Source organism: Eretmochelys imbricata, chromosome 13 (genome assembly GCF_965152235.1).
Source record: "Eretmochelys imbricata isolate rEreImb1 chromosome 13, rEreImb1.hap1, whole genome shotgun sequence".
NCBI classification, from domain to species: Eukaryota; Metazoa; Chordata; order Testudines; family Cheloniidae; genus Eretmochelys; species Eretmochelys imbricata.
In genome coordinates, this window is record NC_135584.1 from 43,730,102 (window position 1) to 43,801,777 (window position 71,676).

The 71,676-nt window shown below is 47.8% G+C and overlaps 2 protein-coding genes and 2 pseudogenes across 2 annotated transcripts; 2 read left to right on the forward strand and 2 right to left on the reverse strand.

The window, feature by feature from the left end:
* Positions 1-23,374: 23,374 nt before the first annotated feature.
* LOC144273315 (olfactory receptor 10G6-like) lies at positions 23,375-24,316 on the forward strand. The gene has a single exon (XM_077831777.1). It carries the CDS (start codon positions 23,378-23,380, stop codon positions 24,314-24,316), a length of 939 nt encoding a protein of 312 aa, XP_077687903.1. The 5' UTR covers positions 23,375-23,377.
* Positions 24,317-32,763: 8,447 nt separating this feature from the next.
* LOC144273316 (putative olfactory receptor 10D4) lies at positions 32,764-37,532 on the reverse strand (annotated as a pseudogene).
* A 2,187-nt stretch (positions 37,533-39,719) lies between these two features.
* On the reverse strand, positions 39,720-40,637 carry LOC144273615 (olfactory receptor 10D3-like). The gene has a single exon (XM_077832284.1). The coding sequence runs from the start codon at positions 40,635-40,637 to the stop codon at positions 39,720-39,722; it is 918 nt and encodes a 305-aa protein (XP_077688410.1).
* Positions 40,638-66,814: 26,177 nt separating this feature from the next.
* On the forward strand, positions 66,815-67,751 carry LOC144273653 (olfactory receptor 4E1-like; annotated as a pseudogene).
* The last annotated feature ends 3,925 nt before the right edge of the window (positions 67,752-71,676 follow it).

Genomic DNA, 71,676 nt, shown 5'->3' on the forward strand with positions numbered 1-71,676 from the left:
GAGTTAAAATTGGTCAAAGGAGTCAAATACATACAGTAATGGCAAAATTCTGGGTTCAGGCTTGTAACAGCAATGGAATAAACTGCTGGGTTAAGTCAAGTCTCTGGCTGCTTCCAAATCATTGGAAGGACCTCAGTCCTGTGGTTAGAATGCTCCCATTAGTATAAGTTCAAAGTCCAGAGGCTGGAGCAGAAAAGAGGCAAAATGGAGGTGTTTCCATTCCAAGATCTTTTATATCTTCTGCCATGTGGTGGGAAACCCATTGTTTCAAACAAAGCCCTCAGCAAAGCTAGTGGAAAATTAGGGGTGACAAGATAGTGTTCGGAGTCACATGTCCATGCATGAAGGTTTGGACACAGTAGAAGCCATTACCTATACCTCAAACAGCATGTTTGTAGAACAGTCCATTCAGTGTAGATGGGCATCCCCATAGTCCATTGTCAGGTAAGTGTTTCTTCATGAGCGACTTAATTTGAATAGTCCCTCCAAAATGTGCTGACTAAATACCCTGTGGGCATTACCCCAGGAGCAAACATTTGAAACACAGGTATAGAGCCAATGCTCATAACTTTAAATACAAAAATGATACATGCATACAGATAGCACAATCATAACCAGCAAATCATAAGCTTCTCATAGACATCTTACATGCCACATTATGTGCAAGGTTGTTGCAAATATATGTAAGCAGAGTCAGGATGAGCTCCACCGTGACATCTGGTGGTGAGGTGTGGCAAGTTGTGGAAAAGAACTTCAGGGGCTGATCTCATTCGCATAGGCACACCCACCCTGCCTAGAATGAGCCCACAGCTGCCCAAATGGTCACTTTGGCTGCTGTGGGATCCCCAGTTTCTCTGTCATTGGGGCAGGAAGAATAAATTGTTATTATCCTGATTATGTGAATCAAGGACAGTGGAACTGTACTTGGCCTTTGTTATAATGGAGGGACTCGCCATCAACTAAGTAGCACTTGCTAGGCAAGGGACATGGGTTCCAAAACTCAGTGAATTGAAAGAGGTTGAGGATAGGTATTAATATGGGTCTTACATGTTAATTACACTGCCCTTTTCCTCTACTGTGGAATGTTAGAGCTAATTTTGGTTCTGTTATGAGTCTAGTTATAGGCTGCTGAGCTGAATTCACTTTGGGCTAATAGTGCACCAGCACTGAGGCTCCCCTACTACAAGCTGAAATCACAAAAGAGCAAAAATGACTAAGAGCTGAAATCACTGAGTGTTGTGTTCAGTAGTGGGAGAGCCTGAAGATATATTGCAGAGCAGTATGTGGGACAGCTGGAGCAGTTCATGGGGCAGCTGTGTGGAGCAGAGTGGCTGGTGGAGTGGACCAGTATGGGAGACAGTTGGAGCAGCTCACAGGGGGCTGGTAGAGCAGAGCCCCATGGAGAGGTGGGGCAATCAGCTTCGGACCACATAAGGTGCCCCTTAACCCTCCCACCTCCACCCAGGTTAGGAGGTAAAAATCTGCAGATAAATTTTCATACTCTGGGGCTGCACTGACCAGGGGCAGAGATTTTTGGGTTGTTGGACTTCTGGGACTTTGGGTAACTTTTGGGTTGCTGGACTCAAGAACCAAAGGGAAATGACATGGCCCAATTTGCTTGGGATGGGTTTTTGCTCATGGATTGTGTTATGAATCCTGTTGGTGGTGTTCCCCCAACATAATGCCACATTGTTTCTCTCTGTTATTAAAAGACTTTTGCAACACTCAGACTTGATGCTTGCGAGAGGGGAAGTATTGCCTCTTGAGGTGCCCAGCGGGGGTGGTATATATTTATCCCAGGTCACTGAGTGGGGTATCAAGCCAGTTTTGCATTTTGTTATTGTAATGGAACCCCTAGATACTGAACCTGGCCCTTGTTGCTGCCAACTCTGATGGGCAGAAGGGTTACATTTATAACAGTGGTTGCAATAATGATTTATATGATCATATGGTCATATTTGGATCAGATAACTTCACATATAGAATCCCAACTATACATACAGAATGATGGGGTCTAAATTAGCTGTTACCCATCAAGAAAGAGATCTTGTAGGCATTGTGGATAGTTCTCTGCAAACATCCACTCAATGTGCAGAAGTTGTCAAAAAATCTAACAGAATGTTAGGAACCATTAGAAAGGGATAGATAAGACAGAAAATAGATGCCTGCACTTTAAATACTGCATGCAGTTCTGGCTGCCTCATCTCAAAAAAGATATATTCGAATTGGAAAAGATACAGAAAAGGTAACAAAAGTGATTAAGGGTATGAAACAGTTTCTGTACAAAAGATTGAAAAGACTGGGATTAACAAGGGATATAATAGAGGTCTATAGAATCAAGTATAGTGTGGAGAAAGTGAAATAGGAAATATTATTTACCCCTTCATATAATACAAGAACTAGGGGTTTGTGATGGGTTTAATCACAGAGAACCTCTGGGACTGCCACCTGATGTGTTGGAATTACCTCTGAGCCCATTTTCCCTGATGGCTTGGGACTCCAGAACCCTGCCTTGTCGAGCCAGACACACCCGCCTGCTCCAGCACAGACTCAGGGTCTGAACCATGCACCCCAAAGCTGCAGACTTAACTGAAAACCACTCCTGTCTCCAGCACCCAGACACCCAGCTCCCAATGGGATCCAAACCACATATAAATCCGTTTTACTCTGTATAAAGCGTATACAGCATAAACTCATAAATTGTCCACCATGAATATCACTGATCACTGAGAGAAATGCACAGCTGTTAGCTCCCCCAGGTATTAATCACTTACACTGGGTTTACATTTATACAAATAGGATGACCACACTCAGTAGATTATCAGCTTTGTGATGATATCTTACAAGAGACCTTTTGCATGAAGCATATTCCAGTTACATTATATTCACACTCATTAGCATATTTTCATAACATCATATAGAGTGCACGGTCACACCCTCCTCCTGAACTTACTACCAGAGACTTGGACACTGTCCATGGCGGAGGCAGTATTCCTAAAATTCCAATTTGGGCTCCCCTCTGGGGCAGACACTCCTGTGTCCCCCAAAATGGAAGGTGAACCTGATACAGCTGTGGGCTCACAGCTACCAGCTATGATAGACCCTTCACTGGCCAGCAAAATTCCCCCCCCTCCATTTTACTCAGGTTGGGTTTGCTTCCAACTACAGAATCCTTGGGGTCTGTTCCCACGGCAGCAGTTGCCAGGACCTCAACTTCCAGCTCCAGGATACAAGTCTCTGTGCACCTCTTCCACTCCATTACAGCCAGCTCATGCTTCTGGGGCTCAATTTGTGCTTGTCTCTGGACCTCAATTTCTTTGTCTTTTCATAGAATCATAGAATATCAGGGTTGGAAGGGACCTCAGGAGGTCATCTAGTCCAACCCCCTGCTCAAAGCAGGACCAATCCCCAACTAAATCATCCCAGCCAGGGCTTTGTCAAGCCTGACCTTAAAAACTTCTAAGGAAGGAGATTCCACCACCTCCCTAGGTAACGCATTCCTGTGCTTCACCACCCTCCTAGTGAAAAAGTTTTTCCTAATATCCAACCTAAATCTCCCCCACTGCAACTTGAGACCATTACTCCTTGTTCTGTCATCAGCTACCACTGGGAACAGTCTAGATCCATCCTCTTTGGAACCACCTTTCAGGTAGTTGAAAGCAGCTATCAAATCCCCCCTCATTCTTCTCTTCCGCAGACTAAACAATCCCAGTTCCCTCAGCCTTTCCTCATAAGTCATATGTTCCAGTCCCCTAATCATTTTTGTTGCCCTCCGCTGGACTCTTTCCAATTTTTCCACATTCTTCTTTTAGTGTGGGCCCAAAACTGGACACAGTACTCCAGATGAGGCCTCACCAATGTCGAATAGAGGGGAACGATCACGTCCCTCGATCTGCTGGCAATGCCCCTACATGTACATCCCAAAATGCCACTGGCCTTCTTGGGAACAAGGGCACACTGTTGATTCATATCCAGCTTCTCATCCACTGTAACCCCTAGGTCCTTTTCTGCAGAACTGCTGCCTAGCCATTCAGTCCCTAGTCTGTAGCGATGCATGGGATTCTTCTGTCCTAAGTGCAGGACTCTGCACTTGTCCTTGTTGAACCTCCTCAGATTTCTTTTGGCCCAATCCTCTAATTTGTCTAGGGCCCTCTGTATCCTATCCCTACCCTCCAGCGTATCTACCACTCCTCCCAGTTCAGTGTCATCTGCAAACTTGCTGAGGGTGCAATCCACACCATCCTCCAGATCATTTATGAAGATATTGAACAAAACCGGCCCGAGGACCGACCCTTGGAGCACTCCACTTGATACCGGCTGCCAACTAGACATGGAGCCATTGATCACTACCCGTTGAGCCCAACAATCTAGCCAACTTTCTATCCACCTTATAGTCCATTCATCTAGCCCATACTTCTTTAACTTGCTGGCAAGAATACTGTGGGAGACCATGTCAAAAGCTTTGCTAAAGTCAAGGAACAACACGTCCACTGCTTTCCCTTCATCCACAGAGCCAGTTATCTCATCATAGAAGGCAATTATATTAGTCAGGCATGACTTGCCCTTGGTGAGTCCATGCTGACTGTTCCTGATCACTTTCCTCTCCTCTAAGTGCTTCAGAATTGATTCCTTGAGGACCTGCTCCATGATTTTTCCAGGGACTGAGGTGAGGCTGACTGGCCTGTAGTTCCCAGGATGCTCCTTCTTCCCTTTTTTAAAGACGGGCACTACATTAGCCTTTTTCCAGTCATCCGGGACTTCCCCCGATCGCCATGAGTTTTTCAAGATAATGGCCAATGGCTCTGCAGTCACATCCTCCAACTCCTTTAACACTCTCGGATGCAGCGCATCTGGCCCCATGGACTTGTGCTTGTCCAGCTTTTCTAAATAGTCCTGAACCACTTCTTTCTCCACAGAGGGCTGGTCACCTCCTCCACATGCAGTGCTGCCTGTTAGGGGGCTTATTCCTTCACCCACTTACTTCCCTGGTCCTTCTCGCATGAACAGAGAGCAACAATACCCGAAGTCCAAAGGTGCAAACAATTTGATGTTTATTGGGGTGAACTTCCAGCAAGCATGATTCCAGTTTCCTCCCTTAGTATCCTCCTTCCCAGCTCTGACACCACAGAGCCTTACACCTGTGTCCCTGTTCCCATTCCTGCAATTAGCCAAACATGATTCCAATTTCCTTACTCCCATTCCCTGTTCCCATTTCCCCCTTTAGCAAAACATGATTCCAATTTCCCTACTCCCATTCCCTGTTCCCGTTTCCCCCTTTAGCAAAACATGATTCCAATTTCCCCACCCCCATTCCCTGTTCCCATCTCCCCCACCCACACCCCCGCCCACTTCCTGATTGACTGCAGACTATATAGTAAAACTTGAGTTCTGCTTAGCTATACCTTAACCAATCATTTTCCTGAAATTTAATTAAACAATCCTAACATGATTATGTAACCAATTATATTCCACCACCTTAATTAGTTTACACCCAGCAAAATTAATTACACAGCAGACAGGAACAATCACAGAACCAGACAGAGATTATACAGACAAACAAAAGCAAAGTGGGAACTATAATGACAAAACAATACAGAAGTGAGGATTTCACATCCCAGCTATTGATAAGTGAGTTCTTGCCAGACAGGATGCTATCAAACTAAGTTTCCTTTTACATAGAATCATAGAATCATAGAATATCAGGGTTGGAAGGGACCTCAGGAGGTCATCTAGTCCAACCCCCTGCTCAAAAGCAGGACCCATCCCCAGTTAAATCATCCCAGCCAGGGCTTTGTCAAGCCTGACCTTAAAAACTTCTAAGGAAGGAGATTCCACCACCTCCCTAGGCAACGCATTCCAGTGTTTCACCACCCTCCTAGTGAAAAAGTTTTTCCTAATATCCAACCTAAACCTCCCCCACTGCAACTTGAGACCATTACTCCTTGTCCTGTCCTCTTCCACCACTGAGAATAGTCTAGAACCATCCTCTCTGGAACCACCTCTCAGGTAGTTGAAAGCATCTATCAAATCCCCCCTCATTCTTCTCTTCCGCAGACTAAACAATCCCAGTTCCCTCAGCCTCTCCTCATAAGTCATGTGTTCCAGACCCCTAATCATTTTTGTTGCCCTTCGCTGGACTCTCTCCAATTTATCCACATCCTTCTTGTAGTGTGGGGCCCAAAACTGGACACAGTACTCCAGATGAGGCCTCACCAATGTCGAACAGAGGGGGATGATCACGTCCCTCAATCTGCTCGCTATGCCCCTACTTATACATCCCAAAATGACATTGGCCTTCTTGGCAACAAGGGCACACTGCTGACTTATATCTAGCTTCTCGTCCACTGTCACCCCTAGGTCCTTTTCTGCAGAACTGCTGCCTAGCCATTCGGTCCCTAGTCTGTAGCTGTGCATTGGGTTCTTCCGTCCTAAGTGCAGGACCCTGCACTTATCCTTATTGAACCTCATCAGATTTCTTTTGGCCCAATCCTCCAATTTGTCTAGGTCCCTCTGTATCCTATCCCTGCCCTCCAGCGTATCTACCACTCCTCCCAGTTTAGTATCATCCGCAAATTTGCTGAGAGTGCAATCCACACCATCCTCCAGATCATTTATGAAGATATTGAACAAAACCGGCCCCAGGACCGACCCCTGGGGCACTCCACTTGACACCGGCTGCCAACTAGACATGGAGGCATTGATCACTACCCGTTGAGCCCGACAATCTGGCCAACTTTCTACCCACCTTATAGTGCATTCATCCAGCCCATACTTCTTTAACTTGCTGACAAGAATACTGTGGGAGACCGTGTCAAAAGCTTTGCTAAAGTCAAGATACAATACATCCACTGCTTTCCCTTCATCCACAGAACCAGTAATCTCATCATAGAAGGCAATTAGATTAGTCAGGCATGACCTTCCCTTGGTGAATCCATGCTGACTGTTCCTGATCACTTTCCTCTCATGTAAGTGCTTCAGAATTGATTCCTTGAGGACCTGCTCCATGATTTTTCTGGGGACTGAAGTGAGGCTGACTGGCCTGTAGTTCCCAGGATCCTCCTTCTTCCCTTTTCTAGGCACTTCCCTTTCTCTGGAGGTGATAGGCACTATCAGGACAGGATTGTATTCCTAACAGCCCAATAGCACCTTCTTTCAATGTGACTAGTTTGGAATGTGAGGATGTGACCGGTCGCTTCCTAGCTTATGGCTGCCTCTGCTGCTTAGCCAAAGGCCTTAGCCTAAGAACAGGGGCTCAGACTGTCACAGTAAGAGAAGGCCCTTACACCAGCAGACAGTGATTTTGATTCTTTCTTTTATACCTGTATAACTAGCCAAGTGATAAGAATACACCTAAATTCTTAAAGTACAGGCCTTTGCAGACAGGCCTGAATATCTATATCCTAACACTGCCCAGTGCAGCAGTCTGGGAGCTGACCTTGTTCGTGAAGACAGAGGCAAAAAAAGCATTGAGTACATTAGCTTTTTCCACATCCTCTGTCACTAGGTTGCCTCCTTCATTCAGTAAAGGGCCCACACTTTCCTTGACTTTCTTCTTATTGCTAACATACCTGAAGAAACCCTTCTGGTTACTCTTAACATCTCTTGCTAGCTGCAACTCCAGGTGTGATTTGGCCTTCCTGATTTCACTCCTGCATGCCCGAGCAATATTTTTATACTCTTCCTTGGTCATTTGTCCAATCTTCCACGTCTTGTAAGTTTCTTTTTTGTGTTTAAGATCAGCAAGGATTTCACTGTTAAGCCAAGCTGGTCACCTGCCATACTTACTATTCTTTTTACACATCGGGATGGTTTGTCCCTGCAACCTCAATAAGGATTCTTTAAAATACAGCCAGTTCTCCTGGACTCCTTTCCCCCTCATGTTATTCTCCCAGGGGATCCTGCCCATCAGTTCCCTGAGGGAGTCAAAGTCTGCTTTTCTGAAGTCCAGGGTCCGTATTCTGCTGCTCTCCTTTCTTCCCTGTGTCAGGATCCTGAACTCAACCATCTCATGGTCACTGCCTCCCAGGTTCCCATCCACTTTTGCTTCCCCTACTAATTCTTCCCTGTTTGTGAGCAGCAGGTCAAGAAGAGCTCTGCCCCTAGTTGGTTCCTCCAGCACTTGCACCAGGAAATTGTCCCCTACACTTTCCAAAAACTTCCTGGATTGTCTGTGCACCACTGTATTGCTCTCCCCGCAGATATCAGAGTGATTGAAGTCTCCCATGAGAACCAGGGCCTGAGATCTAGTAACTTCCGTGAGTTGCCGGAAGAAAGCCTCGTCCACCTCAGCCCCCTGGTCTGGTGGTTTATAGCAGACTCCCACCACGACATCACCCTTGTTGCTCACACTTCTAAACTTAATCCAGAGATTCTCAGGTTTTTCTCCAGTTTCATACTTGAGCTCTGAGCAGTCCAGGATTTGCTGGTGAGCAGCCTTTTCTTTTTCCAGGGCAAATTGTGCATTAATTTCCACTTGTCTCCCCTCGAGACCGTCACTCGATGAGCTGGATACCACCGAGAATGACCCTCCTGCCAGAACAGGCACCCTTCACTCGTGTCTTGCTGAGTTAGACACTCCAGTCAGCTCCAGCACAGACCCCGAGGTTGGGCCACACCCGTCTGCAGTTCACTGAAACTGGGATGCACTCAGCTCAGGGGCTTCTTAGTTAACAGAGACTTTCCCAGCGGCCAGTGTTCAGCCTTCCTGGGCAATTTGCAACCTGTGCAGTTCTAGCTTCTTCTGATCTTCACTCTTATTTATTTTGCTTATTTTTCTGTCCCTATTTCCCTTACTCGAAATAAGCAAACAGAAAATAACAAACCACTTTGCCAGAGTATAAAAATATTGCTCGGGCATGTAGGAATGAAATCAGGAGGGCCAAATCGCACCTGGAGCTGCAGCTAGCGAGAGATGTCAAGAGTAACAAGAAGGGTTTCTTCAGGTATGTTGGCAACAAGAAGAAAGCCAAGGAAAGTGTGGGACCCTTACTGAATGAGGGAGGCAACCTAGTGACAGAGGATGTGGAAAAAGCTAATGTACTCAATGCTTTTTTTGCCTCTGTTTTCACTAACAAGGACAGCTCCCAGACTGCTACGCTGGGCATCACAAAATGGGGAAGAGATGGCCAGCCCTCTGTGGAGATAGAGGTGGTTAGGGACTATTTAGAAAAGCTGGACGTGCACAAGTCCATGGGGCCGGACGAGTTGCATCCGAGAGTGCTGAAGGAATTGGCGGCTGTGATTGCAGAGCCATTGGCCATTATCTTTGAAAACTCGTGGCGAACCGGGGAAGTCCCGGATGACTGGAAAAAGGCTAATGTAGTGCCAATCTTTAAAAAAGGGAAGAAGGAGGATCCTGGGAACTACAGGCCAGTCAGCCTCACCTCAGTCCCTGGAAAAATCATGGAGCAGGTCCTCAAAGAATCAATCTTGAAGTACTTGCATGAAAGGAAAGTGATCAGGAACAGCCAGCATGGATTCACCAAGGGAAGGTCATGCCTGACTAATCTAATCGCCTTTTATGATGAGATTACTGGTTCTGTGGATGAAGGGAAAGCAGTGGATGTATTGTTTCTTGACTTTAGCAAAGCTTTTGACACGGTCTCCCACAGTATTCTTGTCAGCAAGTTAAGGAAGTATGGGCTGGATGAATGCACTATAGGGTGGGTAGAAAGCTGGCTAGATTGTCGGGCTCAACGGGTAGTGATCAATGGCTCCATGTCTAATTGGCAGCCGGTGTCAAGTGGAGTGCCCCAGGGGTCGGTCCTGGGGCCGGTTTTGTTCAATATCTTCATAAATGATCTGGAGGATGGTGTGGATTGCACTCTCAGCAAATTTGCGGACGATACTAAACTGGGAGGAGTGGTAGATACGCTGGAGGGGAGGGATAGGATACAGAAGGACCTAGACAAATTGGAGGATTGGGCCAAAAGAAATCTGATGAGGTTCAATAAGGATAAGTGCAGGGTCCTGCACTTAGGACGGAAGAATCCAATGCACCGCTACAGACTAGGGACCGAATGGCTAGGCAGCAGTTCTGCGGAAAAGGACCTAGGGGTGACAGTGGACGAGAAGCTGGATATGAGTCAGCAGTGTGCCCTTGTTGCCAAGAAGGCCAATGGCATTTTGGGATGTATACGTAGGGGCATAGCGAGCAGATCGAGGGACGTGATCGTCCCCCTCTATTCGACATTGGTGAGGCCTCATCTGGAGTACTGTGTCCAGTTTTGGGCCCCACACTACAAGAAGGATGTGGATAAATTGGAGAGAGTCCAGCGAAGGGCAACAAAAATGATTAGGGGTCTAGAACACATGACTTATGAGGAGAGGCTGAGGGAGCTGGGATTGTTTAGCCTGCAGAAGAGAAGAATGAGGGGGGATTTGATAGCTGCTTTCAACTACCTGAAAGGGGGTTCCAAAGAGGATGGCTCTAGACTGTTCTCAATGGTAGCAGATGACAGAACGAGGAGTAATGGCTTCAAGTTGCAGTGGGGGAGGTTTAGATTGGATATTAGGAAAAACTTTTTCACTAAGAGGGTGGTGAAACACTGGAATGCGTTGCCTAGGGAGGTGGTGGAATCTCCTTCCTTGGAAGTTTTTAAGGTCAGGCTTGACAAAGCCCTGGCTGGGATGATTTAACTGGGAATTGGTCCTGCTTCGAGCAGGGGGTTGGACTAGATGACCTTCAGGGGTCCCTTCCAACCCTGATATTCTATGATTCTATGATTCTATGATTCTATGTTCTCCAGCCAGCACACTTAAAACTCACTTTAAATCACTACCAGTGTCTCAAAGCAATCAGCTGTGCACAGATCCTGCCAAGTATGCCACTGTGACGGGTTGGGTCACAGAGACCCCTTGGGACTGCCACCTGATGTTCTGAGACTACTTCTGAGCCTGTTTTCCCTGCCAGTGGCCTCCAGAACCCTGCCTTGTCGAGCCAGACAGGCCAGCCTGCTCCAACATAGACCCAGGGTCTGAACCACACGCCCCAAAGCTACAGACTTAACTGAAAGCCACTTAGCAGGTGCTCCTGTCTCCAACACCCAGAAACCCAGCTGCCAGTGGGATCCAAACCCCAAATAAATCCGTTTTACTCTGTATAAAGCTTATACAGGTGTAAGCAGAGTCAGGATGAGCTCTACCCTGACATCTAGTGGTGAGTCATGGTGGGTTGTGGAAAAGAACTTCAGGGGCTGATCTCATTTGCATAGGCACACCCACCCTGCCTAGATGGTCACTTTGGCTTCTGTAGGAGCCCCAGTTTCTCTGTTATTGGGGCAGGAATAAACTCTTATTATCCTGATTATGTGAATCAAGGATGGTGGAACTGTACTTGCCCTTTTGTTATGATGGAAGGACTCGCCATCAACTAAGCAGCACTCGCTAGGCAAGGATCATGGGTTCCAAAACACAGTGAAGGAAAAGAGGCTGGGGATAGGTATTAATACTTTGTGGTATGGGTCCCCTGCTGAGGGTCTTACATGCTAATTGCACTTCTTCATTTCTCCCCTGTGGAATATCAGAGCTAAGTTTGATTCTATTAGGAGTCTAGTTACAAGCTGCTGAGCTGAATTCACTTTGGGCTAATGGTGCACCAGCACTGAGGCTTCCCTACTACAAGCTGAAATCACAAAAGAGCTAAACTTACTAAGAGTTGAAATTGTTGAGTAGTAGGGGAGCCTGAAAATATATGGTAGAGCAGTTTGTGGGATGGCTGGCAGAGTGGAGTGGCTGGTGGAGCAGAGCAGTTTGCGGGACAGCTGGAAGAGTGGAGCCCCATGGAGAGGTGGGGCAATCAGTTTCAGACCATGTGAGGTGCCCCTTCGCCCCCACCCCCATCTCCACCCAGGTTGGGAGGTAAAACTCTGCAGGTAAACTTTCGAACTCTGGGGCTGCCCTGACCAGGGACAGAGACTTTTTGGTTGTTGGACTTTTGGGACTTTGGGTGACTTTTGGGTTGCTGGATTCAAGAACCAAAGGGAAAGGACACACCCCAATTTGCTTGGGGTTGGTTTTTGCTCATGGGTTGTGTTATGAATCCTGTTGGTGGTGTTTCCCCAACATAATGCCACATTGTTTCTCTGTTATTAAAAGGCTTTTTGCTACACTCAGACTCTGTGCTTGTGAGAGGGGAAGTATTGCCTCTTGAGGCGCCCAGCGGGGGTGGTATATATTTGTCCCAGGTCACTGGGTGGGGGCTCGAGCCGGTTTTGCATTGTGTTATTGTAATGGAACTCCTAGATACTGAACCCAGCCCTTGTTGCTGCCAACTCTGATGAGCAGAAGGGTTACACAGGGTAAACTCATAAATTGTCTGCCCTCTATAACACTGATAGAGGGATATGCACAGCTGTTTGCTCCCCCAGGTATTAGTCACTAACTCTGGGTTCAATAATAAGCAAAAATGATTTTATTAAATATAAAAAGTAGGATTTAAGTGGTTCCCATAGAATCATAGAATCATAGACTTTAAGGTCAGACAGGACCATTATGATCATCTAGTCTGAACTCCTGCACAACTCAGGCACCAGAATCTCACCCATTCACTCCTGTAACAAACCCCTAACCTATGTCTGAGCTATTGAAGTCCTCAACTTGTGGTTTAAAGACTTCAAGGTGCAGAGAATCCTTCAGCAAGAGACCCATGCTGCAGAGGAAGGCGAGAAAACCCCAGGGCCTCTGCCAATCTGCCCTGGAGGAAAATTCCTTCCTGACCCCAAATATGGTGATCAGCTAAACCCTGAGCATGTGGGCAAGACTCACCAGCCAGACACCCAGCAAAGAATTCTCCATAGGAACTCAGATCCCACACTATCTAGTGTCCCATCACAGGCCATTGGGCATATTTACTGCAACTAGTCAAAGATCAATTAATTGCCAAAATTAGACTATCCCATCATACCATCTCCTCCATAAACTTATCAATCTTTAGTCTTGAAGCCAGATAGGTCTTTTGTCTCCACTGCTCCCCTTGGAAGGCTATTCCACAACTTCACTCTTCTGATGGTTAGAAACCTTCATCTAATTTCAAGTCTAAACTTCCTGATGGCCAGTTTATATCCATTTGTTCTTGTGTCCACATTGGTACTGAGCTTAAATAATTCCTCTCCCTCTCCAGTATTTATCCCTCTGATATTTTTATTGAGAGCAATCATATCTCCCCTCAGCCTTCTTTTGGTTAGGCTAAACAAGCCAAGCTCTTTGAGTCTCCTTTCATAAGACAGGTTTTCCATTCCTTGGATCATCCAATGGCATTTTGGGATGTATAAGTAGGGGCATCGCCAGCAGATCGAGGGACGTGATCGTTCCTCTCTATTCGACATTGGTGAGGCCTCATCTGGAGTACTGTGTCCAGTTTTAAGGCCCCACACTACAAGAAGGATGTGGAAAAATTGGAGAGAGTCCAGCGGAGGGCAACAAAATGATAAGGGGACTGGAACACATGATTTATGAGGAGAGGATGAGGGAACTGGGATTATTTAGTCTACAGAAGAGAAGAATGAGGGGAGATTTGATAGCTGCTTTCAACTACCTGAAAGGTGGTTCCAAAGAGGATGGATCTAGACTATTCTCAGTGGTAGCGGATCACAGGACAAGGAGAAATGGTCTCAAGTTGCAGTGGGGGAGATTTAGGTTGGATATTAGGAAAAACTTTTTCACTAGGAGGGTGGTGAAGCACAGGAATGTGTTACCTAGGGAGGTGGTGGAATCTCCTTCCTTAGAAGTTTTTAAGGTCAGGCTTGACAAAGCCCTGGCTGGGATGATTTAATTGGGGATCGGTCCTGCTTTGAGCAGGGGGTTGGACTAGATGACCTCCTGAGGTCCCTTCCAACCCTGATATTCTATGATTCTATGATCCTAGTAGCTTTTCTCTGTACCTGTTCCAGTTTGAATTCATCCTTCTTAAAAATGGGAGACCAGAACTGCACACAATATTCCAGATGAGGTCTCACCAGTGCCTTGTATAACTGTACTAACACCTCCTTATCTCTACTGGAAATACCTTACCTGATGAATCCCAAGACCGCATTAGCTTTTTTCACGGCCATATCACATTGGTGGCTCATAGTCATCCTGTGATCAACCAATACTCCATGGTCCTTCTCCTCCTCTGTTACTTCCAAGTGATGCATCCCCAGTTTATAAGAAAAATTCTTGTTATTAATTCCTAAATGAATGACCTTGCACTTTTCACTATTAAATTTCATCCTATTACTATTACTCCAGTTTACAAAGTCATCCAGATCTTCCTGTATGATATCCCAGTCCTTCTCTGTATTGGCAATACCTCCCAGCTTCGTGTCATCCACAAACTTTATTAGCACACATTCCCATTTTTTGTGCAAAGGTCAGTAATAAAAAGATTGGTCCCAAAACCGATCACTGAGAAATTCCACTAGTAACTTCCTTCCAGCCTGACAGTTCACCTTTCAGTATGACCCATTGTAGTCTCCCCTTTAACCAATTCCTTATCCACCTTTCAATTTTCATATTGATCCCCATCTTTTCCAATTTAGCTAATAATTCCCCATGTGGAACCGTATCAAATGCCTTACTGAAATTGAGGTAAATTAGATCCACTGCGTTTCTCTTGTCTAAAAAATCTTCTCAAAGAAGGCGATCAGGTTGGTTTGGCACGATCTACCTTTTGTAAAACCATGCTGTATTTTGTCCCAATTACCATTAACCTCAATGTCCTTAACTACTTTCTCCTTCAAAAATTTTTCCAAGACTTTGCATACTACAGATATCAAACTAACAGGCCTGTAGTTACCTGGATCATGTTTTTTTCCTTTCTTAAAAATAGGAACTATGTTAGCAATTTTCCAGTCATACGTTACAACCCCTGTGTTTACAGATTCATTAAAAATTCTTGTTAATGGGCTTGCAATTTCATGGGCCAGTTCCTTTAATATTCTTGGATGAAAATTATCTGGGCCCCCCGATTTAGTCCCATTAAGCTGTTCAAGTTTGGCTTCTACCTCAGATGTGGTAATATCTACCTTCATATCCAAGTAATAACAGACAGAATAAAGTAAGTTACCAAGCAAAATGAAACAAAACACTCAAGTCTAACCCTAATACATTAAGAAACTGATTACAGATGAAATCTCACCCTCAGAGATGTTCCAATAAGCTTCTTTCACAGACTAGACTCCTTTCTAGTCTGGGCCCAATCCTTCCCCCTGGTACAGTCCTTGTTCCAGCTTAGATGGTAGCTAGGGGATTTCTCATGATTGCAGCCCCTTTTGTTCTTTTCCACCCCCCTTTATAGCTTTGGCACAAGGTGGGAATCCTTTGTCTCTCTCTGGGTTCCCACCCTTCCTTCTAAATAGAAAAGCCCCAGGTTTAAGATGGATTTCAGTACTAGGTGACATGGTCACATGTCCTGTGAGACCCCAAGACTTCATTCTTCCCAGCCTGACTCACAGGAAGGCCTGCAAGAAAACAGCCATTTACAACCAATTGTCCTAGTTGATGGGAGCCATCAAGATTTCAAACCACCATTAGTGGCCCACACTTTGCATATTTACAATAGGATCTCAGAGTTATATTTCATATTTATAGTTTCAGATACAAGAATGATACATTTATACAAATAGGATGACCACACTTAGTAGATTATAAGCTTTGTAATGATACCTTACAAGAGATCTTTTGCATGAAGCATATTCCAGTTACATTATATTCACACTCATTATCATATTGTCATAAAATCATATAGAGTGCAATGTCACCTGGTTACCTAATGAAATTAATAGACAGCAGGTTTAAAACAAACCTAAGGAGGTACTTCTTCACACAATGTACAGTCAACCTGTGGAGCTTATTGCCAGAGGATGTTGTGAAGGCCAAAAGTATAACTGGGTTCAAAAAAGAATTAGATGAGTTCATGGAGGACAGGTCCATCAATGGCTATTAGCCAAGATGGTCAGGGACACAACCCAAAGCCTCTGACTTGCCAGATTCTGGAATTGAACAGCAGGGGATGGATCACTGATAATTGCCCTGTTCTGTCCATTCACTCAGAAGCATCTGGCACTGGGCTAGATGGGCCTTTGGTCTGATCCAGTGTGGCTGTTCTTATATTTCTTACATTGTTGTCTCGTATTCAATTTGTGATCCATCTGGTACTGACTATCATTGGAGGCAGAATACTGTACTAATTTGAATTCTGGGCAGCAATATCTAGGAAGCCACAGTGCTCTTCTTTCTAAGAGTGAGGAGTATGTCTATCTATCTATCTATCTATCTATCCCCATACAGCCCATCTATCTATCTATCATCAGTCACTCAACCAAGATTTACTTGCAAATTCTCAGAAAATTCACCGTGCCTATGTACTTCTTCCTCACTAAATTACACCAGGCCTTCTCCACCTGCGTGGCACATATCACTGTGGTGGTAACCTACTACGTGCCCCTGGTCTTCATCTACCTGAGGCCGGGATGCCATTATCCACTGGACAGGGTGGTGGCTGTATTCTACACCATGGTGACCCCACTTCTCAACCCCTTCATCTACATGCTGAGAAACAAGGAGATTAAAGAAGCCCTGATAAGACTGGGGAGCAGGAGACTAGCTGTGCCCTGAGTAGTGATTATCCTGCCTTCAGCAGGAGCTGCCTGAGGACTGGACAGGAGAGCGGGACTTGGACTTGGACTTGGACTTGGGGGATTCAGGACTCCTGGATTCTAGCTAGTGTCTGAAGGACTGCGGTCTGCCAGGGTGGGAGATGCGTGGCACCTGGTAATCTTAGCAGGCGTCAGCTGTGTTTTTTTAATTATTATTGTTGTTGTATGTTCTCTCTGTAATTCTAAACTTAACGGACTGTGTGAAATCTGACTGGTCACTGGTCATTCTTGTCCTTGTCCCTGAGAAGGAGCAAACCACAGGTGCTGGATTAAGCTCAGACCCTTGGAGATAGTCACAGTAAATTGCAGGGGTGTTCAAGCTCCCTGGTCGAGTGGAAGAGGTACACGGATCCTTGTGATGCTGCACTCCATATGATTTTATGAAAATATGCTAATGAGTATGAATATAATGTAACTGGAATATGCTTCATGCAAAAGGTTTCTTGTAAGGTTTCATTACAAAGCTTATAATCTACTGAGTGTGGTCATCCTGTTTGTATAAATGTATCATTCTTGTATCTGAAACTATAAATATGAAATATAACTCTGAGGTCCTATTGTAATTATGCAAAGTGTTGGCCATTAATGGTGGCTTGGAATCTTGATGGCTCCCATTAACCAGGACAATTGACTGTTGATGGCTCTGTTTACTTGCAAGTCTTCCTGTGAGTCAGGCTGGGAAGAATGAAGGCTTGGGATCTCACAGGACATGTGACCATGACACCTAGTACTGAAATCCATCTTAAACCTGGGGCTTTTCCATTTAGAAGGAGGGTTGGGGACTCAAAGAGACAAAAGATTCTCACCTTGTGCCAAAGCTATATAAGGAGGTGGAACAGAACAAAAGAGGCTACATTCATGAGAAATCCGCTAGCTACCACCTGAGCTGGAACAAGGGCTGTACCGGGGAAAGGATTGGGCCCAGACAAGGAGGAGGCTAGTCTGTCAAAGAAGTTTATTGGAACATCTCTGCGGTTGAGACTTACCGCATTTAGTTTTTACTGTTTAGGCTTAGACTTGTGTGTTTTATTTTATTTTGCTTGGTACTTCACTTTGTTCTGTCTGTTATTACTTGGAACCACTTAAATCCTACTTTTTGTATTTAATAAAATCACTTTTAACTTATTAATTAACCCAGAGTATGTATTTATACCTGGGGGGACAAACAGCTGTGCATATCTCTCTATCAGTGTTATAGAGGGCAAACAATTTATGAGTTTACCCTGTATAAGCTTTATACAGGGTAAAACAGATTTATTTCGGGTTTGGACCCCATTGGGAGTTGGGTACCTGAGTGTTGGAGACAGGAGCACTTCTTAAGCTGTTTTCAGTTAAGGCTGCAGCTTGTCGGGGACGTGGTTCAGACTTGGATCTGTCTTTGCAGCAGGCAAGTGTGTCTGGCACAACCAGGCAAGGCACTGAAGTCCCAAGTTGCCAGGGAAAACGGGCTTAGAGATAGTCCCAGCACATCAGGTGGCAGTTCCCAAGGTGGTTTCTGTGACCCAACCCATCACAATCCTGACCCAGTGAGAGGTGACTGACGGAAGCATTTGAGCTAAGGGAGCACTGTGAGCATACAACAAAGGGGGTAGAGGTGCAATTAACACTGGAACTGTGACACTCAAAATCATCTATTCTGGACTTAAAGTCTATGAAAACATTATCTGTTTCTTACCTTGGCCTTCCTCCCCACCAAACCTCCTCCACTAGGTTCCATTATTATCTGCCAGCTACCCTGGAAGGTCTTCTGGGGAGGAGCCGTCTCTCACTGTGTGTCTGTGATGCACAGTGGGGTCCTAATCTCAGTCACTGTGTGTCTATGATACACCTGGCACAGTGGGGTCCCTAGCTCAATCATTGTGTGACTCTGAAGTGCCTTACATGTTGGAGGTCAGTTTCTGTATATTTAGGCAGCATCTGCCACAAAGGGGTCCCGATCTCCATTCCTGTGTGTCTGTGCGGTGCTTGGCACAGTGGGGTCCCAGTCTCAGTTCCTGTGCATTTGTGCAGTGCCCAGCACTGCGGTGTCCTGATCTCTGTTGCTCTGTATGTCTGAGCAGTGTCCAGAAGAGTGGGGTCCCCAACCACAGTCACTCTGGGTTTGTCTGTGCAGCGGGATCCCACCCGCTGTCATTGTTTGTGCAGTCTCTGACCCAGTGTGGTCCTGACCTGTTACTGTGTCTGTGCAGCCCCTGGGGGAACAGGGCTCCATTCCCAGCTGGGCCTCCAGGTGCAACCACCATGCACACAATAAGTATTAGTGAGATCTGTCAGGCTGATCCAGACCTGGGAGCACTGGACAGACTCGTTCAGGGAGCCTTTCACCTCTAGGTCTCCAAGCTGCACTGCCCACCTCGAGAGCAGCCAAAAGCCATTGCAACCCAATAGAAGTGCAGCTACCCATTTCCACCCTCTCAGGATCTGGGCCAGGGTTCTTCAGAAACAACAGAGACATTTCCACCTGCAAGGTGTGCCCGTGCGGTCACAGCACTGTGTCGTGTTACAGGAGTGCTCTGGAAAGGAGACAAGCCTCCATGAGTGCATGGCTTGTTAGCAGCGAAGCTGCGGGTATGTGACACTCTGGAACATGTAGTGAAGTTCCTGGATTTCATAGGAGCAATGGAAGTTGTTGTTGTGCAAATGGTTTATTATGGGTGTGACGTTGCACTCTATATGATTTTATGAAAATATGCTAATGAGTGTGAATATAATGTAACTGGAATATGCTTCATGCAAAAGCTCTCTTGTAAGGCATCATTACAAAGCTGATAATCTACTGAGTGTGGTCATCCTGTTTGTATAAAGGTGTCACTCTTGTAACTGAAACTATAAATATGAAATATAACTCTGAGGGCCTATTGTAATTATGCAAAGTGTGGGCCATTAATGGTGGTTGGGAATCTTGATGGCTCCCATCAACCAGGACAATTGACTGTGGATGGCTCTGTTCGCAGGCAGGCCTTCCTGTGAGTCAGGCCAGGAGGAATGAAGGCTTGGAGTCTCACAGGAAATGTGACCATATCACCTGGTACTGAAATCCATCTTAGTCTTTAAGGTGCCACCAGACTCCTTGTTGTTTTTGTGGATACAGACTAACACGGCTACCCCCTGATACTTGACATCTTAAACCTTGTGCTTTTCCATTTGAGGGGGGACCCAGAGAAACAAAAGATTCCCGCCTTGTGCCAAAGCCATATAAGGAGGTGGAACAGAACAAAAGAGGCAGCCATCATGAGGAATCCGCTAGCTACCACCTGAGCTGGAACAAGGGCTGTACTAGGGGAAAGGATTGGGCCCAGACTAGGAAGGTGTCCAGTCAGTGAAAAAAATTATTGAAACGTCTCTTAGGGTGAGATTTTATCTGTATTCAGCTTTATTTTATCTGTATTCAATCAGCTGTACTAGCCTTAGATGTGCATGTTTTATTTTATTTTGCTTAGTAATTCACTTTGTTCTGTTGGTTACTACTTGGAACCACTTAAATCCTACTTTTTGTATTTAATAAAATCACTTTTTTACTTATTAATTAACCCAGAGTCTGTATTAATACTGGGGGGAGGGCAAACAGCTGTGCATATCTCTCTGTCAGTGTTATAGAGGGCAAACAATTCATGAGTTTACCCTGTATAAGCTTTACACAGGGTAAAACAGATTTATTTCGGGTTTGGACCCTATTGGGAGTTGGACATCTGAGTGTTAAAGACAGGAACACTTCTTAAGTTGCTTTCGGTTAAGTCTGCAGCTTTGGGGCCCGTGGTTCAGACCCTGGGTCTGGCTCAGCGAGACAGGGTGCTGGAGTCTCAAGCTTGCAGGGAAAGCAGGGGCAGAAGTAGTCTTGGCACATCAGTTGGCAGCTCCCAGGGGGTTTCTGTGACCCAACCCGTCACAGTGGGTCACCTGCAACTCAAGAGATTTGGGGGTTCGAGATCTGCCCAGACACTGCGTGAGTCACCTATGCTGGAAAGGTCAAAGGAGGCAACTAAGTCTGTTGGGCCCCTATGAAAATTCCTGACAATCTCTGTGGCCCTCAGCCTGTGAAATGGGCTAACCCTTCCCTCTCTGACACGAGGGAGGAGAGATTTACTGGTGTAAGTGAGGGGCCATAGAGGGACCCAGGGCAATGCAAGCACTCAGGTAGAAATTGTATTCTTCAGAGTCTTCTCACTCTTCCCCTAACACTCCACTTAGTTCAGCCAGATGCCAGGAAAACAAACCTTTGGCGTACAGCTGGTGGGGCATTTTCTGGTGTTTGGTGTGGGGTTTTCTTTGTTTGTTTTTGTTTGTGGATTTTTGGTTGGATAATGTCTATTTTGCAAAACCAGAACTGCTCCTGAAACAGTGTTGGGCTCACTGAAACACCTGACTCAAATAAAAATCTTCAAGATTGTAGAAACACCCTGTTTCAATGTTGTCAGCCCAAAAAGTTGGGGCGAGGGGTTGAGTCAAAACAATGCCTTGTTTAGAATTGTTAAAAAAGGGGAAAGGTCAGTATTGACTAAAACACTTTTAAATGATTAATACGAAACATTTATTTACCCAAAGTGAACTTTTTTTTAGATTTTTTAAGAAACACTTTGGAGATTTTGCTTTTTCCGTTCTGAAAAATTTCAAAATGCCAGAAATTCTCCTGGGATGGAAAACCTTTTTCCCACCTAGACCTGCTTTGAAAGCAAACCCACCATTGTGTAGTCCGATAGACATGCAGCCAAGAGTCAAAGTGAATGAGCTCGGTGTAAAAAGACATGAGGATATTAACGCTCCTGATGCTTTGGTGAGTCATGCCAGCTGGGGATACGGCTGCTTTACATTAGAGCTGCCTCTATAACTAGAGTGTAATTAACTGTCCAAGTGAGAGTGTAGACAGGAAATGAAGGTTAAAACATCTACTTTGATCAAAATGTGCCATGAGCTCTCCAGTGACCATGATGATGACCCCAAGCGCTGGGTTCTCATCTGGGCTCATGCTGACTCTCAGGAGACAGCATCCCCTACAGCATCATGCCCCCAGCTGCCATGCTGGGACATTGGGTCCAAAACTGACTCAGAGGATGTGTCTACACTGGGATAAAAGACCGGTGGCTGGCCTGGGTCAGCTGACTCAGGCTGCCGGGGTAAATATCGCTGTGTACATGCTCAGACTGGAGCCAAGTTGAGAAATCTACTGAGCGAATGTTTTTGTGTTGTTGGGTTTTTTTAGCCCCAGAGCCCTGCAAGCCCAAGTCAGCTGACCCGAGCCAGCTGCAGGTTTTTGATCCCTGTTCAGACATAACCAGAGAAAACCGGGCCCCACCCCTTTCCCTGCAGCACAGCGCCCCTAGAACTTTGCTGGGACATTGGAGTCAGCACTCACACCAAGGGAAGAGACACTCACTCCACTCTGTGCAAAGCAGCAACCCCTTGCTGAGCCCTGGGCTCAGGCCTGGCTCAGAGCGTTGTGTGTGTGGAATATCAGTGAGAGCAGTTTTCTATAAGAATTATTGCATTAAATTAAGCAAAGGCAGGACCTTTGGTGTAACCATCATCATCAACACAAGGTGCGTTCTGCAGTCCAGCCTAGCCAGGCCCACAGACTCTCCTCACTAATGAAATACACAGGTCTTCTTCACTGTGCCCAAACACTTCTAATAATGCCCACTGGAGTTTCCCAGTAGTGGTCGGAGGGCATCATTATATGTACTTATAAATACAGCGAACGTCAACAGTTTAATATTGGCTCAGCCGTGAGTGATCCCGAAGGAGAGAAATACACAAGGGGAGAAGAGAGGAGAGAACAAGGAGGAGCAGAGAGAAGGTTATAAGAAACTGCAGAGAGAAAGGACAAGTCAGAGCTGAAGGAGAAACTAAACAGAGCAGAGAAACGATTGCTAGAAACAGAGAAACTGCCTGATCAGATCAGTGCCGGGGCCCCTCCAGCCTGGTCTCCCGCTGTGGCTGGTACCAATTACTTAGGAGGCAGATGCAAGGAGCCTGCAGCGGGCAGCTCTGGCGTAATCCTCTGTAGGGACGATGACCCTGCGCCCCGGCCAGTTTGAGGCTGGCTTCACGTTCGAATCGACCCCAGCTCCTGTGTGAAGTGTCTGGTTGGAGGGATTTAACGAGGTAAAGGGACAGCCGAGAGAGCACCAGTGAGAGCGGCGCAGAGCGCTGGCTGCAGCGTCCCACTGAGCGCACGGCCAGGTACCGTACACAGCTCTACACAGTCATACAGAGGGAGACTTTAAGACTGGAAGAGGCCAGGATGATCCTGGGTACGAAAAGCATAGAATTTCACCCAGTTACCCCTGCACCAAGCCCAGCAACTCCTGCCTGACTAAAGGCCCTCCTCCACAGAGGCAGGCACGCTTCCACAAAGGCAAGTGCTCTTGTCTTGAAGACAGCGAGAGACAGAGAATCTGCCACTTCCCCTGAGACCTTGTTCCAAGGGTTAATCACCCTCGTGGCTAACCATGCATGCTTTGTTTCCCATTTGAATTTGTCTGTATTTTGCTCTGGGCTTCTATCCCCAGCTCCAAGAGAGGAGTGAGGTCTAGTAGGTTAAAACAGAGGAGGCTGGGAGTCAGGACTTCTGGGGAGTGGGGTTCAGTGGGTTGGAGCAGGAAGGTGCGGAGCCAGGACACCTGGGGTTGATTCTGAGCCCTGTACATGAGTGTTATTCTGAAAGCCCATGCAGAAATCACCCATTTCACTTTTTGTTCATTATAAACACTGCAGGTTCACTCACAGGAACACAAACAGAGTGAATGGAGTGTGGGAATAGATCCCAGCTCACCCATTTCATCCTGGTGGGGATCCCATACCCCCCAGAGCTGCGGGTGCCCTTGTTCCTCTTCTTCCTCCTCATCTACCTATTGACACTATGCGGGAACCTGCTCATCCTGCTGGCGGTGGCCCGGGAGTGCCGGCTGCACAAGCCCATGTACTGGTTTCTCTGCCACTTGTCCTTCCTGGACATGACGGTCTCCTCGGTGGTGGTGCCCAAGGTGGTGGCCGGCTTCCTGCCGGGCGGCGGGGCCATCTCCTTCCATGGCTGCATGGCCCAGCTCTTCTTCTTCCACTTCCTTGGCTGCACCGAGTGCTTCCTCTACACGGTCATGGCCTACGACCGCTTCCTGGCCATCTGCAAGCCACTGCGCTACAGCGTCATTATGAATCGCAGAGCCTGCCTGTGCCTGGCAGTGGGGACCTGGCTAGGGGGCTCCCTGCACTCGTTCATAGAGACTGCACTCACCTTCCGCCTGCGCTATGGCCGGGGCACCCAGGTAGGCTACATCTGTTGCGATATCCCAGCTGTGCTGAAGCTGGCCTGTGGGGATACGGCACTCAATGAGCTGGTGACATTCATCGACGTGGGATTCGTGGCCATGACCTGCTTCCTGCTGATCCTGACTTCCTACATCTACATCATCTCGGCCATCCTGAGGATCCGCTCCAATGAGGGTAGACGTCGGGCCTTCTCCACCTGTGCAGCACATATCACCGTGGTGGTGACCTACTATGTGCCCGTGGTCTTCATCTACCTGAGGCCAGGTTCCCAGCACCCCATGGACAGGGTGGTGGCTGTATTCTACACCACAGTAACCCCGCTCCTCAACCCCCTCATCTACACACTGAGGAACAAGGAGATGAAAGCTGCCCTCATGAGACTGGGGGGCAGAAAACTGCCAGGGCCTGAGCCATGATTATCCTGCGGCCAGCAGGAGCTGCCTGAGAACTGGACAGGGAGAGAGGGACTTGGAGATGAGCATCAGGACTCCTAGGTTATGTCCCTGGCTCTGGGAGGGGAGTGGGGTCTAACAATTGAACTCCAGGTTCCTGGGATCTATTGGAATTTGTTCCAATGCTCTCATGGCTAGAGATGCCTAGATTGGCACTAGGGATTCTTGGGTTGCATTTCTGTTTCTTGGAAGGGAGTCATGTCTCGTGGTAAGAGCAGGGTGGTCTGGGAGTCAGGACTGCTGGGTTCTATTTCCAGCTCTGCCACAGACTCCCTGTATGACCTTGGGCAAGTCCCTTGGCATCGGTTTCCCCATGCAGGTCATTTCCCTACTGCACGACACCCAGGGTTGTGAGGCTAAAGTCATTACTGACTGGGAGGAGTATGAGGAGGGGTTCAGTCATGGGAGCCAGAGAAATAGGCTTTCTAACCACTGCATGGGGTCTGCTTCTGACAATGGGAGGTGATGGAATGGGCAGCTTGGGGTTAGGAGCTGTGTTGCTGTTCTGTGTTTGTACATCACCTGGCACACTGGGGTCCTGGTCCATGAGTATGGCTCTGACATACTAATCCAAGAGGGAGAAGGGAAAACAACAGAATCTCAGGCTCATCTAATAAGGGGTCCTGGGGCAGAATCCGAGGTGTTTGACTTGTTTTAGGGACACAGGAATGGCCAAACAGCATCAGAACATTGTTCCACACATTCCTGTCAAAGCTCTTCCACTCTTAAAATAAAATGACGTCTGTCACCACATGGTCTTATTTTTGTAAACCCCATCCCCGCCCCCAGTATGCCACATACATTTGTTGTGTCTTATCTCAGGTTAGAATGTCCTGTCCTCAGGGCCCACGCAGTCTCTCTCTGTGCAACACATAGCACAAGGGGGCCCATAGGCACGTCAGTGCTACGAAAAATAACCCCCAACGATTCCCAAAGAGGGACGGGTCTGTGGTGAAGGCACTGGAGTGGGACTTCAGACAGCCTGTGTTACTTGCTCTGTGCATGCCTTGGTTTCCCATCTGTAAAATGGGGCTAGGGCCACTTCCTTAAGGCTGTTTAGATTATAAACTCTTTAGGACAAGGACTGACACTGCACAGTGCCTGCCAGAATGGAGCCAGACCACTAGGCCATGTGGCCAAAGCTGTATGTAGTGAGATTCCTAAACTGTTCTGGCCCAGCAGTATTACTTTCCTTGGTGCCCAGTTCATTGTGGGTTGATGTAAGCAATAGCACTTTTTCAGTAGTAGAGGTTCACATTCCCGTCTAGTGGGTGATGTTTACCCCTGTGCAGTGTTAGGGGGCGTATTCCTTCACCCGCTCACTTCCCTGGTCCTTCTGGCATGCACAGAGAGCAACAATACCCGAAGTACAAAGGTGCAAACAATTCAATGTTTATTGGGGTGAACTTCCAGCAAGCATGATTCCAGTTTCCTTCCTTAGTGTCCCCCTTCCCAGCTCTGACACCACAGAGCCTTACACCTGTTTCCCTGTTCCCATTCCTCCCCTTAGCAAAACATGATTCCAATTCCCCCCCCCCATTCCCTGTTCCCATTTCCCCCACTTACTGCCTGATTGACTGCAGACTATATAGTAAAACTTGAGTTCTGCTTAGCTATACCTTAACCAATCATTTTCCTGAAATTTTATTAACCAATCCTAACATATTGTAACATGATTATGTAACCAATTATATCCCACCACCTTAATTAGTTTACACCCAGCAAAAGTAATTACACAGCAGACAGAAACAATCCCAGAACCAGACAGAGATTATACAGACAAACAATAGGGAAATGAAAAGGAGTACTTGTGGCACCTTAGAGACTAACCAATTTATTTGAGCATGAGCTTTCGTGAGCTACAGCTCACTTCATCGGATGCATACCGAAGTGAGCTGTAGCTCATGAAAGCTCATGCTCAAATAAATTGGTTAGTCTCTAAGGTGCCACAAGTACTCCTTTTCTTTTTGCGAATACAGACTAACACGGCTGTTACTCTGAAACCTGTCAATAGGGAAATGGGGACTACAGTGATAGAACAAACACAGAAATGAGGATTTCACATCCCAGCTATTGATAAGTGAGTTCTTGCCAGACAGGATGTTATCAAACTAAGTTTCCTTTTACATCTTCTAGGCACTTCCCTTTCTCTGGAGGCGATAGGCATTATCAGGACAGGATTGTATCCTAGCAGCCCAATAGCACCTTATTTCAATGTGACTAGTTTGGGATGTGAGGCTCTGACCATTTGCTTCCCAGCTTATGGCTGCCTCTGCTGCTTAGCCAGAGGCCTTAGCCTAAGACCAGGGCCTCAGACTGTCACAGTAAGACACCAGCAGACAGTGATTTTGATTCTTTCTTTTATACCTCTAGAACTAGCTAAGTGATAAGAATACCACCTAAATTCTTAGAGTATAGGCCTTTACAGACAGGTCTGAATATCTATATCCTAACACGCAGGTCCATTGAAAACCCAATTTTCCACCAAGGAAAAGCTTCAAAGGAAAATTTACTATTCGTCCTTAATGATGATGATGATGACTGGCTTTTATATAACTCAAGACGTTCTCATTATCCGGATCAATCTCTGATCCTTGTTTGAAATCTACTAAGCTCTTGGCCTCAATAATAACATGTACTGATGAGTTTGTCAGGCTAATTGTGCAAGTCTAAAATGGTTTAGGACGGAAGTTGGTATAGAACCGGTGAGCTGACCCGCTGCACACCCAGGTTCATCTCACACTTTTGCTTTAGGTTGGGAATTTCAAAAGCACTTCACAGGAGCTAGGTGTCTAACTGACATAAACTTTTAACTTCCTTTGGAAATTCCAGCCTTAAAGTCCAGCTATTTTTCCTGTTCTCTAAAATTTCACTTGTTCTTTGTCAGTCTCATAAATGGGCCCAGCCCTCTCCAGACACTGGTTTCCGGATTTATTTTTAATTTGAACAACTAGAAAAAGCACAGAAAACTTAATGACCAGTTCCAATGACACAACTGCTTGGGGCAGGAAACAAGAAAAAAATTCCCCTTTTATTCCCAGATTTCGGTTCTATGCATATTGCATGTTACTCAAAATTCAAGGCAACAGGCGCAGAAGACACAATACATAAGTACCACAGATCCAAAATACATTCTGTGTGATGAGTGTAGCCATTCTCACCTCGGTTAAATCTATTAGCATTTTTTCTACCTTTTTTATCTTTCTAGCTTTATCTATGTAGCGAGTAAAATTTTCAAAACCTCCTAATTAACTTAGGAGAGTAAGTCCCATTTTCACAAGCCATTCAGGAGCCCAGTTCTCACTGAAATTCAATTAGAAATGGCCAGATTTCCAAAGGTTTATCACCACCTAAAGATGCAGATAGGCACGTAGTGGGATTTTCAAATGGACCTTGGTGTTTAGGCCCAGCCTTTAGTCACAGTTCAGAGCAACTGCACCTGTATTTCCCCTTAGTGGTCCAGCAGGAGCAACTCTCTCAGGCTTCCAGCTCCCTAGCTATTGGGTGGAGACCCACATCTCCCTCCCTCCTCAATGGGGCCTTTCCAGGCTGAGCAGTTCCTCTCACTGCATTATTCCCTCAAAAGCCAGCCAACCTAAGCAGCCTGACTTTGCTTCCCTGCCCCCCCACCAGGGGTGGTGCACAGTGTAATTGCCTCAGCTTTAAGTTCACACAGTTCTTGCTAAGTAAGCGTATTTTATTTTTAAGGTAAAAACAATAAAGAAAAAACATTAAAAAATATGCTCTTAAGCAAAATAAGCAGTCATGGGATAAGAGGGAAGATTCTCTCAAGGATTGGTAACTGGTTAAAAGATAGGTAACAAAGGGTAGGAATAAATTATCAGTTCTCAGAATAGAGAGAGGTAAATAGTGGTGTCCCCCAGGGGTCTGTACTGGGCCCAGTCATATTTAACATATTCATAAACAATCTGGAAAAAGGGATAAACAGTGAGGTGGCAAAATTTGCAGATGATACAAAACTACTCAAGATAGTTAAGTCCCAGGCAGACTGCGAAGAGTTACAAAAGGATCTCACCAAACTGGGTGACTGGGCAACAAAATGGCAGATGAAATTTAATGTTGATAAATGCAAAGTAATACACATTGGAAAAGATAATCCTAACTATACATATACAATGATGGGGTCTAAATTAGCTGTTACCACTCAAGAAAGAGTTCTTGGAGTCATTGCGGATAGTTCTTGGAATTCATCCACTCAATGTGCAGTGGCAGTCAAGAAAGCAAACAGAATGTTGGGAATCATCAAGAAAGGAATAGATAATAAGACAGAAAATATCGTATTGCCTCTATATAAATCCATGGTACACCCACACCTTGAATACTGCATTCAGATGTGGTCGCCCCATCTCAAAAAAGATCTATTGGAATTGGAAAAGGTTCAGAAAAGGGCAACAAAAATTATTAGGGGTATAGAACGGCTTCCGTATGAGGAGAGATTAATAAGACTGGGACTTTTCAGCTTGGAAAAGAGGCAACTAAGGGGGATATGATAAAGATCTATAAAATCATAAGTGGTATAGAGAAAGTAAATAAGGAAGTGTTATTTACTCCTTCTCATAATACAAGAACAAGGGGCCACCAAATGAAATTAACAGATAGCAGGTTTAAAACAAACACAAGAAAGTATTCTTTCATGCAACGCACTGTTAACCTCTGGAACTCCTTGCCAGAGGGTGTTGTGAAGGCCAGTACTATAACAGGGTTCAAAAGAGAGCTAGATAAATTCATGGAGGATAGGTCCACAGTGGCGAGTAGCCAGGAGGGCAGGGATGGTGTCCCTAGCCTCTGTTTGCCAGAAGCTGGGATTGGGTGACAGGGCATGGATCACTTGATGATAACCTGTCTGTTCACAAGAAAGAAAGGAAAGCAGCAGAATACGGACCCTGGACTTCAGAAAAGCAGACTTTGACTCCCTCAGGGAACTGATGGGCAAGATCCTCTGGGAAAATAACATGAGGGGGAAAGGAGTCCAGGAGAGCTGGCTCTATTTTAAAGAATCCTTATTGAGGTTACAGGGACAAACCATCCTGATGTGTAGAAAGAATAGTAAATATGGCAGGCAACCAGCTTGGCTTAACAGTGAAATCCTTGCTGACCTTAAACACAAAAAAGAAACTTACAAGAAGTGGAAGATTGGACAAATGACCAGGGATGAGTATAAAAATATTGCTCGGGCATGCAGGAGTGAAATCAGGAAGGCCAAATCACACCTGGAGCTGCAGCTAGCAAGAGATGTTAAGAGTAACCAGAAGGGTTTCTTCAAGTATGTTACCAATAAGAAGAAACTCAAGGAAAGTGTGGGCCCCTTACTGAATGAGGGAGGCAACCTAGTGACAGAGGATGTGGAAAAAGCTAATGTAATCAATGCTTTTTTTGCCTCTGTCTTCACAAACAAGGTCAGCTCCCAGACTGCTGCACTGGGCAGCACAGCATGGGGAGGAGGTGACCAGCCCTCTGTGGAGAAAGAAGTGGTTCGGGACTATTTAGAAAAGCTGGACGTGCACAAGTCCATGGGGCAGGACGCGTTGCATCCGAGAGTGCTAAAGGAGTTGGTGGATGTGATTGCAGAGCCATTGGCCATTATCTTTGAAAATTCATGGCGATCGGGGGAGGTCCCGGACGACTGGAAAAAGGCTAGTGTAGTGCCAATCTTTAAAAAAGGGAAGAAGGAGGATCCTGGGAACTACAGGCCAGTCAGCCTCACCTCAGTCCCTGGAAAAATCATGGAGCAGGTCCTCAAGGAATCAATTCTGAAGCACTTAGAGGAGACGAAAGTGATCAGGAACAGTCAGCATGGATTCACCAAAGGCAAGTCATGCTTGACTAATCTAATTGCCTTCTATGACGAGATAACTGGCTCTGTGGATGAAGGGAAAGCAGTGGACGTGTTGTTCCTTGACTTTAGCAAAGTTTTTGACACGATCTCCCACAGTATTCTTGCCAGCAAGTTAAAGAAGTATGGGGTGGATGAATGGACTATAAGGTGGATAGAAAGTTGGCTAGATTGTCGGGCTCAACAGGTAGTGATCAATGGCTCCATGTCTAGTTGGCAGCCGGTATCAAGTGGAGTGCCCCAAGGGTCGGTCCTGGGGTCGGTTTTGTTCACTATCTTCGTAAATGATCTTGAGGATGATGTGGATTGCACCCTCAGCAAATTTGCAGATGACACTAAACTGGGAGAAGAGGTAGATATGCTGGAGGGTAGGGATAGGATACAGAGGGACCTAGACAAATTGGAGGATTGGGCCAAAAGAAATCTGAGGAGGTTCAACAAGGACAAGTGCAGAGTCCTGCACTTAGGACGGAAGAATCCCATGCACTGCTACAGACTAGGGACCGAATGGCTTGGCAGCAGTTCTGCAGAAAAGGACCTAGGGGTTACAGTGGACGAGGAGCTGGATATGAGTCAACAGTGTGCCCTTGTTGCCAAGAAGGCCAATGTCATTTTGGGATGTATAAGTAGGGTCATTGCCAGCAGATCGAGGGACGTGATCGTTCTCCTCTATTCGACACTGGTGAGGCCTCCTCTGGAGTACTGTGTCCAGTTTTGGGCCCCACACTAAAAGAAGGATGTGGAAAAATTGGAAAGAGTCCAGCGGAGGGCAACAAAAATTATTAAGGGACTGGAACACATGAGTTATGAGGAGAGGCTGAGGGAACTGGGGATGTTTAGTCTGTGGAAGAGAAGAATGAGGGGGGATTTGATAGCTGTTTTCAACTACCTGAAAGGGGGTTCCAAAGAGGATGGCTCTAGACTGTTCTCAGTGGTTTAGCAGATGACAGAACAAGGAGTAATGGTCTCAAGTTGCAGTGGGGGAGATTTAGGTTGGATATTAGGAAAAACTTTTTCACTAGGAGGGTGGTGAAACACTGGAATGCGTTGCCTAGGGAGGTGGTGGAATCTCCTTCCTTAGAAGTTTTTAAGGTCAGGCTTGACAAAGCCCTGGCTGGGATGATTTAGTTGGTGTTGGTCCTGCTTTGAGCAGGGGGTTAAACTAGATGACCTCCTGAGGTCCCTTCCAACCCTGATATTCTATGATTCTATGATTCCCTTTGGGGCATCTGCCATTGGCCACTGTCAGAGGACAGGATACTGGGCTTGATGGACCTTTGGTCTGACGCAGTATGGCCATTCTTATGTTCTTATGTTAATAAAGTGCATAGTAATAAACTTAGCAGAGATCACCCCAGCTCCACCATGGACTCTGTCAGATGATTAGTACAGCCTCAGCTCAGAACTAGCTCCATCACAACAAGTTTAGTCCATGCTTTATGCAGGATGGGGGGGTTGATCTGGGGTTTCCAGGACCAGGTAATCAGTAGAAAATCGGTTTTGCTCCCTGGGACATAGCTTTGAAAGACCTCCCAAGTATGTCCTGGCCCCCTTCACACATACTGTCCAAAACAGTTCTTAGAAGTTCCTAACATTTCCCCAAGATTACATTAGTCAGTCTCCAAGAAAAGTTACGTTCAATCCACAATAACACATACACAATTGTATTTTTAATACAATGGACCCCAAAGGGATTAAACTTAATTCAATAAGGTTTATCCAGCAAATTGCTGTAACTGTCACACCTGGCTCTAGATAGCTAACTCTCATTGATTTCAATGAGAAAATCTTTAGAAAATGCTTCTGAAAATCCTACTTGGTGCCTAAAGATCTTTAAAAATCTGGCCTACTGTTTAGTTTTACAAAGAGGTTTAGTAAATCCCACTAGGTACATAAAGCTTCTATATAGGTCAGGTACTTAACTCCCATTGAAAGTAAGTGGCTAAACACCTTAAAAAATCTGGTCTGCAGATGCCTAAATCCCACTGCCATTCAGTCAGAATTAGACTCCTAAATACCTCCATCACTTTTGAAAATGGGAGTTAAGTCCCCAAATCACTTAGGTGGTTTTTGCAAATTTCATCACAAATCCATTGATCTTCAGGGTATGTTGAAAAGTCCAACTGTTCACCCAGGAGCTTTAGGCAACTACCTAGGTGCCTGGTGAGCTGGGGTTCATGCCAGAAGATGAAGGGAATTTTTTTCCCTTCCCTTTTACATGTTTAGAAGATGCTGCACTTCCTTCCGCAGATCTGTGTAATAAGGCTGAGATTTTCAAAGTCAGCTACAAGCTTTGGATATCAAATTCCTATTAATTTTAGTGCAGACTTATTGTGCCTATCACTTAGGCAGCTTTGAAAATATCACCCATACTGCATGTCAAAGACAGGTAGGTATTTTTAGGAGCATTTTTATGATTTGTAGAGATCCAGACTGATGGGGCTGTGTGGGGATGGGGAGAGACAGAGGTTCACAAAAGCCACGAACCAGCCATGCATATGTATTTGTCGATGTATTTCCAAGCAGACCCACATGCTACTTCTGCAGCTGCCGCAAATCAGCGTGCAGGCGTTTGACCCCCTCTCAGTAGTCTCAGAGCTGCTTTCACCCCCTAGTTCCTCAGTGTGTAGATGGCCGGCTTCAGCATGGGCGTGACCACATAGCCAAAGAGCTGCATAGGGGTCACCAGCACTGTGCTCAGCTGCGGCCGAGTGTAGACCAGGGCGCAGGGCCTGAAGAACAGCTTCACCACCGCCAGATGCGAGGCGCAAGTGGAGGCTGCTTTGCACCTCCTTTCGGCCGAGTTTATCTTCAGGATAGAATAGAAGATCCTGACGTAGGACGCGAGGATGAGGCGGAAGTAGGTCATGGGCACCACCCCAATACTGGTGAAGCTCACAGTCTCGATGACGTACGTATCCGCACAGGCCAGCTTGACCACCGGGAAGATGTCGCAGAAGAAATAGTCCACCACATTGGACCCGCAGTAGGGAGCGTGAAGGTCAGGCTGGTGAGGATGGTGGCGTGGAAGGAGCTGGTGAGCCAGGTGCCGGCGGCCAGGAGGGCGCACACCCTCCGGTTCATGATGAGCAGGTAGCGCAGCGGGTGGCAGATGGCCACGTACCGGTCGTAGGCCATGGCCGTGTAGAGCAGGCACTCAGTGCTGCCCAGGAAGTGCCAGAAGAAGACCTGGGACATGCACCCGCCCAGAGAGATGGTTCTACTCTTGGCCCAGAGGTTGGCCAGCAATTTAGGGGTGCTGATGGACGAGAATCCAAGGTCCACAATAGAGAGATTGCAGAGGAAGAAATACATGGGGGCGTGCAGGCAGGCATCGGCAAGGATGGCTGAGAAGATGAGCAGGTTGCCCAGCAGGGTGCAGAGGTAGAAGGCTAAGAAGGTGACGAAGAGGATGGTCTGGAGGCCATCGGTGTTGGAAATCCCTAAGAGGATGAAAAGAGTCACCACAGTGTGGTTGACCTGCCCCACATGGGACTCATTCCTGGGGTAGGGGAGAGAAATAATGCCATTGAGTTACTGAAACCAAAAGACCTGTCATCCTAGAGCTGCAATGCTCACCCTTCCTTCCACAGCCCACATGACTCACTGTCATTAGGAGTGGTGTATATTTCTATCATTGTAATGCCACTTGGGGTCAGGGTCTCACTGTGCTGTGCTGAACATGGAAAGAGAAAATGTCTGCCTTGACGTTCTTACAGTCCAGACACAAACAGACAAAGGGGATATCTATTCTATTCTATTCCAGTTTCTTCTCTTCTCTTCTGTCCTATTCCAATTTCTTCAATTCTGTTCTGCCTAGGCCCTTTCCCCACCCTTATCCCCACAGTACCTTAGAGCCTTCCTTTTGTGGCTAACATTTCCCATGTGTGGTTTGTTCTCTCCCTCTCTCACCCTCTCCACAGAGGGATGTCTGTGTGTGCAGTGGAGCACTTTGTTTTGGTAGGGTTTTGTTCTTATAAACACACGGGCTCATACACATTTGTGTTAAGGAAGAGGAAGAGGACGGAACATACAAACAAATGAATGTGGAGAAGAAATGTCCCAGCTGTGTTAATGATGTGAATTGTTGGGGGTGGGGGGTTCACTGGGAATACAGAGAGAAGGAAAAGGAAAGAAGGAGAAGGGGAATAGCCCCAGCCAGAGGTGCTGGGGCGGGGAGGGCTGCTACACCGCCTGGCTTTATGTGGTTACCATCATATCCAGAGTTCACAGTTTGCTTCAATGGCTCTCAGCACCCACCCTGGCCACAGCTTGTCTCTGCTTGGTTGTGATCAGCAGGCTGGGCTCTGTGGATAACATGCCAGATGGATTTTTAAGGTGAGATTTGAAGGACAATAACAAAGCATTTATTTGCATTTGGCTGGGGAGGTCATCTAGTCCAACCCCCTGCTCAAAGCAAGACCAATCCCCAATTTTTGCCCCAGATTCCTAAATGGCCCCCTCAAGGATTGAGCTCACAACCCCAGGTTTAGCAGACCAATGCTCAAACCACTGAGCTATCCCTCCCCCAAGGGCTATGGCTTCTGGGGAACTCCACTGGATTCCCTGGGGCTGTTTCCCCTCTCAGCCACACACCCTGGTGTAAATCATGAGTAACTCCATTGGACTGAAGGGAGCTGTGTAGATTTCTACCAGCTGAAAATCTAACCCAGACATTGTGAGGGGGGAGGGGACGTTCATGCTTGTCTAAGCTCTCCTGCCGTGTGACACAAGGCAGAGAATTCCCCCCAGTGGTGTGAAATAAGAGTAACCTGGGCCAGAGGTTCAGCTGGAAGCCTCTGAAGCCAACAGAGCTTTGTCTTTGGTTTGTATCCCCTGCTGTTCCCCTGCCCCTTCTCTGTGTCTCTGTGCACAGGGATGTATTCGTGCCCTTGTGTGATTATGTGTGAGGGTGAAATTCACCGCTGGGCAGACAGAGGGCAGCACACATCCTGTGCACCACTCCACCTCACTTTTCACAGTACAGCAGCCCCCACCAACTCCATGAAGATCCTGGCACTGTTGTTCTGGGTGCCGCTCCGACACAGAGTCAGACAGACCCAGCCATTCAGAGTTTGCCATTTAAATAAACCAAACACAGTAAGAATTACCAGCCCCATTCTACAAGGGAGAACTGAGGCACAGAGAATTTCAGGGTTTGATTGTCGAAGGAGCCATGCTGCCAAAATTACAGGTTTCAGAGTAGCAGCTGTGTTAGTCTGTATCCACAAAAAGAAAAGGAGGACTTGTGGCACCTTAGAAACTAACAAATTTATTTGAGCATAAGCTTTCGTGAGCTACAGCTCACTTCATCGGATGCATTCAGTGGAAAATACAGTGGGGAGATTTATATACATAGAGAACATGAAACAGTGGGTGTTACCATACACACTGTAACAAGAGTGATCACTTAAGGTGAGCTATGACCAGCAGGAGAGCTGCGGGGGTGGGGGACCTTTTGTAGTGATAATCAAGATGGGCCATTTCCAGCACTTTACAAGAACGTCTGAGGAACAGTGGGGGGTGGGGGAGAAATAAACATGGGGAAATAGTTTTACTTTGTGTAATGACTCAACCACTCCCAGTCTCTATTCAAGCCTAAATTAATTGTATCCAGTTTGCAAATTAATTCCAATTCAGCAGTCTCTTGTTGGAGTCTGTTTTTGAAGTTTTTTTGTTGAAGAATTGCCACTTTTAGGTCTGTAATCGAGTGACCAGAGAGATTGACGTGTTCTCCATCTGGTTTTTGAATGTTATAATTCTTGACGTCTGATTTGTGTCCATTTATTCTTTTACGTAGAGACTGTCCAGTTTAGCCAAAGTTCAGTGGGCATTGAACACTTAATTCCTACGGGTTTGGGAAATTCTCAATCTGGTTGAGTTGTGTAAGGTCACAAAGAGAGTGTGCGGAAGAGCTGGGAATCTGTTCCAGATTTCCTGGGTTCCAGTCTGAGCATTAGCCATAAAACCCTCCTCTTGTCATCGGGATGAAAGTTTCTCTGTGTCTTTCTGGGCCTCCGGCGTGTTCTCTTACCCTCCCCTTTGCACAGTCGGTTCAGGACAAAGGGCCTTTAGAGGATTACAGCTGATTTAACTGAATCAAAGGTGTTCCTTCACGAGCCAGGTAAGTGGAATAGACACAAGCCTCGTCTTGCACCTCTACTGTGCATCTACACTAAGGGGTTAGCTACATCACTGGGAAGCTCTATAGTGTGAACAAATCCATACACCACACAGAGAGGGATGTGAGAGAAACAGGGCTGGATTAGGGGTTTTTCCAGCAATGATCTCATCCATCCATTTGCTGTAGCCCAGCACCGCAGTTTTAATAAGGCCACTTGTGATTCCTCTAATCACTATCACTTCCTGCTCCACCTCTGGTGGGCATCTTACTTGGGAGCCAGAATGAAGGGGCAGAAGCAGATGTTATAATTAATCTCTGTAGAAGTGTTATCCCCAGCCCAGTCAGAGCATCCCACGGGCTGCAATGGCCATTGGGATTAATTAAAATGTTGACGTTTCTAATGAATCCCCAGGCTGGGCTTTCTCACTGCACTGGGTACCAAGCTCAGAATTTACTCTTGTTTTGTGTCAGCTGAGTTCCGTGTGTCATTGCCACGTACCGCAGAGCCGGAACTGCATTTGACTATTTTAATTTGTATTATTGCTATAAGTATCATGTTCAATACCCATCACAGATACAGAGACACAGCACCAGCCTGAATGTGATACATATTTAATAGCTGAGAGTGACAAAGGATTTAATTATCCATATATATAACAGGTGGGGAAACTGAGGCACAATGCGATTTAGTGAGTTACTACAGGTCAAACAGAGAGTCATCTACAAAGCCTATACTTGAATCCAGATCTCCTGTGTTTCAGTCCTTTGTCTTAGCTGCAAGATAATGGTTTGCAAATAATTCCCATGGGCTTTTTAGATGTAGGTGCGATGAACTGACACAGTTCTCAGTTATAAATATTATAGCCACCTGATCTCTCTGCTTCTCCCTCTACAGTCACGCAGTGCCCATGGTTTTGAGGTAAATGGAGCTTTCCCACTGTCCAGTAGAGTCTATTGCGGATTTTAAAATCAATGTGTGTAATTTCTGCCCTGATCTTCCATTCCAGGTTCTCTTATCTCAGTCACCATAGTCTGGGTTTGTGGCTCTTTGGAAATTGATTCCCTGGACCAATGCAAAGAAACCACAGAGAAAATTCAGGATGAATCCCAGCAGTGCAAAGGGGGGCGCTGCGGTGCAGGGAGTGGTGCAGGTACCTTAGTTACTCTTCCCTCAGAGTCAGGGCTGTTTCTAGTGCTGCCATGTTTACTCCTGGGGGAATTCTGCACCACTGCACAATGCAGAATTTTGTAGAATTCCCAGTTTCCCCCACAGAATCGGGGCTGCAGAGCTGCCTGGTGCAACTAGGAGCCACTGGACTCTGTGGAGCCCAGCTCGCAGTGAGCAGAGAGCCCAGGCTGGCTGGGCTGGAGGCTGGTCACTCCTCTTGATCCCCATTCTCCTGGGGACAGGAGAGCACCTGGGAGACCTATCTCTAGCAAAGAGTGAGGAAGGGCAGGGCTGCACCGCACCGCATCCCCTGGCAGGACAATAAAGAAGCTGGGGGCAGTAAAGGCTCTGGGGGTGTGGGTGTCTGGTCCAGGGGGTGCCCCATGGCTGGGTCCTGTGAGGAGGGGGGTGTCTGGTCTAGGGGGTGTGCCGTGGCTGGGTCCTTGGGGGAGGGGAGTGCTGGTGTCTGAGCTGGGGGTTGCCCATGGCTAAGTTTTGGGGAATGGGGGTGCTCATGTCTGGGCTGGGACGTCCCCTGTTGCTGGGTTCTGGGGGGAGGGGGATGTTGGTGGCTGAGCTAGGGGGTGCCCCGTGGCTCAGTCCTCGGGGGAGGGGAGTACTGCTGTCTGGGCCGGGGGGGTGCCCTGCAGCTTGGCCCTGGTGGGATGGGAGTGCAGGTGACTGGGCTCTGGGGCCTCCACACAGCCCCCTCCAATGCCCCCCACCTGGAACTGGGTTGTTCTAGAGGTTTCTTTAACTCTCTACTTCTGGGGGAATCTTTTTTGCTGTTGTCTGTATTGCTGACATACTTGTTGACAGGTATTTTGAAATAAATTACCAAAATAATTGAAAGGAAGTGATTATATTGTGATATTTTCACAAATGAAATATGCAGATTTTTGCAGAATTTTAAACTATTATGCGCAGATTTTTTAAAATTTTTGGCACAGAATTTCCCCAGGAGTAGATGTTGGGCTCCCATGTGCTGTTCTGCAGGGAGAAGGGCCAGGAGCCTGGCTCATGGTATCTACCCCACGTTCCTTTCACGTTTTTTATTTTATTATTTTTTCATGTCAAGGCCACAAGGTTAAAACCCACATCCGAGGAGTCAGTGATAATTCTGAACAGTGCATTATCATTTCTGTTGTATGGAAGGCCTGGAGGCCCAGTTGCAAGGGATGCTGCACTGATACAGTGAGAGACAGCACCAGCCCCGAAGAGTTTACAAGGGAAATGGGTGGGAGAACAGAATAATTCTTACCACAGTCTCTCAGATGGGGAACTGAGCACCAAAGAGATGATGTCTTTTGCCTCACTTCCTGCCTAGCCCTCAGAAACTCTGGCATGAATGTATTCGCTGCCTGCCTCACCCAAACACTGGGTAATTTCATTAACTTAATGCATCACCTGAACCCTAGCATCACCCAGCTGCCCTACCTCAAACCTTTGGCCTTTTCCCTGACCCTAACACTAACCCTAGGAAAACACCAGTGCCCTCCTCCCTCACTCTGGGAAAACTCCACTGACGTCCCTCTGAACCCCAGCCCTGGAATAGCTCCTCTGACCTCCTCCCCAGTTGGGATCAGGATCTCTGGGTAAGGGGGCGCAAGCAAACAATGTGTATTTTAATGTAGCTGAACGTACGCACATACATCTAGGAACAAAGAACCTAGGTTGCACTTATAGGACTGGGGACTCTCCTGGGGAGCCATGACTCTGAAAAACATTTGGGGTCGTGGTGGAGAATCAGCTGAATGTGAGCTCCCCGTAGGACGCTGGGGCCAGAAGAGCTAATGTGACCCTGGGATGCATAAAGGAGGAATCTCAAATACAAGGAGAGAGGCGATTTTACCTCCCGTTTGGCCCTGGTGTGACCGCTGGTGGTACACTGTGTCCAGTTCTGGTGTTCACAGTTCCAGACAGGTGCTGATAAATTGGAGAGGATTCAGAGACGAGCCATGAGAATAACTGAAGGATTAGCCCTAGCAATGATGTAAGTATGGTGATTTCAAAGGAGTTCCGCCAGCAGAGAACATGAAGTGAGATTTCTAAATGCAAAAACGTGAATTGGGTTTCCAACTCTCACTCTTTCCATGGGAGTTGGGTACCTACAAGCCCTTTATGCCTTTTAAAATCTCCCCATTTCTTCCAATAATTTAATTCCCACAAGACTAAGGGAGAAGACATTCCATTTCAGCTAGAAATTATTGCTGGGCTGCCTTTAGCCACCTTTCATTCTCCTGAATGCTGCCTTGACTTCCTTATTCCTCAGTGTATAGACCACCGGGTTCAGCATCGGGGTGACCACATCACAAAAGATCTGAATGGGGGTAGCCAGCACCTTGCTCAGGGACGGCTGGGTGTAGAGGAGGGCACAGGGCCCAAAGAAGAAGCATACTACCGTCAGGTGCGATGCGCAAGTGGAGACGGCTTTCAAACCTTCCTCTGCGCTGCGCATTCTCACCACGGAGGCAGCAATCCTGACGTAGGACGCGAGGATGAGGAGGAAGCAGGTCGTGGGCACCATGCCAGTGTTGGTGAAGGTCACGGTCTCGATGACGTACGTGTCTGCACAGGCCAGCTTGACCACCGGGAAGATGTCGCAGAAGAAATAGTCCACCACATTGGACCCGCAGTAGGGCAGCGTGAAGGTCAGGCTGGTGAGGATGGTGGCGTGGAAGGAGCTGGTGAGCCAGGTGCCGGCGGCCAGGAGGGCGCACACCCTCCGGTTCATGATGAGCAGGTAGCGCAGGGGGTGGCAGATGGCCACGTACCGGTCGTAGGCCATGACGGTGTAGAGCAGGCACTCAGTGCTGCCCAGGAAGTGGTAGAAGAAGACCTGGGACATGCACCCGCCCAGAGAGATGGTTCTACTCTTGGCCCAGAGGTTGGCCAGCAATTTAGGGGTGCTGATGGAGGAAAAACCGATGTCCAGCACGGAGAGGTTGCAGAGGAAGAAATACATGGGGGTGTGCAGTCGGGGGTCAGGGAGGATGGCTAATAAGATGAGCAGGTTGCCCAGCAGGGTGCAGAGGTAGAAGGATAAGAAGGTGACAAAGAGGATGGTCTCAAGACCTTTGGTGTTGGGGATCCCTAAGAGAATGAATTCAGACACCACAGTGCAATTCTCCATTTCCATGCAAGATGGCATCATTCCTGGAGACAAAGATTATGCAACCAGATTAGCAATCTCAATAAATCATTGTTTATTTATCCCTTTGCACCCCACAAGCTTTAATCACAAAAGGTAAATCTTTCTAACCAGCCTAAGTTTGGTGAAAGTGAGTGGAAAGTCATGACTCTTATATTTGGTTGATTCTGTACAATTCTACTCGATTCTATTCAATTCTTATAGCTCATCTGTCATCGTGGCATCAGGGAGCCAAAGAAAAATTAATGAAAGCAAAGCAAATTATCATGAATTGGAACATGATCTTACCTGACTCCTAGGTGCCTTCACAATGAGTGTACAAGGCAGAAGGAAAACCTCCAAAATGCTTCAGCATGATAATGCAAATTTCTCTTCTGTATGTGTATATATATAGAGAGAAACTGTATATTGAATGGGGGAGAGAGAGTAAGTTTCAGAGAGTTTAAGTCCTGAAAGGTCCATTAGATAATCTAGTCTGACCTCCTGTACATCACAAGTTGTTAACTTCCACGATATATACCCCACACTGAACTCAATGATTTCACTTAAACCAAAGTACTTCAGTTCTCAAAAGACTAAACTTCTGTGATCTCAGGCAATGAACAGGAGAAACCAAGGAGCCCCCAATGGCTGAGGCACAGAACTGACAGAGTGAGAAACTCAGATTATCCCAGCAGGTGACCAACCCCCAGCTGCAGAAGAAAGCGAAAAAACCCCGAAGGTTGCTTCAAATTCCTTATGCACACAAAATCTGGTGATCAGTTAAACCCGAGCAAGAACCAACCAGCTCTTTCTCCCCCGTTTGCTCCACCTGTATAGATGGAATCAGATCCTCTGAACCCAAACAGCCTGAGCTCTGAGCACAGTGTATGCTGTTGGGACTTGGAGATGGTCTCTCTTAGTGACAGAGGTTACAGGCGAGACCTGCGTATTGACACAGCCACCACGGTGACACCAGAAGTGTGCGTGATCTCAAGCTGCAGGAGCATTTATGCTGTTCTTGAGCCCGGCCTTTGGGAGCTTAGCCCTTGGGCAGCTCCCTTCTCCCAGTCTGAGACCTGAGCAGAGGGAGCAATTAATCAGCTGTTTTCCAGTTACTTGTGGCACCTTTAACAAATTTATGAGAGCATAAGCTTTCGTGGGCTACAGCCCACTTCATCGCATGCATAGAATGGAACCTAGAGTAAGAAGATAGACATATATACATACAGAGAATGAGGAAGTTGCCATACAAACTGTAAGAGGCAAATTAGTTAAGATGAGCTATTATAAGCAGGAGAAAAAAACTTTTGTAGTGATAATCAAGATGGCCCATTTAGACAATGGATAAGAAAGTGTGAGGATACTTAACTTAGGGAAATAGATTCAACATGTGTAATGACCCAGCCACTCCCAGTTTCTGATCAAACCCAAGTTAATGGTATCTAGTTTGCATATTAATTCAAGCTCAGCAGTTTCTCGTTGGAGTCTGTTTTTGAAGCTTTTCTGTTGCAAAATTCATAGAATCATAGAATCATAGAATATCAGGGTTGGAAGGGACCCCTGAAGGTCATCTAGTCCAACCCCCTGCTCGAAGCAGGACCAATTCCCAGTTAAATCATCCCAGCCAGGGCTTTGTTAAGCCTGACCTTAAAAACCTCTAAGGAAGGAGATTCTACCACCTCCCTAGGTAACGCATTCCAGTGTTTCACCACCCTCTTAGTGAAAAAGTTTTTCCTAATATCCAATCTAAACCTCCCCCACTGCAACTTGAGACCATTACTCCTCGTTCTGTCATCTGCTACCATTGAGAACAGTCTAGAGCCATCCTCTTTGGAACCCCCTTTCAGGTAGTTGAAAGCAGCTATCAAATCCCCCCTCATTCTTCTCTTCTGCAGGCTAAACAATCCCAGCTCCCTCAGCCTCTCCTCATAAGTCATGTGTTCCAGTCCCCTAATCATTTTTGTTGCCCTTCGCTGGACTCTCTCCAATTTATCCACATCCTTCTTTTAGTGTGGGGCCCAAAACTGGACACAGTACTCCAGATGAGGCCTCACCAATGTTGAATAGAGGGGAACGATCACGTCCCTCGATCTGCTCGCTATGCCCCTACTTATACATCCCAAAATGACATTGGCCTTCTTGGCAACAAGGGCACACTGCTGACTCATATCCAGCTTCTCGTCCACTGTCACCCCTAGGTCCTTTTCCGCAGAACTGCTGCCTAGCCATTCGGTCCCTAGTCTGTAGCGGTGCATTGGATTCTTCCATTCTAAGTGCAGGACCCTGCACTTATCCTTATTGAACCTCATCAGATTTCTTTTGGCCCAATCCTCCAATTTGTCTAGGTCCTTCTGTATCCTATCCCTCCCCTCCAGCGTATCTACCACTCCTCCCAGTTTAGTATCATCCGCAAATTTGCTGAGAGTGCAATCCACGCCATCCTCCAGATGATTTATGAAGATATTGAACAAAACCGGCCCCAGGACCGACCCTTGGGGCACTCCACTTGACACCGGCTGCCAACTAGACATGGAGCCATTGATCACTACCCGTTGAGCCCGACAATCTGGCCAACTTTCTACCCACCTTATAGTGCATTCATCCAGCCCATACTTCCTTAACTTGCTGACAAGAATACTGTGGGAGACCGTGTCAAAAGCTTTGCTAAAGTCAAGAAACAATACATCCACTGCTTTCCCTTCATCCACAGAACCAGTAATCTCATCATAAAAGGCGATTAGATTAGTCAGGCATGACCTTCCCTTGGTGAATCCATGCTGGCTGTTCCTGATCACTTTCCTCTCATGCAAGTGCATCAGGATTGATTCTTTGAGGACCTGCTCCATGATTTTTCCAGGGACTGAGGTGAGGCTGACTGGCCTGTAGTTTCCAGGATCCTCCTTCTTCCCTTTTTTAAAGATTGGCACTACATTAGCCTTTTTCCAGTCATCCGGGACTTCCCCGGTTCGCCACGAGTTTTCAAAGATAATGGCCAATGGCTCTGCAATCACAGCCGCCAATTCCTTCAGCACTCTCGGATGCAACTCGTCCGGCCCCATGGACTTGTGCACGTCCAGCTTTTCTAAATAGTCCCTAACCACCTCTATCTCCACAGAGGGCTGGCCATCTCTTCCCCATTTTGTGATGCCCAGCGCAGCAGTCTGGGAGCTGACCTTGTTAGTGAAGACAGAGGCAAAAGAAGCATTGAGTACATTAGCTTTTTCCACATCCTCTGTCACTAGGTTGCCTCCCTCATTCAGTAAGGGGCCCACACTTTCCTTGGCTTTCTTCTTGTTGCCAACATACCTGAAGAAACCCTTCTTGTAACTCTTGACATCTCTCGCTAGCTGCAGCTCCAGGTGCGATTTGGCCCTCCTGATATCATTCCTACATGCCCAAGCAATATTTTTATACTCTTCCCTGGTCATATGTCCAACCTTCCACTTCTTGTAAGCTTCTTTTTTATGTTTAAGATCCGCTAGGATTTCACCATTAAGCCAAGCTGGTCGCCTGCCATATTTACTATTCTTTCGACTCATTGGGATGGTTTGTCCCTTTAACCTCAACAGGGATTCCTTGAAATACAGCCAGCTCTCCTGGACTCCTTTCCCCTTCAAGTTAGTCCCCCCAGGGGATCCTGGCCATCCGTTCCCTGAGGGAGTCGAAGTCTGCTTGCCACCCTTAAATCTTTTACTGACTGACCACAGAGGTTGAAGTATTCTCCTACCAGTTTTTGAATGTTATGTTATGTTGTGTCCATTTATTCTTTTGCATAGAGACTGTCTGGTTTGGCCAATGTACATGGCAGAGGGGCATTGCTGGCACATGATGGCATATATCACATTAGTAGATGTGCAGGTGAATGAGCCCCTGATGGCATGGCAAATGTGATTGGGTCCTATGATGGTGTCTGTCATAAATATAAAGGGAAGGGTAAACCCCTTTAAAATCCCTCCTGGCCAGAGGAAAAACCCTTTCACCTGTACAGGGTTAAGAAGCTAGGATAACCTCGCTGGCACCTGACCACAATGACCAATGAGGAGACAAGATACTTTCAAAGCTGGAGGGTGGGAGAAACAAAGGGTCTGGGTCTGTCTGTGTGATGCTTTTGCCGGGGAAAGAACAGGAATGGAGTCTTAGAACTTAGTAAGTAATCTAGTTAGGTATGTGTTAGATTATGATTTCTTTAAATGGCTGGGAAAATAAGCTGTGCTGAATGGAATGGATATTCCTGTCTTTGTGTCTTTTTGTAACTTAAGGTTTTGTCTAGAGGGATTCTCTATGTTTTGAATCTGATTACCCTGTAAGGTATTTACCATCCTGATTTTACAGAGGTGATCCTTTTTTACTTTTTCTTCTATTAAAATTCTTCTTTTAAAAAACTGAATGCTTTTTTCATTGTTCTGAAGATCCAAGGGTTTGGGTCTGTGGTCACCTATGCAAATTGGTGAGGATTTTTATCAAACCTTCCCCAGGAAGGGGGGTGCAAGGTTTTGGTGAGGATACTGGGGGGAAAGACGTTTCCAAACGGGCTCTTTCCTAATAAAATAAAACCAGTTAGGCATTTGGTGGTGGCAGCAAAAGTCCAAGGACAAAAGGTAAAATAGTTTGTACCTTGGGGAAGTTTTAACCTAAGCTGGTAAAAGTAAGCTTAAGAAGTTTTCATGCAGGTCCCCACATCTGAACCCTAGAGTTCAGAGTGGGGAAGGAACCTTGACAGTGTCACTTGAATAAATATGTGGACACAGTTGGCATCGGGCTTTAGTGCAAGGATAGGTTCCTGGGTTAGTGTTTTTATTGTGTGGTGTGTGGTTGCTGGAGAGTATTTGCTTCAGGTAAGGGGGCTGTCTGTAAGCGAGGACTGGTCTGCCTCCCAAGATCTGTGAGAGTGAGGGATCATTTTTCAGGATAGGTTGTAAATCTTTGATGCGCTGAAGACGTTTTAGTTGGGGGCTGAAGGTGACGTTCTGTTATTTTCTTTGTTGGGCCTGTCCTGTAGTAGGCGACTTCTGGGTACTCTTCTGGCTCTGTCAATCTGTTTTTTCATTTCAGCAAGTGGGTATTGTAGTTTAAAGAATGCTTGATAGAGATCTTGTAGGTGTTTGTCTCTATCAGAGGGATTGGAGCAAGTGCGGTTGTATTTTAGAGCTTGGCTGTAGACAATGGATCGTGTGGTGTGTCCTGGGTGGAAGCTGGAGGCATGTAGGTAGGCATAGCGGTCAGTAGGTTTCTGGTATAGGGTGGTGTTTATGTGACCATTGCTTACTAGCACAGTAGTGTCCAGGAAATGGATCTCTTGTGTGGACTGGTCCAGGCTGAGGTTGATGGTGGGATGGAAATTGTTGAAATCATGGTGGAATTCCTCAAGGGCTTCTTTTCCATGGGTCCAGATGATGAAGATGTCATCAGTGTAGCACAAGTAGAGTAGGGACATTAGGGGACGAGAGCTAAGGAAGCGTTGTTCCAAGTCAGCCATAAAAATGTTAGCATACTGTGAGTTGGGTACCTCTCTCCCTTCAGCTCCTCTGAAAATTCCAGCCTAAAAGACCGTATAAAACTCTTCCCACACCAAAAGGTCCTGGGCATCCATCTAGTGGTTAACACCGTTAGCAGTTACCTGTGTTCAGGGGTGTGCATTAAAGTACATGTATGTTGTGATACAGCATGGCCAGAGGGCAGCAGCAGAGTGGTTTTTTGGGGTTTTTTGGTTTTTTTTTTTTTGAGGCAGAAAAGAATTTATTTGTGTAACACTTACAAGGAATCACCAAAAAGGATAAAGCAAAACTATGCAACAAAACAAAAGCAAACACAAGGTATAACACAGCAGCCTTCAGGAGGGAGAAGTGTTCAGGCTAGCCTGGGCCCAGAGCGGGGGGGTTTCCACAACACTCGTGGCCTTCCACCCTCCTGAGTTACCTGGTGGCCTAGAGCAGGGGGGCTTCCTCGACACTCATGGTCTTCCACCCCCTCAAGTACCTAGTGCCACGCCCAGTGTCACCAATTATCCCTCTCCTGAGAGCGCCCGACAAGATAGGCACAGCTGCGGGATGGGCGGTTTGGAGGTTGGGGGGATGTACACCCACGTGTGATAGGACCCCTCCTAGGTGACAGTGATGATGGTATCCACAGCGGCAACGGCTGGGGCTGGGGTCTCTCGCTCTTCGCCTCAATCAAAGGGTCAGACGGAGGGAAACGGATGGGGTCACCGAGCAGAGAACCCCGGACAGCACCTACCGCTCCTCGAAAGTGTCAAGGGAGTCGGTGGACGCCGCCCAGAGGAACTCCGCCTCGATACGTGAATGTACTGAGGATCGGAAAACGGCTCTACAGTCGCAGGATGCTTCATTAGCCAACCTCCCCTCTCTGGTTTTATAAATGGATGTTTTAGCTAGGGCTAGGAAGAGGTTAACTAGGAGATCTCGCGATTTTGTGGGGCCACGGATGGGCAGTGTGTAGATAAAAAGGTGAGGGGAAAAGTGTAGCCAAAAGCATAATAAAATATTTGTGAGGAGCCGGAAAAGGGGCTGCAGCCTGGCACACTCCAAATATACGTGCGCCAGGGTTTCCCTCATATTGCAAAAAGGGCAAGTATCCGGGATGGGGGTAAACCATTTCAAAAACACGCCTGTGCTCACAGCTCCGTGAAGGAGCCGCCAACTAATGTCCCCGATGGGCCTCAGGACCAAGCTGGCCCACCGGGGTTGCTCACCTTCCAAAGGTAGCAGGAGGTCCCGCCACTTTGTATCGGGGCAGGACACCAGGGTGTGGGCGCGAAGGGTGTGAAGCATGAGTGTGTATAGATATTTCCGTGGCGCGATTTGGAAGCTGACCGGCTGCAGTTCATGCAGACGGCTCGCAGTGAAAGGGTGAGGGGTTTGTTGGGATCTACAGCATAGGGGCCCAATTGAAAGGTCCAGCAGGCCTGGGGTAGAGGGTGGGCGGGGTGCGCCCTCGCGCAGGGCTCGGTTGAGATAAGCCCGAGCAGCGGTTGTCAAGGCGGCCTTCACCTCCTGAAGTATGTGCCGGGGGGTACGAGGTCTGGAGAGCTCCATGCGCCGAGCGAGCGTCAGGGGATCCAGCCAGTCTCCCTGGTCGTAGTCCAGGAGGTCTCCGACTCTCGTGACTTCCACCAGGACCAAACTCTGGCGCACCGAGCGGGACTCCACCACCTGCACATGGACCTGGGGGTTGTGTAGCAGGGGCTCCGTGAGGAGATCTGCTCCCAAGGTGGCCGCCACGGAAATGGTCTTTGAAAACAGTTTCCAGGTCCGGAGGAGGTCCTGGTAGAAGACCGGCAGCCCGGAGAGGTCTCGCGGAAAACCTCTCGGACAAAGATAAAAGAGCTGCCGGTCATATCGGAGCCCTTGGAAGCGGCGCAGGAAGGCGTGCGCCAATATGCTCCACGTCCCCCACCACCAAGCCAGAGCTCTTGACCCAGTTGACTCAGGCGGAGGAGGCTGCCAAATAGATGGCCTGGCAAGCCTCCACCCACGCCAAGTCCCCCGGGTCCTGGACCACGAGGAGCACGTCATCGGCATACACCGACAGGACCAGCCGCAGCTCCGGCTCCCGCAGCACCAACCCCATCAACCTCCTGCGGAGGAGACAGAGGAAGGGCTCGACCACCAGAGCGTACAGCTGGCCCGAGAGGGGGCACCCCTGCCGTACTCCTCACCCGAAGCTGACCGGTTCGGTCAGGGTCCAGTTGAGCCTAACCAGACACTCCACGGAAGCGTACAGCACCTGGAGGAAACTCACAAACTGAGGTCCAAATCCAAACGCCTGCAGAGTGCCCAGGAGGTACCCATGGTCCACTCTATCGAACGCCTTCTCTTGATCAAGAGACAGGAGGGCGAACAACAGACCGTCTCTACGCCCGAGTTCCAAAAGATCTCGGACTAGAAATAGGTTGTCAAAAATGCTGCGACCTGGGACAGTATAGGTCTGGTCTGGGTGGATCACGTCTGCCATCACGGACCCTAGCCGCAGCGAGATTGCTTTCACTACGATTTTGTAGTCCGTGCTAAGGAGCGAGATGGGACGCCAGTTTCGTAAATCGTGGAGGTCCCCCTTCTTCGGCAACAAGGCGAGCACCGCTCGCCTGCACGAAAGGGGGAGGACCCCACCCTGCAAAGACTCAGCCCAGACAGTGGCTAGGTCTGGGCCAACGATGTCCCAGAACGCGCGGTAGAACTCCACAGTCAGCCCGTCCATGCCCGGAGATTTATTGGTGGGCATGCGATGGAGGGCTTCCGAGAACTCGGCCAGGGAGAGAGGCAGCTCTAGTCAGTCTCGGTCGCCCACACTGACCGTGGGAAGTTCCTCCCAGAGCATCCTGCAAGTGCCAGGATCGGTCAGATCCGGGGAGAAAAGGCTTATGTAGAAGTCACGGGCCCTCCCACACATCTCCACCGGATCCGTGAGGGGGGTGCTGTCTTCTGCTAGAAGGCAGGTGACGTGTTTCTTGGCCCCCCTCACTTTCTCCAGGGCGTAGAAGAAACGGGAACCGCGATCCATCTCCCGAAGGAGGCGGATGAGGGATCGAACAAAGGCACCTCGGGCCCGATGGTCCTCGAGGGCCCGGAGCTCCTCCCGCTTCTCCCGGCATGCTCCGCAGAGGAATGGGTCCTCGGGGCTGGTGGCCAGACGCCTCTCCATCTCTAAGACCTCCCGTTCCAACTGCTCTATCGCTGCATTTCTCCGTCGGCTGGTGCCCCGGGTGTAGTCACGTCAGAAGAGCTTGGCGCGCACCTTCCCTAGATCCCACCATCGCTGCGCCGAGGGAAAGGCACGCCGCTGCTCTCGCCAGGGCAGCCAAAACTCCCGGAAGGACGTTACGAAGCCCTCATCCTCCAACAGGCTGTTGTTAAAGTCCAATAGGCCGGCCCCAGCCTCTCTGCACGGAGGGAGGCCATTATGGTGGCTAGATGATGGTCGGAAAATGTGGCCAGCCGAATGTTGGAGGAGTTGGCCTGTGAAAGGTGGAAACGGGATAAATAAATACGGTCCAACTGAGAGTAGTGTGACCGATGGGCCTCCACCCGGACAAACGTGAACGTGGAAGTGTCATCTGGGTGGTGGTCACGCCAGATGTCTACTAGGGAGTGATGTTCAACTATTTCTCGGAGAATGTTCGCAGCGGCCGGGCTCAGCTCGGCCCCTGAGCGGTCCTGTTCCTCGGTGCCACAAGTACTCCTTTTCTTTTTGCGAATACAGACTAACACGGCTGTTACTCTGAAACCTCCCAGGACTAAGCACTCGCAAGAATCTAGGGTGCTGAGGAAGTCGGACACCCGCTGATAGAATTGCGGCCGCTTCGGGCTCGTTGTCAGGGCATAGATGTTAACGAGGTTGACCACGAGTCCCTCCATACGGACTCGGAGATGCAGCAGGTGGCCCGGCACGGCCTCAGTGACCCCTAGCACCTCGGGCCGTAGGTTGGGGGAGAACAGGGTCGCCACTCCAGCTTGTCGGATCTTGAAGTGGCTGAAGTAGACCCCGTCCCCCCACTCCAGCCGCCAGCTGTCCTCGGCGGTCAGATCCGTATGAGTCTCCTGCAGGAAAACCACAGAGTACCCCCCTTCTCAAAAGTAAGAGGGCACCTGGGACCTGCAGAGAGGCATCCTACAGCCCCTGGTGGTCAAAGTTGCAATAATGAGGTGCGTCATGCGGAGGGCTGGGGAGGGTGGGGGTTCCTTGTTGGCGGGGGTGTTCACAGCCCCCGGCGGGTCGCGCAACAATCCGTGACCCATCCCGTAAGTGAGTAAATCGTCACGGAAGCTGCGGGCCCGCCCGTAGGCCGCAGCACCATGCCTTCCTTTCCCTTTACCCTCCTTTATAAGGGCCCTTGTGGCCTGGATGATGTGATCAAAGTCCCCCCATAGCTGGAGAGCTAGCTGTACCCTGTTGCAGGAGCCACGGATGTCTTCTAAAAAACTGTCGCAACACTTTTCACAGCTCTTGGGTGGGGGGGTTGCGATTTCCGGGTTATTCCCTGGTGGGGCTCTTGGTGCAGCCTCGTGGTCCGCTGAGGCGGGCAGGCAGTGTGCAGACCACCGACAGGGCGTCTAACAGGCTAAAGTTATTAGGTCCGTCTAAAGCCTTGGGGTAGAAGAGGATGGCAGAGGGAAAATTGCAGCTCCTAATGGGTTGCGGCAGGAAAATGCAAAGGCTGCTTCTTGGGCGGGATCCGCAAAAAACGGGAAGGAAATAACCCCAGGGGCGGCAATAGCATTGCAGGAGGAGGTGGATTGGGCAGGGACAGGGGTGGGGGTGGGGTGGGGGCAGAGGCGAGGCTCAGGGCTTCGGGAGGCAAGCAGCTGAGAGGTGGCACCTCCCGAACAGATTCGAGGGTTAAGGGGGTGGGGAGGGGGCTCCCAGTGATGCTAGGTGCAGGCTCTGTGGTGGATTTGGCAGCCATGGCCTCAGGTGGTGGACCACCTTCTGCAGGGTGCTCGCCCGGGAAGGCGGTTATGGGGAGGGAGCATGGGGAAAGGGGGACTGGGGTAAGGTTGCCCAGATCGAGGCCAGCCGGCAGTAGGTCATTCTCTCCCTGGGTGACCGGGGTCAAACCTAGGGCCTCGATCTCCTCATACATGGAGGAGAGGTCATCTTCTGCCACCCCGGGGGGCTCCCCTCTGGCGCCCGCTACGACAGTCGCTTAGGGGTTCGCGGGGGGTTCGGGTGATATTCGGGCAGAAGGGGCTTCCTCAGGGGTCTCGGAGGGGACGGTCTCCAGTGGAGGGGAGATTCTACCTTCCAGTGCTATTTTGTCTTCCCCTCCCGACACCGGCGGATGGATCTCTCTCGTGGGCATAGCGGAAGGCTCAGTGTCAGTGTCTCCCTTCCTGGTCTTCCGGGGGGCCTCCGCATCGGATGGGTGCAGCGGAGCTTGAGCCTTCCGCTTGCCTCGCTTTCCCTGGACTAGGGTCCAGCCCTCCATAGCATCGTCTGGGGGCTGGTTAGCAGGGGTCATGTCGGGGGGCAGAGGCGATGGTTCAGTGGCTCGGGGGGGTAACGGTGAGGCAGCATGAGGGTGGGGTGGTTCTCCTTGGGGCGAGCCCTCTCCTATGCCTGGTAATATCTTTGCTGCACGCTCCTCCATAGGCTCTGCTGGATTGTTAACAGCAAGAGCGGGGCTCCCTCGCTCGTCTGGGCGTTGTAGGGGAGGTGTCTCTTGGGCCCAGGCAGGAGCAGTGGTGGATCGAGCAGGAGGAGAGGTGGTTTCAGATGTCGGGTGGCCAGGGGCGTCGGCAACGACGGAGCCGATGTCCTGCCGGGTCTCGGGGGTCCCTGCCGGGCCAAGGGGCAGTCTCTTTGGACATGCCCCGATGATCGGCAGAGGTAGCACTGGGCCGCTCCTGTGGAATAGTAGACCCGATAGTGGGCTCCCTAGTAGGGGACTAGGAAGGACCCCTCGAGCGCCTCTCCGTCACGCACCGCTGGCAGCGGTAAAAGCTGCACTTGCCGGCAGAACAAAAGGACGTGACAGAGGGCGGGGTCCTTGCAGCCCAATGGGAGAGGGCTGATGACGGAAACGGGTTTCCCCAGGGTGGAGAGAGCAGGTAACAGGGAGGCATTGGGTAGAAAAGGAGGGACGGAGGTCAGGACTAGGCGGACTCCCAGGTCTTCTAGCGGCTCCAGGGGGACAAATACCTCCCACACCGCCAGGCCCTTCTCCACCGCCTCTTGGGCGGCAGCCTCCGATGCTAAGAAAAAGATGACCTTCCCGTACATTTTGGAGGCCGCCACAATGGCCGTGGGTCCTACCACCCTCGCCAACGCCTGCACGTATGTCTCCACGTGGGGCGAGGCGGGCACCAGGAGGCAACGGACGCCATGCTTCCTGGTCATGGTGGGAAAGGGGCCTCGGCCTCTATTGATGGTAGCGGAGGTGGTGGGTGGGCGAGATGACGAGGCAGCAGGCGGGGGGGGGCTGCCACCGCCCGGGCATACGCGGTTCTCCCGGTTGGGACTGCAGGCAGGGGGGGCCAAATGGGTCGGACTGGACAGGGGAAGGAAACAGGGGTTGGGGTCAGGTAGTAGGGGCAAACTGTGGGGTGGGCAGTCCGGGGGGGGGGAACACGGACCCACGCACGTTTATCCAAAGAGTCTCGTTTGGTCGGCTGTTGTGTCTGGTCCGGGTGATGGAATTCAAAGCAAGCAGTTGAGGCTAGAGGCAGACGGCAGGTTGCCAGCAGGGACGGACGGTGGGTGGGGGGCCCTGACGGTTGCAGTAGTGTTGGGGGGGGCACCGATGGATCGGGGGGCAGCTTCGTGCCACACCCCCTGTGCCCCTACAAACGCAGGTAAGACACAGTCAAACTCCCCCCACACGAGAGTACAGTTCAAAAGTTACTCAGTCTTACGGCCTCCTCCACAATGATTTGTAGTTTCCCTGGGCGATGTCTCTGTCAGCTGTCTTCTCTCCCGGTCTTTCTGGAGCATTCCAAAAATGCCAAGCAAAGATAAGAAGACGATTAATCGCGGATCAACAAACGAACAGCAAAACGGTTGGGTCTGGGGGCGTCCACTCCCCTCCTCCGTAGAGCGGGTCGGCAGTCCTCTCCCCCCACCCCGGGGGTTGCACCTGAAGCAATAGCAGTGTCCGAGGGCAGGCGTGGTGGGGCTGGCAGGCAAGCTGCCAGCCGACCAGCACTCGAAAGTCAGCAAAAAAAATACAGAAAAAAAAAAACCGAAGAAAACGCATCTGGCCCAGTTGTGGGGAGGACCTAAAGCAGGGGCAAAAAGCAAGGAAAGCCCAGGCCAGAGGGCAGCAGGAGAGTGCTAGAAGGGAGCTTAGTCCCTGTAGAGGGAAGGAAGTTTCCTAAAAATTAATTAAAGCACCTGAAGCCAATTAAAGCACCTGAAGGCAACTAAAGGACCTGAAGCCAGTCACATGAAAAAACTCACCGCTTCAGTGAGACAAGAGGAGGAGTTGAAGCAGAGTAGGTTGGTGTTGGAGCAGAGAGCAGTTTGGAGGAGTTGAAGCAGAGGGGATTGGTGCTGGCGTAGAGAGCAGTTCGGAGGAGGTGAAGCGGAGAGGATTGGCGTTGGAACAGAGAGCAGTTTGGAGGAGTTGAAGCAGAGCGGATTGGCATTGGAGCAGAGGGCAGTTGGGAGGAGTTGAAGCAGAGTGGATTAGCACTGGCGTAGAGAGCAGTTTGGAGGAGTTGAAGCAGAGTGCATTCACGTTGGAGCAGAGGGCAGTTTGGAGGAGTTGAAGCAGAGTGGATTGGTGATGGAGCAGAGAGCAGGTTGGAGGAGTTGAAGCAGAGCGGATTGTCGTTGGAGCACAGAGCAGTTTGGAGGAGTTGAAGCAGAGGGGATTGGCGTTGGAGCACAGAGCAGTTTGGAGGAGTTGAAGCAGAGTGGATTGGCACTGGCGTAGAGAGCCGTTTGGAGGAGTTGAAGAAGAGCGGATTGGTGTTGGAGCAGAGGGCAGTTTGGAGGGAAGCAGAGTGGATTGGAGTTGGAGCAAAGAGCAGTTTGGAGGAGTTGAAGCAGAGTGGATTGGTGTTGGAGCAGAGAGTAGTTTGGAGGGAAGCAGAGGAGAGTTTGGAGAAGTGCTGTGGTGGCCTAAGAAGACCAAGACCCTCGGTAAAGAGACACCTGGTTTGTGCAGAGGGACGGCAGGAAGCCCCACATGCTGAAGGGCAGGAGAGGGAAGTAGCCCAGTGGAAGGAACCGCTAGTTCTAGTGGTTTGCTGCTAACCCTAGGGCCCCTGGGCTGGGACCCGGAGAAGAGGGCAGGCCCGGGTCCCTCCCTCTTCACTCCCCTCCTCTAGGACACTAGTGGGGCAGTTAATACCCCAGTTCAGGGGCAAGAAACGGTACCCTGAACGCCCCCCACAAGAAGAGAAAGTGCGAGACCCATCATCGTAGTGCCAGCAATTTGCCCGAATGTATTTATGTGAACATACGTGGGCCAGATCCTTAGCTGGTGTAAACTGGAGTAGCCCCATTGGAGTCAAAGGAGCATATCCCCAATGGGTGTAAATTGGTCATAGCCTCCCTGTGTCAATGGGGCAAATCCCCAGCTGATGTGGATCAGCATAGCTTATCCAGGGAAAGCAGCTATACTGTGAACAGGGGTGGCAGGAAGCCAGGCTGTGGGTTTCTGTGCAGCTGGCACTTGGGTTCCCCTCTCTGTGTCTCTCACGGTGCAGTAGTAGATGCCGGCATCGCTCAGGCTGGCTCCGTCTTGGGGAGGTTGGTGGAGCGGGCGGCCTTGTCCACAGCCATGGTGAATTCTCCAGCGGTGGAGGAGCCGTCATACCCAATCCCTAGAAAGCTCGGCAGCTCCCAGCCCTGCTGGGGCTGTTTGTACCAAGACATCGAATTATGGGAGGTGGCGTTTTGGCTGCATGGGATCAAGATCCTTTCTCCTTCCACTCATGTGATCTGGGGGAGCTGAAAAACCTGGGCCAGGGCCCACCTCGGAGCCACTACAGGAAGAGAGGCAGGAAGTGAGAGAGGAAGAACTGGTCACCGCCTGAGAAACTCAACTTTCAAATCCAGGCTGGAGACACAGGGAAATAGCTGGAAAATCCTACTCACCAAGGATGGAAAGCAGAACTGAGAGTGTCCTCATGGTGGGACGAAAACATATTTGCCTTCTCCCACAACCTTCAGGATCAAACCTCTCTGTCTCCACACCCACACCTCTTGCTTGTTGTCCTTGCCGCCATCTGCACATCTCTGTCAATCGGACTCTCTGTGTCACTGTCTTCCTCTGACGCCTGCCAGCCAGCCCCTTTGACACAACGGTCAAACTTCCTGTTTCACACCCATGCAAACCACATGCCCACACAACACAGACACACACACACAACACAAACAGTACACACACCCACACAAAACAGACATGCCCACACAACACAGATGGTACAAGCTCACACAACACAGACACGCCCACACAACACAGACACGCCCACACAACACAGGAGGTACACACACAGACTCCACACACCCTGAGGGGCTGTCCACACTAGGATAAAAGGTGTATTTCTAATACATGGTAGCTGCCCATCTCTAATATCTGTCAGTCTCTATCACCTCTCACTGGCTGGCTCTAGCATCTCTCTGTGTCTCGCTCTCTCCCTCGTCTCTTTGTTCTCTCTGACTGCTCAGTGCAGGCACAGATCCAGAGCCCGCCCACCCCGTTTTGTGCAGAGACCCACGCTGCTTTCCCTCAGTGCATAGAGATATACAGCATTGTCCTGTAGAGTCACCTCCCAGATCACCAGGGGGGCCGTGTAATTGCCCACGTGCAACTCAGCAAAGACTTGCCCGAGTTCCTTTCTGAGCTGGGATTTGTCCAGCTGAATTAGCATCTGCGGGGGGTGGTGTATGAGCTGCCGGTACCAGAAGAGATACGGAAAACTACCACTGGTGGAAAAATTATAGCTCAGAGTTACACTGCGCCCAGCTGGGACTGTCAGGGCAGGAGGGGACTGGAAGACGGAACCTTCTGACCATGGCCTGCAAAGATAAGGAGTCATTGTTACACTGCTTTCCTGTGTCTCCGGCTAGCCATCCCCATGCTCACCCTCACCTACCTGCCTACCTATCCCTCCAGGTCCAGTTTATATCCATCCATCCATCCCAGCACACCCTCACCTATCTATCCATCTCTCCTTCTACAGAATGTAGCCTGCCTATCCATTTACTCTCTCTCCATTCTTCCTTCTTCAATATCTCATCTAGCTGGCTATCCATCTGTCAATCTATTTGCTCTTCCTTGGACAGTGTCTTATCCATCGTTCTCTCTCACCCTGTACAATCTCTCTCTCTCTAGCACAGAACCAGGCAGACTTTTATTCCTCTTTTTATTCCCGTCTCTCCATCCGTGTCCCTGTCTCTCTGCCCTGCCACGTCTGCCGCCCAAGCGCCGCTGGTGCAAATGGCCCAGTTACCCGCTCTGCCATGGGCTCAGGACACTGGGCACTTTCCCCTCTGACTCCAGCAGGGCTCTTGGTCACTCAGATTCCCCCTGTGGTGAAAGTCGCCCCTCACCGGGCTTTGCATGCCCCACCAGGACTGCCTGCCAAAGCAAGACCATGTTGCTCTTTCCCCGCCTCATGGAGCTGAGTCGTGGCTGAGGGTGAGCCCTGTCTTAAAACTGCTATGGCTCTCTAGGCCTTGAGGTTTGCTTCTTTGCATCGTCCTTTCTCCCCCCCCTTCCAGTTCAAAACAGCAAGGAGCGCGAGCCCCACAAGCCCACACCTGGAACCCGGCACTCTGTAACGGGGCATCTGTTACAGGGAGAGGGTAACACTAGGATTCAGGAGACTCAGTTCCTTCCTCTGCCATTGACTCTTTGTGCCCTTGGGTAAGTCACTCAGCGTGAGATTTGCAAAGGGATTGGGGTGCCCAAGGGAGCAGGAAAGAACCTGGAGGGATTTTCAAAAGCACCTGTGCAAATTAGGTTCCTAACTCCCTTTGAAATCAATAGGAGTTAGGTGCACAAGGCTTCTGAAAAGACCACTCGGTGCCAATCAGCCTCTTCAGGTGCCTAACTACCTTTGACAATCTGGCCTTTAGTCTCCACAGGCTAGATTATTAAAGAGATTTAGGCACCTAAAAGTACCTAGTGGGGTTGTCAAAAGGGCCTAGGTGTCCAACTCCTTTCACAGACAGTGGGAGTTAGGCACTAGGGGCATTTGAAAATCTCACTCTGTGCCTCCATACCTTTAAAAATCTGGCCCTCTGCCTCATCTCCCCAGCAGTGAAAGGGGGATCTAGCCCTTCTCTGCCTCACTGCGGGATGTGAGTCTAAGGCTATTAATGCTTGGAAGCTGTGGGAACTACGTGCTACCTAAAATGGTGGTGGGGGTGGTTTGAGGAGGAGGATGGTGCTGTGGAATAGGCTCCCAGCCCATCTCTTTTACCCCTGTTCTACACACAGATTTTGTAGATGGAACTTTGTCGTTGGGTGGGTGAGTTCTTCACAATCTAGTTATCCCAGAAACTTTCTGAATGAGGAGGAGGTTCCGCTGGGAAAAAGGGGCCTTGTCCTGGTGCCGTTGATTCTCCTCACCATTCAGCAATAGCTATGCCAAGATAAGCCCCTCTGTGCTGGTATCACTGTGTCCGCACTGGGGCGGTTGTACCACTTGCCATTAGACCAGACTGGCTCAAGCACTACAATTCATCTGGCTCCCCAGCATCTGAGCACCCCAAAATCCGCAATGTATTGAGCCTCACAATGCCCCAGTGAAGCAGGGCAGGGAAGTACGGCACTACTTTGACAGGTGGGAACTGAGGCATACAGCGCCAGGTTTGTAAAGGTATTTAGGCACCTAAAAGGATTTTCAGAAGTGCCTAGGTCCAATGGGAGTTGGGCACCTCTGTGCTTTTCAAATGCCCACTCAGTACCTATCTGCCTCTGGAGGCACTTAAACACCTGGAAACATCTGAATCTAAATGATGTACGCAAGGTGACACATGAAGTCAGTGGAGGAGGAGGCAATGGAATCGAGATTCCCCAAGCCCCAGGCTGGCACGCTGACCCCTGGACCATCCTTCCCAAGGGAGCACTGTCAGCCACAGAGCCTGGGACATTTACGACGAGGCCTGGAAAGTGGTGTACGGGGTACTGACCTCTGGGGCGTCTCCTCTGGTGTAAATCAGCCTGCATCCAGTGATTGCAATGGGCGCTGTGGGTCAGACCCTATGAAGCGACTTGTCAACTGGCAACTTGGCTTTATGCAGAGCCCTTTCAAAGGAGCCTGAGGGATTTAGGCACTCAATTCAATGGAAGTTGGGTGCCTAACTCCCTTGACCCACTTGGAAATTCCAGCCTTCAGAACCAAAGGGAAGCCATGTGAGAGATTCCCCATTGATGATCCTCGCCTGCCATCTAGTGGCTGATCCATCCCAGTTCCATCTCACCCAGCCAGAGCTCCTGCACCTTTGCTCATACAGGGGCTGCATTCCCTCACCTCTGATTCTGCACCCTCGTTAGTCTCATCATGTGCTGTTTGTATTGCGGTGGCACCCTGGAGTCCTAGCCATGGGCCAGGGCCCCATTGTGCTCACTGCTGTACAGACATTCACTGCTGCTAATCCTCTGAGTCGTTCTCAAACATGGGCCCTCCCCACTCGTCCCCCAGTGTGGGGATTGGCATCCTGAAAGAAATGTGGGAAATGAATGGAGGGTGAATTGCACCTTGGACTGGAAACCAGCAGTCATAGGTGGGCAGGCCCGGGTCCCCCAGCCACTTTGGTGTGATACCATCCACATCTATCCATCTATTTATCCATCCCCATCCACATCTATCTGTCTATCTATCTATCATCCCATCCACATCTATCTATCCCCATACATCCCATCTATCTATCTATCCATCCCCATCCACATCTATCCATCCATCCCCGTCCACATCTATCTATCTATCTATCTATCTATTTCCATACAGCCCCTCTAGCTAGCTAGCTAGCTATCCCCAGACTCCCCTTCTACCTATCTAGATAGCTAGTGTGGTAAACCCAGGACAAACAGCTACAGAAGGGGGGTAGTAATTAGTCCCAGGGTATTAGAAGGCCCCTCCCTATCCACTGAGGAGAGAGAACCAGGGGGCAATAAGGTTCAGCTGGGAAAGGGGTTGCTAGGGAACCAATTAGGTTCAGGTGACTCCAACTACTTGGGACCTTTTTAAACCCTCCCCTGGGTAGTAGGAGGGGAAGAGTGAGGGGAGCAGGAAAGCTGTCAGTAGGCTGTTTGCAGCAAGACACCAAACCTTCCCAGTAGGGAGGCTGCGCTCGCTCTCCAGAAGGGAAGGAAAACAAGCCCAAGGGACTGACTGAGGAGAGGGGTAGCAGGACCCTGTGCCACCTCTAAGGATTTGCCTTGCCCCAAACCCGAGTCTCCAAGGCTAAAAAGGACTGAGCCTACAGAGGCGAACAAGGTATTTTGCCGCACTAGCTATTTGCAGTGTTGTTGTAGCTGTGTTGGTCCCACAACATTAGAGACACAAAGTGAGTGAGGTAATATCTTTTATTGGGCCAACTTCTGTTGGTAAAAAGACAAGCTTTTGAGCCACACAGAGCTCTTCTTCAGGTCTGGGAAAGGCACCCTCTCTCTCTCTGTCTCTGTCTCTCCCCCTAGCCTTCCATTCCATGCATGGGTCTGTCTGTCTGCCTATCTAATTGTTTCTCTCCCCAGAGGGAAGGTCCTATCAGAACTCTGAGAGGGGATACTGTGGAATACAAAAGAGACAACCAAACTCTGCAGAGCAGCAGAACTTTCCCCTGGCTTTGGAAAGTAGCAGCCCTGGGTCCCCGTTTCCCTCCCCAACCAGCCACGAGGGTGCAGGAGAACTGACACACTGTGAGTTTGGGTGAGTGTTTGGAAGAACTTGGACATCTTCATGATGTCCTCTGTGCTTCAGTAGCACAACTGCAGATCCCCACAGCCCCCAGTGCAGGGTAAGCTGATGTCACAGCAGGTTGTGCAGAGGCTGACTGAAGAGGTTATATATTTGGAGAAGAACAACAGAGCTCAGCAGCTGTGGAAGGGCTGGACCAGGCAAGGCATTTATCTGGAGTTCCTCATGTTGCTGTCTCCCTGTAAGTCATTCTTTATTACTTGGGAGGGAGAGCATCACGGTGCATTCACTACCAATTTACTCCTGTTTCACACCATATTAGATTTACACCAGCTGAGGATCTGGCCTGATATCTTTGTTCTATTAACCTCAATACCAGATTGACAGCTGCATTACTCCAGTTTTACACCAGCATAATTGCACTGAAATCATTTCTCGTCTGCAAGGAGGACCCTTTGCAGGGCTTCAACAGGATAAACAGGTTTAAGTGTAATTTACAACTTATTTAAGGTCACTTGGGATACCAGATGTGTCTAAAGGGGCTCAGATGTAAATCAGAATGAGGCCCATTGATTGAAGTAGAATTACACCTGCATAAAAACTGGAGTAATGTAGCTGTGATGCAAACTATCTATTTCTGAGATTATCAGGACAAAGATCTTGGGAAAGAAACTGAGTTGAATTTGCCACCACAGAGCAGTGGCCTGTTTACACCAGTTGTGGGGCTGGTTACATTGACTCTGATGGTACTATGGCCAATTTACACCAGCTGAGAATTTGCCCATTGACTCAACTGGAACTTTGGACAATTGACACCAGTGGGGGCTCCGTCCCTTTAAAATTAGTGATTAGAATAAAAAGAACTGTTGTCCTGAGATTCATGTTTTCTCTTTTTTGGAATTAGTGAACATATTGGGCCAGATTCTCAGCTGGTACAAATCAGGACTGCTCCCTGGACTCTGAAGGAGCAACACTGATTTACACCAGCTGGCCGAAAGACTGTGAATGCAAAAACATTCCTTCAAAAATGAGATGAAGTGGGTACATTAAATTCCCAGCTGACGTCTTTTACTATGTCAGCTTGGCAGAATTTGATTTTTATTTTTTTTATAATTTTGATGGACAATATTGATATTGATTTTTAAGGTTTTTTCTATTTTTATCAATTTAAATTTTCATAGTTGCACAGAATTATGGGGTTTAAGGTTTTTTTTCAGTTTTTATCAATTTAAATGTTCACAGTTACAGGAAATTATGGAGGGCTCAGACAACTGGGGGGTGAGACAACAATTATTTAAAGACAGTAGATATTGAGATTCAAAAAGTTAAAACTTCATAACTGTTAAAATGCTTTGTCAACATCACATGCCAAAATATACAAAGAAAATATCCTTAAATGAAACTCTAAGGAGTTCTCACGCAGCATTTTGCTTCCTTACGGAGATCAAAAAGAAATAGACCCTCTGGGCAGGGTATCCCAGCAGTGTCTAGTTGGGAGACAGAGCTGGACTGAGCTTGGACTGATGAATGCCTTGCATGTGACAAAGGTAAATATCTTCCCTTCACATCTAACACCCTAACCGTCCCTCATACCAGGCAGCTTCCATGCTGGATAAAGAATCAGGCTGTTTAACTGTAGTTCAGCCCCTACCACTAAGAAATATGTTTCATGATAATGTTGCTCTTAAGAATCTTGGGCCAGATTTTTAAAGGTATTTAGGTGTCTAAAGAGGTAAATAGCTACTTAGTGTTTTTCACTAAGTGCCTAACTCCCATTGAAACCAATAGGCATTAGGCACCTATCTGCTTACTGAGGTGCCTAAATACCTTTGACATTCTGGCCCATATAGACGCAAATAGCCCTTTCCCAATTCAGCACCATGGACAGAATCCGCCACTGCTTCACATTCCTATAGCTTCCACTAACATATCTACATGCTGGAGTCATGATATTCTATATTCTTTCAAAAGCAGAGGACATGGGACCAGGTTTACAAAGATATTCAGGCCCCTAAAGATGCAGATAGGCAACGACTGGGATTCAAACACATACCTAAGTGAGTTAGGTGCCTAACTCCCATTGAATTCCAACAGGATCTGTGTGCCCCTTTGTGCCTTTGAAAATCTCCCTCAAAGTGATCGGATATAGTGGGAACAAGCCCCAACACCAGAACTAGATAGATACTGTGGAGAGAAGTAGCAGGCAGGCAGACAGGTCTAGAATAAGAGCGACACGTGTTTACACCATTTGAGGATTTGGCCCTTTGTGGTTGAAGTGGTGGAGCAGGAGAAACTAGCCCTGGGCTGTTAAGAGGAGAAGTGAAATGGGGAAGCAGCTGGTTCTATTGGCTGGGACTCAGAAAACCTGGGTTCTGTTCCTGATTCTGCCACTGATCTCGGGCAAGTCACTTCTCTTCTCTGTGCCTCAGTTTCACACCACCACCTCTTTTTGCTTCTTTAGACTGTGAGCTCTTCAGGAAAAGTACCCGTGACTGTCTATCTGTGCAGTGCCCAGCACCATGGGGTCTCCAGAGGCTACTGTAGCCTTAACAGCAGTGAAGGCCTCACAAGACAACTCTTGCATCTTTGCTCTCTGTTAGTGAGGAGTGAATAACTGATCTGTCAGTTTGGTGGCCAAAAGGAAAAATCCAAAATACTTTTGTTAGAGAGCTTATTCCTTCACTCTCCCACTTCCCTGGTCCTTCTCGCATGAACAGAAAGCAACAATACCCGAAGTCCGAAGGTGCAAACAATTCAATGTTTATTGGGGTGAACTCTCAGCAAGCTTAAATACAAGTTCCTTTTTCCTTATTTTCGAATCCCAACTTACTTCCTGTTTGCCCCTAATTTATATAGTAATATTCTTAGCTATGCCTTAACCAGTCATTCACTGAAATTTAATTAACCAATCCTAACATATTGTAACATGATTAGCTAACCAATTATATCCCACCACCTTAATTAGTTTACACCCAGCAAAATTAATTATACAGCAGACAGAAACAATCACAGAACCAGACAGAGATTATACAGACAAACAATAGCAAAGTGGGAACTATAATGACAAAACAATACAGAAGTGAGGATTTCACATCCCAGCTATTGAGAAGTGAGTTCTTGCCAGACAGGATGCTATCAAACTAAGTTTCCTTTTACATTTTCTAGGCACTTCCCTTTCTCTGGAGGTGATAGGAATACAATGCTGTCTGGATAGTGCCTGACAGCCCAATAGCACCTTATTTCAATGTGACTAGTTTGGGATGTGAGGATGTGACCGGTCGCTTCCTAGCTTATGGCTGCCTCTGCTGCTTAGCCAAAGGCTTTCGCCTAAGAACAGGGCCTCAAACTCTCACAGTAAGAGAAGGCCCTTACACCAGCAGACAGTGATTTTGATTCTTTCTTTTATACCTCTAGAACTAGCCAAGTGATAAGAATACCCCTAAATTTTTAAAGTACAGGCCTTTGCAGACAGGCCTGAATATCTATATCCTAACAACTTTCATTTTGGTTTGACCTAAAATGGATTTTTTCCAGTTTTTCCCACTGAAGCAAAAACCTGAAAAAATTCATATTTCTTAAAAATATGAACTATATTAGCAATTCTCCAGTCATAGGAGAATTCTCCAGTCATAGACACCCCTGAGTTTATGGGTTTATTAAAGATCCTTCCTATTGGCCTTGCAATTTCATGTGCCAGTTCCCTTAGTATCTTGAATGGAGATGATCCGGGCCCCCTGAGTTAGTCCCATTAAGCTGTCTGAGTTTGAATTCCACCTCGGATGTGGTAATTTCTACCTCCATGTCCTCGTTCCCATTAGCCACCCTGCCACTACCTCTAAGCTTTTCATTCGCCTTATTAAAAACTCGGGCAAAGTATTTGTTTAGGCATTGGGCCACGCCTAGATTACCTTTACTCTCCACCCCATTCTCAATGTTAATGCTCCACCTCCATTGTCTCTCTGCTAGTGCTCTGGTGATGTATGCTAATATAACTATGTTATGGGCCAAATTCTGCTCTCCGTTACACTGGTGTATATCCGCCACACAGTTAACTTGCAGCACAATTAAAAAGGCAGAACTGGGCATGAGAAATGAGTTAAACAGATGCTCTCCATCCTAAAGGCCATTTCACAAACACATTTCCAGTGTCCAGATCCTCAGCTGCCCCAGTAAATCAATGCTGCTTTATTGACCCCGTTGGAGCCAACTGTTATTCTTGGCGTCTAATTTGTTCTGACACAAATCTGATTTGTTCTGACACAAATCAGATGTCAAGAATTATAACATTCAAATACCAGTCGGAGAACACTTCAGCCTCACTGGTCACTCAATTACAGACCTAAAAGTCACAATTATTCAACAAAAAAACTTCAAAAACAGACTCCAACGAGAAACTGCAGAATTGGAATTAATTTGCAAACTGGACACCATTAAATTAGGCTTCAATAAAGACTGGGAGAGGATGGGTCATTACACAAAGTAAAAACTATTTCCCCTTGCTAATTTGTCCCCTACTGTTACTCACACCTTCTTGTCAACTGTTGGAAATGGGCCATTCTGATTATCACTACAAAGGTTTTTTTTCTCCTGCTAATAGTCCACCTTAATTGACTAGTCTCATCATAGTTGGTATGGCAACACCCATTGTTTCATGTTCCCTGTGTATATATATCTTCATACTGTATTTTCCACTGCATGCATCCGATGAAGTGGGTTTTAGCCCACGAAAGCTTATGCTCAAATAAATTTGTTAGTCTCTAAGGTGCCACAAGTACTCCTCGTTCTTTTTGCTGATACAGACTAACATGGCTACCGCTCTGAAATCTGTAATATCTGTCTGTCTGCTGCCTCTGCTGGAAGGAGTGCATGTCTGTGTGAGTGATGGCTGCTATCTCCTGGCTTACGGCCCCTGAATCCCCTTCTTCCATTTCCTCTCATTATAACCGTGTCTCTCTGCTCCCTCCACACTCAGGACATGTCTACGTCAGATATACCTACATGTGAAAAAGTTTTCTGGCAGCAGACAGCTCTGAAATTGAGCAGCAAAGGCATGGGTTCCAATTGACCAAAACTGAAGCTACCAAAAAATCAGACTAGATACAAGGCACAAAGTCTGAACAGTGAATGGAACTAAACCATTGGAGCAATTTACACAGAGACGTGGCAGATTCTCCATCACTTCTCCATCAAGGCTAGAGGACTTTCCTACAGATTCCCTCTAGCTCAAACAGGGGTTATGTTCGTAATGCAGAAATTACTGGGTGACGTTCTCTGGGCCATGTGACGGAGAAGGTTAGGTTAGACTACCATAATGGTCCCTTCTGGCCTAAAAGTCTAGGAAAAAGGATTACGTGGAAAATTTCAAACACTTCTGATTTATTTTATCAAAAAAATTCATGAAAAAAATGTCACTTTCAATGAAAAGTTATCAGTGTTTTCTCTTCTCTCCTAATTTCCTCTGTTATATTATAATTTTCTCTGTTCTCTTCTGTTCTATTCAAGTTATATCTGACTCTCATTATCGTAACTGAACTTCTTCCAGATCTGCATTAACTGACACAACTAACATCTGTCACCTGTTACTGCCCTTTGCATTTTTTAGTAGGAAAATGTCAGGGAATGGGGGGGAAATAGGGGGGAAATTTGGAGGAAATTTTTTTTGTAAAATTTAAAAATTCAGAAAATTAAAAAACAAAAACTGAACAAAGTTTTCTGAACAAAAGCTAATTGTTCATTTAAAACTCTTTGCACAGGGAAATGCTTGAACAGCCCCTATTATTTGCAGTAGGCTGGTGCCTTACATGCCCCCGCTGAGCCCCATATGCAGGGGAGATGGGTCTGTGCCAGCAGCAGTGAGCGAAGCCTGGCTTGCTCAAGGTGCAGCATGCTTTTAACCATGAAGGTCCACAGGTCAATCCCTGGTTAGCTAGCCAAGACGGCGGCCATCCCTTAGGCCCCTACAGGGCCCAGCCAAGCAAGGATAGGGGCTAGAATGCTGCCGTGCACTTCTGGAAGGTTCCTGCCCCCTAGAGCATGTGTGAGGGAGCAGGGGAAGAACTGTGACTCTGCTCAAGCAGCCCAACGGGCCTGGAACAGAGCCTGATCTATTTACCAGTCTGCACAGCTCTCCAGCTGCACACATTTCACACAGTTTTCCTGCTTCGCACGTTTTGCACTGCTGTCCTGTTACAAACATTTTCCACATCTCTTCTCTTGCAAGCATTTTCAAAAGTTCTCTTGTGGCATGGATTTTTGCATGGCTTTCCCATCGCATGTGCTCTTCAGGGCTCTCCTTTGCATGCGTTGTGCAGGGCTCTCTTGTTACATATATTTTTGTTCTTCTCTCCTCTTGAACAGATTTTAAAGCTGGAGTCAGGGGCAGAGTCTTGAGTCTCCCAGAATCAGGGGGAGCCCAGGGAGACCACAGGAGTCAGGGCAGCATAAGAAATCCCTGGGAGTCAGGGCAGCCAGATGCTCCATTTCATCTTTAAAAAAAGTAAAACGGAAACCGTTTGATTTTTCCGAAATGTAAAATTTCACAGTTTCATTTCTGCAGGAAACTTTGAATTTTCAAGTTTTTATTCCAAATCACAAGGAGAACATTTTTTTTTTAAACCCTGGAATTTTCCTGTGGGACAGAAATTCCCAAGCTGTGAGCAGCTCGACAGGGGTTGCGGGTTCTCCTCTTGAGTGTGCATTTTGCACATTTTTCCCAGCTCTCCTCTTGCACAGGGCTCCAGAATGTTGGCACCAAATACCTGCCATCACTTCTTGCAACATGTACCCCTCAGCTACCCACCTGCCTCTCCCACCATGTCCATTCTTTCAGGGGCAATACACCCAAGACAGAACATGGTGGCACGGAATGAGAGCAGAGTGAATCAGTTCGTCCTTTCTGGCCTAAGCACCAACCATGCCCTGGAGCTGGTCCTGTTCGGCTTCTTCGCAGTCATCTACATGTTGATCCTGCAGGAGAACACGCTTATCATCTTCACCATCGCCTATGACCAATGCCTGCCCACCCCCATGTACTTTTTCCTCAGCAACCTCTCTTTCATCGACGTCTGCCACTCCTCAGTGGTGATGCCCAAGATGCTGGCTGACCTCCTAGTGGAGAGGAAGACCATCTCCTTTGGTGAATGCATTGCCCAGATGTTCTTCCTCCACCTCTTCACCTGCACTGAGATCCTCCTCCTCACCGCCATGGCCTACGACCGCTAGGCAGCCATCTGCAACCCCATGCACTAGGGCACCATCATGAGCTGCAGATTCTACCTGAAGCTGGCAGTGGCCGTGTGGCTGGGTGGGCTGGTTCACTCCATGACCCTGACTGCCTTGACCCTTAACCTCCCGTACTGTGGCCCCAATGCCATTGACAACTTCTTCTGCGACGTCCCGTTGGTCCTCCAGCTGGCCTGCACTGACACCTATGTCTTTGAGGTGCTCATCGTCTCCAACTCGGGGCTCCAACTCCGTAGCCTGCTTTGTGGTGCTGGTGGTATCCTACACAGTCATCCTCATCTCCCTGAGGAACCATTTCTCCGAGGGGCGTCACTAAGCACTCTCCACCTGCGTCACCCACCTCACGGTGGTGACGCTCTTCCTGGGCCACTGCATCTTCATCTACCTCAGGCCAGCCAAGAGCCTGGCCGTAGACAAGGTGGTCTCGGTGTTCTTCATGGCCGCCACCCCGCTGCTTAACTCCGTCATCAACACCCTGAAGAACGAGGACATGCAGCAGGCACTGCACAAACTGCAGGCGAGGCAGGTCAATTCCAGAGACAAATGACCCTGAGTTCCAAGGAATCGTTTTTGGGGCAGTTCTCTGGCCTATGTCACACAGGAGGCAAGAATAGATGATCACAGTGGTTTCTTCTGGCCTTTGTATCTATGACTCTATGAATATTTATCACTTCTCCACCACCCATTACTGTTTTTATCTGGGTATCTGTCCATCTTTAGGGATTTCTTCTCTGCGGTGATCACTCATGGTGTAACTTGAGTATCGCCCCCTAACCCAGCTCCCATACACACTCACCAATTTCTAGCTCAAGTTAAGTGGTGGTTTATGGTCAAGCTAACTGGCCCATTGGGGGATGGGGAGATGGGGGTTAAGCTTGAGTGCTGCTTACCAGAGCTAACAGAATAAATTATTTTTTGGTTCTCTGGCAGTCCCAAAAAATTATGTAGGGGGGAAGGGGAGGATAATTTTGGATAGAATGAAATGTCTCCTTCAATCTGAAACTGAATTTTTGTTTCATTTTTTTAACTTTAAAAAAAAACTTAATAAAATCAAAGTAAACTTTGACACACAAAATTATCTCACATCAAAAAATCAAAACATTTTATTTTTAAAATGTCAAAATGAAACATTTTTATATTTTCAGAATGTTTTTTCCCTATCAGAACTATTCAGCAAAATAAACACGAATGCATGGTGAATGTTCATGGTGGAGTTCACGGCAAATAGGTCCATCAAAGGCTATTAGCCAAGATGGCTAAGCCTGAGACTGCCAGATGCTGGGACTGGAAAACAGAAGATGGATCACCTAATAATTGCCCTGTTCTGTTCATTCCTCCTGAAGCACCTGGTACTGGCCACTGTCTGAAGACAGGCTACTGGGCTAGATGGGCCTTTGGTCTGACCCAGTCTGGCCGTTCTTATTGTTAGGATATAGATATTCAGGCCTGTCTGCAAAGGCCTGTACTTTAAGAATTTAGGTGTATTCTTATCACTTGGCTAGTTAGAGGTATAAAAGAAAGAATCCAAATCACTGTCTGCCAGTGTAAGGTCTTTCTCTTACTGTGACATTCTGAGGCCCTGTTCTTAGGCTAAGGCTTTTGGCTAAGCGACAGAGGCAGCCATAAGCTGGGAAGCGACCGGTCACATCCTCACATTCCAAAGTAGTCACATTGAAAGAAGGTGCTATTGGGCTGTTAGGAATACACTCCTGTCCTGATAGTGCCTATCACCTCCAGAGAAAGGGAAGTGCCTAGAAGATGTAAAAGGAAATTGAGGTTGATAGTTTTCTGTCTGATAAGAACTCCCTTATCAATAGACACAGCTGGGAAACTCTTATGTCTTTATAGCTGTAGTTGTGAAATCCCCACTTCTGTATTGTTTTGTCATTATAGTTCCCACTTTGCTATTTTGACAGGTTTCAGAGTAACAGCCGTGTTAGTCTGTATTCGCAAAAAGAAAAGGAGTCCTTGTGGCACCTTAGAAACTAACCAATTTATTGGAGCATGAGCTTTCGTGAGCTACAGCTCACTTCATCAGATGCATACCGTGGAAACTGCAGCAGACTTTATATATACACAGAGAATATGAAACAATACCTCCTCCCACCCCACTGTCCTGCTGGTAATAGCTTATCTAAAGTGAGCATCAGGTTAGGCCATTTCCAGCACAAATCCAGGTTTTCTCACCCTCCACCCCCCCACACAAGTTCACTCTCCTGCTGGTGATAGCCCATCCAAAGTGACAACTCTTTACACAATGTGCATGATAATGAAGTTAGGCCATTTCCTGCACAAATCCAGGTTCTCTCACTCCCTCACCCCCCTCCAAAAACCCACCCCCATACACACACAGACTCACTCTCCTGCTGGTAATAGCTCATCCAAACTGACCACTCTCCAAGTTTAAAACCAAGTTAAACCAGAACATCTGGGGGGGGGGTAGGAAAAAACAAGAGGAAATAGGCTACCTTGCATAATGACTTAGCCACTCCCACTCTCTATTTAAGCCTAAATTAATAGTATCCAATTTGCAAATGAATTCCAATTCAGCAGTTTCTCGCTGGAGTCTGGATTTGAAGTTTCTTTGTTTTAAGATAGCGACCTTCATGTCTGTGATTGCGTGACCAGAGAGATTGAAGTGTTCTCCGACTGGTTTATGAATGTTAGAATTCTTGACATCTGATTTGTGTCCATTTATTCTTTTACGTAGAGACTGTCCAGTTTGACCAATGTACATGGCAGAGGGGCATTGCTGGCACATGATGGCATAAATCACATTGGTGGATGTGCAGGTGGACGAGCCTCTAATAGTGTGGTTGATGTTATTAGGCCCTGTGATGGTGTCCCCTGAATAGATATGTGGGCACAATTGGCAACGGGCTTTGTTGCAAGGATAAGTTCCTGGGTTAGTGGTTCTGTTGTGTGGTATGTGGTTGTTGGTGAGTATTTGCTTCAGGTTGCGGGGCTGTCTGTAGGCAAGGACTGGCCTGTCTCCCAAGATTTGTGAGAGTGTTGGGTCATCCTTTAGGATAGGTTGTAGATCCTTAATAATGCGTTGGAGGGGTTTTAGTTGGGGGCTGAAGGTGACGACTAGTGGCGTTCTGTTATTTTCTTTGTTAGGCCTGTCCTGTAGTAGGTAACTTCTGGGAACTCTTCTGGCTCTATCAATCTGTTTCTTTACTTCCGCAGGTGGGTATTGTAGTTGTAAGAAAGCTTGACAGAGATCTTGTAGGTGTTTGTCTCTGTCTGAGGGGTTGGAGCAAATGCGGTTGTATCGCAGAGCTTGGCTGTAGACAATGGATCGTGTGGTGTGGTCAGGGTGAAAGCTGGAGGCATGCAGGTAGGAATAGCGGTCAGTAGGTTTCCGGTATAGGGTGGTGTTTATGTGACCATTGTTTATTGCTATTTTTTGTCTGTATAATCTCTGTCTGGTTCTGTGATTGTTTCTGTCTGCTGTATAATTAATTTTGCTGGGTGTAAACTAATTAAGGTGGTGGGATATAATTGGTTAGCTAATCATGTTACAGTATGTTAGAATTGGTTAGTTAAATTTCAGTAGAATGATTGGTTAAGGTATAGCAAAGAATATTACTATATAAATTAGGGGCAAACAGGAAGTAAGTTGGGATTCGAAAATAAGGAAAAAGGAACTTGTATTTAAGCTTGCTGGAAGTTCACCCCAATAAACATCGAATTGTTTGCACCTTCGGACTTCGGGTATTGTTGCTCTCTGTTCATGCGAGAAGGACCAGGGAAGTGGGAGATTGAAGGAATAAGCTCTCTAACACTTATGTTTCCTATTCTTATGTGTGAAATGTTTCCGTCAATCCAAATCTGCATTGTTCAGCAAAAATATTCAGGTGCTAGCCTGTCTCCGCCTGTTATTACAAGAAATATTTAGCCACTGGAGCTCAATACCTCATGGTACCACTGAGCGTTCGCAATGGAGCAAGTAAAACATTCTCCACCTGAACATTTTCTGTCAAAAAGGGACATTTTGTTGAATTTGAAATTTTCTATGGGAATGTGTCTATTTTGATGGGCAGGAGCAGGGAGGAGAAAGCATTTTGAGAAAGTCAAAATATTTCATTCTGACCTTGTCGGAATGAAACCTTTTGATGTTTCATTTTATTTCAAAATTTACTTCATTGTACATTACAGTATGAATTACAATTTACAATATTTTTTAAAACTGAAATCAGAACAGAACATTTTTATTGACCTGAAAGTGGGAAAGCTTGAACTTTTGTTGTTTTTCGTTCTGATTTCAGAACGAAAACAAATTTCAAAATGTCCAGTTTTCCCGTGGCATGGAAATCCTGAGTATTGCCCAGCTCCACTGAGCAGGGCTTCATACAGTGCCACGTTGATATCATTATCCCTTTTGACATAGCGGCTAGTCCAAGTTTGGGGAGCTGGGGGTGCTCCGGTTGGGAGTCAGGGCAGCATAAGAAATCCCTGGGAGTCAGGGC

What these genes read in the sequence shown, in the direction of transcription:
- LOC144273315 (XM_077831777.1), top strand. Translation starts at nt 23,378, where the DNA reads ATGGAGTGTGGGAATAGATCCCAGCTCACCCATTTCATCCTGGTGGGG.
- LOC144273615 (XM_077832284.1), bottom strand. Translation starts at nt 40,637, where the DNA reads ATGGAAATGGAGAATTGCACTGTGGTGTCTGAATTCATTCTCTTAGGG.